We start from the raw sequence: 61,685 nt of genomic DNA on the forward strand, positions 1-61,685 counted from the left end.
GAGTGAAATTTTCCCATTGAAAATTTTATTCCAAAAAAAAATTCATTTAAAAACAAAGAAAATTACATCCAATTCCATGTAATAAAGTTAATTAGTATAAAATTTATTAATAATTGAACTAATGCTATTATAACTAAACTAAGAATACTGACAACAACACATTCAGTTATTAATAGCTTTAATTCAATTGTTAATAAATCTTATAAAAATTATTTTTTATATAAAATTTTAATGTAATTCTCCTTTTATAAAACGTGAGGCATATGGTGTGGTCGTTGTTGATACATGGTGATTTGTATAAGGAGTGCCGACAAAAGTTTCCTGTCAATAATTGTTTTTCTATGTTGTCACAAAAATCTAGCTCCATCACGTGAGCAGCTGGAAAGTGCCAAAATGAGTTTTGTTTTGATTTCTTCATTTTTTTTAATGAAAAGGATAAAATAAGGTTTTTAACCTCAAAATATAACTTAATGATAATTTATCGTATCATTAAAGATAATTAGTGCCCTTTAACCTAGGATATCAACATCATCAATCATCATTGTCATTGCTAAGTTTGTGACCAAGAGTTAGTAACACACCCACACACACACACACACACACACACATTTTGTTGTGGATATGGACAGGGATGGGTGACGACGACATGTAGGAAGATTGCAAATATGAGGATGTAATATACTAAAATTTAACCCAAGATTAATTAAGTTAATCAAGGATAAGTGAGTAATTTTGAAAGAATATTTAGAGATAAATAATTTTAGTTAGGAGATTATTATTGGATTTAATTTAGCATAAATCCAAATTCTAAATTATGATTTTTAAGAAAATAGAAATAGTAATGATAATATTATAAAAAAAACAAGAAGAAGGAAAAGGAACATAGAATAAATTGAAAATTGAAAAGGGGGAAGAGAAGTAATTTTTGCTTTGGGTATTGAGGTGTAAATAATGCAAAAAAAAAAAAAGGAAGGCAGATGAATTACATTCACGAGTGTGCATTGAAGAGAACAAAGGAGAGAAAGTAGGGTGTGAAATTATTACATGGGACCCACATTTTTTTTTTATTCAAAACAACATACTCACCCTTCTGATCTCATTTTCTCTTCCCTTTCCTCATTTCTCTTTGCACACAACAGAGAGAACGGATACAGAGCGAGTGCGCGTCGTTGATGGGAGCTGATTTAGAAGGTGATGCTTCATAATAGGATACTTCATATGAGATTTTAAATATTCTAAGACTATGTAAGTATTCTAAATATTGTCTTAGTCATTTTTCTTCCCTGAGATTGCAGATTTTGAGATTTTGAAAAATCTAGGGTTTGAAAGAGGGATAAATTTTTTGATGAGAAAATTTGGTTGTTGAGGTTGTTAGTAGTATAATAAATATTTTAGAGTATTATTTTGTTGATAGAATTGAAATTTGAGGCATTTGAGTTTATCCCTAGATCCCTATGGGTAGATTTTTGGTTAAATCTGAAAATATAAATTAATTTGTTGATATTTAGATGATTATTTGAGATGAGAAATAAATTATTATGGCTATAGAATAATGATTCTAGGCTTGAAATTAAGTTTGTAATTTCTGGGTATTTTTATGTGCAAATTTTTGGAATAAAAAGAGAAATTTTGATATTAAAAAATTATTTGAATGAAATTATTATGAAGAAGACTATTGAACCAAGTAGATAGGTTCAAATACATAAAATTAAATTTTAGAATTCAAGAGATTAAGACTAAATTCTTAAAAATATATATATATATATATATAAATAAAATAAATATAAAATAAAATAAAATAAATACTTAGGTGTTAGAGTATGAGTGAAAATTATATTAATAATATTATTGACACATTGAGATATGATCAATTGTAGATTAATTTTCTTTTGACACTATTCAAGCTTTGGAAAGCTCTGGAAGTGTTGTAACTTGACGGGTAACTTTTGACCTCTCAAAGGTTGAGGTAACCGGGGGGAAATCTATTTTATACATTTATATGTTAATTAATTAATTATGTTAGTCAAATAAAAGAATATATATATCATTATATATATATATATTTAAATTTGAAATAGTTGTTTGTAATGCATGTGACTTTGTTGAGACTCTATGACTTGTGAGTAATGAGATTGATGGTTGATGATTATGTGTACACTCTTGGTTATAAGTTGTGGATCATGCACAGTGATGAAAGTTGATGAGCATGTGGGATAATTTTTAAAATATATATATATATATATATATGAGTTTTTGAAATGCATTTTCTCATGAGCATGATCATATGGTGGGAGTTCGCCTTAGTGAAGGAGTTAGCGATTACACAAAATCCATATGGTATTTGGCTATTAACCAATAATCCTAAGGGTTATAGCCGTTACTTACCTTGTAAGGTATTGTAGCATTGTTCTTATTAAGAGACTTGACCCTACTGGCCTACCTAGAATTTTAGGTAGAGCTAGTTTTGGGTATAACACCCCATAGTGTGTAATTTGGGGGAAATCATGTTCATAATTGAGTAAGGTAACCCTGGCCAGGTAGCCCCTCATGATATGATTAAGGCTTTGGGTAGTCTCACCACATGGACGATCCCTTCCCGTTGTTGGCCCATGGATTTCATGTCAGAGGAAATAAGGGGGAATATAAGGAAGAAATTGATCATGCATATTATTATTATCATGCCATTTGAGTGATTGATGGCTATGTTGAAAATGTGATTATAATTGTGGAAATGAGAATATGTATTAATTTTGTAAATAATGTATATATAGCCATTTGTGCAAAGTTTATACTTGACTTTATTCTTGAGATTATTCACATGAGTTAGATGTTAATGTGATTAACATGTTATTAATGTGATTGTTTATATAGTCACTTTGATAAACTTATTAGCCACTTGTATTCATGATTAATTACCATACATTTGTACAACTTAGACGTACCTTGATTATTGAGTGGTTGTACTCATCCCTCTCTTTTAACATATTACAGGAGCTAACTCATCTGAGAAGAACAAAGGAAAGGAACATTAGGCCAAGTGATAATAATCACTTCTGTAGGCCTCTCTCCTTTTATGTTGATATGTGTATTTAGTTTATGATATTGCCAATTAGGATAATATATTCTTAATCCACTTGTACTATAGGTTTTGTGTAGGATGAAAATGTATTTTGGGCTCTTGAGAATGTGTTTTGATGCTTGTATTATATTAATGGGCTAAAATATTTGTGTAAGTAAAAATAGTTATTATCATGCTTCCATATAAGTTTAATTGAATGATATGAGTTTTTAAAATATTTTAAAGACTTGAGATCCCTTTATATTAAATAGTTTTAAAAAAATACATATTAAGAATTCATTGAGGTTAATCTCGTATTGGATAATCCATTTGGGTTAGTCCTTGATTAATCATGGTTAGTATGATGATTAAGTCCTAATTTATGACGCCCTTTACAGAGAACATGTCTGGCATTAAAATTCAATCAGGGCTAATATGAGTATCCTAAAGTATGATTAGATTCTCCATCATTTTGATCTATATATAATGGACTACGATGTTTGTTTAAGCTAAATAAGACGAAAACGATACATTGTCTGTGCCAAATTAATTGTAAACTTGTAATATAATGCTTGTCTTATCACACTACTTCTCTAGAGTTTACAAAAGCCTACGAACAAAAAATAAATTTATAATATATATATATATATATATTTAGCATAACAATGTTTTTGAAAAAGATATTTAGCCTAATATTGATCATTTGTTAATATTAAAAAAATGGTAAAAAATTCAACAAATTAATCTTTGAAAATTGCTAATTTTTTTAAAAAATATTAACAAATTATGTTCAAATATTAATATGTGATATTGTTTAGAAATTGGCAATAACTCGTCTAGAATTTAAAATAATTGATGAAAATACTTAAAAATCAAAGTTATAATGTGTGTATATTTTTGTAGTCCTGCTATATATATATATAACTCCGTTGGTTCAATGGTTTAAATCCTCCCTTAATCTCTTGACCATCGTTGCTAACATTGGAGCTCCGACATAGTGACAATTTTTTTTGGGTCAAAAATAAGAATGAGAGAAGGATTTTTTGATCATTGATACGTAAAACACATCAGGCCTGCGTTACATTTTAAAAATGCTTTGGCCCCCAACAGCAAATGTGTTCCTGGGGAGGGCTGTGAGTGAAATTTTCCCTTTGAAAATTTTATTCAAAAAAAAAATTCCATTTGAAAACAAAGAAAATTACATCCAGATTCCATGTAATAAAGTTAATTACTGTAAAGTCTATTAATAATTGAACTAATGCTATTATAACTAAACTAAGGCTATTGGCAACAACACATTCAGTTATTAATAACTTTAGTTTAGTTGTTAATAAATTTTATAAAAATTAATTTTTTAATATAAAATTTTAATGTAATTCTCCTTTTAAAAAACGTGAGGCATATGGTGTGGTCGTTGTTGATACATGGTGATTTGTATAAGGAGTGCTGACCAAAAGTTTCCTGTCAATAATTGTTTTTCTATGTTGTCACAAAAATCTAGCTCCATCACGTGAGCAGCTGGAAAGTGCCAAAATGAGTTTTGTTTTGATTTCTTCATTTTTTTAATGAAAAGGATAAAATAAGGTTTTTAACCTCAAAATATAACTTAATGATAATTTATCGTATCATTAAAGATAATTAGTGCCCTTTAACCTAGGATATCAACATCATCAATCATCATTGTCATTGCTAAGTTTGTGACCAAGAGTTAGTAACACACACACACATTTTGTTTCAAGTTCAAATAAAAATTTCTAACTTGCGGTTTCATTTTTATGCATCACGATTTGAGATAGAGATTGATTCCAATAAACCCATAGGAATCTTAACGCAAATTTGTCTCTATCGGTTTCTTAGACGAATTATATATATATATATATATATCAAACTTATACAATGAAAATTTATATTAGATATTTAAAAGAATATAAATAAAAAGATCTGCTTTTTAGGAAAATGGAACAAGAGCATTAAGGGGCGGGCATCTATCAATGCCAATCAATATGTATAAAAGCTGAAGGAAAGTGTTAGGTACCAAAGCTTTTGTAAAAATGCAAGGACCGACACAAATCAAAATCATAAAACGTGAAAAATATCTTATCCATTTCGTTCCTGCGTGTCTTGGTCAGCAGCCTCCCTATAAATACCCGTGACTTCCCATCCTCTTGTTCATTGCCTCATCAACTCTTATAAATAGCAGATATATTGCCTCCATATAATCATATAAATCCCAAGTTTTGAGTTTGTGCTTTGATACCTGAAAGCATGACCACGTTCACGCCGACGGTAATTAACTACACCATGGTCGTCACCGGTCCTAAGCCTGACTTCCTCGTCATGGCCGGCCAATTTTTTGGTTCTAAAGAAGCTCTTCCTTGGTGGTGGACTACAGGTGCTTCCTTGAATCCTGATAATTTCTTCCTCTTTCGTGTTCTTTTTTGGCCTCATGATTTATTTCACTTACATATACGATTAATTCTGAATCCAGATAATGAAGATACTGCGGCGAAAAGCTCAGATGTAGTTGCAGAAGATCAGAAAAGCATGAAGAGGTATGAATGCCATGCACCGACGAAAGATGGTATGAGCAGATTGTCCAGCACCTTGGCAGATGACCAAGTATCACATGACCTTACTTTTGATTGGGTGGTAGAGAAGGGAATTCCGGAAGTATTTTCGATTTTGCTTCTTGATTTCGAGATATTCCTTGTGAGTCTCACTGTTCATCCCATTCCCAATCTCACTTCTGAGCCTCTTCATTTTATCTGCAACTCCTGGGTTGACACCTTCAACAACACTCAACTCACTCGTACTTTCTTCATCAACAAGGTACGTTCGCTTTTTTTTTTTTCCTTCCATAGGTTCTACAACTTTATATATTAACTAGTCCCTCCTTTAACCTGTCATACATATTGATTGAGCAAATGTAATATATTGCAGTCATATCTGCCGAGTGAAACAACCGGAAAAGTGGGGTTTTACCGAGAAGTAGAGCTGAAACTTTTAAGGGGAGATCTGGATGAAACTGACGGAGTGCGCAAGGAATGGGATAGAATCTATGATTATGCTACCTATAATGATTTGGGTGATGTTGATACAAGTCCAGATCTTGCTCGTCCTACTCTTGGAGGATCCGCTGAATATCCATACCCACGCAGGTTAAGAACTGGAAGGCCCCCATCACAAAATGGTGAGACTTCAATTATATATATACTCCCTCCCTCCATTTTAAAATATGAAACATTTTTAACCAAATCTTATTTCTCAATAAAGTAGTTACTTATCTTTAAATTAACCATCTTCTTTCATATTTATTCTTATTTAATAAGGTATTTCATCCTGAAATAAATATAAAATTATTTATTTAATAGAGACACTTAAAAAAAAAATAATTACATCTTGAAAGAATCTTTTAAAAGATGTATAACATTTTTGAACTGAAGAAGTATAAGTTATTGTTGGGAGATTAATTAGTGTGAGTAGATTTAACTTGAACTGAAAATCAACGACAAAAAAGTCCCACATAGGACATAAACAAATGTTGGAAAAATGGGATTTAGGAAATCTGCTCTCTCTTCTGTTGTCTCTCCTGCTGCCCTAAATCTCAACCCTTCATTTGAGGGAATTAGATGAAATTTCCCTGACCATTAATTGAAAGCAACGGTTGAGATTTGAGACAGCGGGGGAGACAATAGAGAAGACAGCAAACCCGCTAAATCTCGAAAAAGTCGTTGTACCTGTCTAATCTCTGTGCTTGTCCTTTTCCATGGTTATTATATTAACTACATATCTGCGTGTGTGAACATCTAAGCAGATCCGAGCACTGAGAGCAGGCTGCCTGCAGAAGAAGCCTTTAATATCTATGTTCCTAAAGATGATCGATTTGGAACCCAGAAGTTGTATGAGTTTGTGCAGCATTTTCCCAAATCATCAATGAACCTCGTTAAGTCATATGTGTCAGCGGAATTGGAGGCCTCAGGAAAAGAGTTTGAGAGCTTTGAACAAGTGGTTAAAATTCTGTACAAAGATGGTTTCACTTTTAATGTACCTAAAGAGATTCTTGATGCTATTGCCGAGAGGCTACCTATACCAACGCCCCCAGAAAATGGTGATCTGCAATTGTTGTTTCCAATTCCTGGTGTCATTCAAGGTAAGTATATGTAACTATCATATTATAATATGTTATATCCAATTGTATGGGTTTGATTCAAGCTTAAGAAATAATATACTTTATTAACTCTTGGACTAAAGTTTAGCGATAATTTTTCCATAATCAAGTATAAACATGAAGCTTCATTATCAATTAGTCTGTTATTTGGAACAGATAATTTAGATGGATGGATGACGGATGAAGAATTTGCACGAGAGATGCTTGCCGGTGTGAATCCTGTTTTAATCCGCCTACTTCAGGTAAGAACAAGTAATCAAATTTACAAATATATAACTATCATTTGAAAGATATATAATAGAAGCGTGGAGAGATCAGTCAAGAATTAATAGACTTTGAAATTGCATTATAGTTCTTTAATCCTTGACTAATAATAATTTTTTAAGTCAAAAGACCACATTGTTATTGGCGCCAGCTGCCGAAGCCCCTACCGGCTCTGAGATTGCCAAAGCCTTGCCGCTAACAACTGCCGATAACATTTTTATTTAAGAATAATTAGTAAGGGTGGTCAAGGGAGGGTTTGATTTCATGATCCCTTAGCCATCTAAAAGTTTGATTTCATGATCCCTTAGCCATCTAAAAAGTTTGGTGACCTTTTAATTATATATGGTAAAAAAAAAAGTAGTAAATCAAGCCTTTAATCACTTTTATGTTATAACATAATGGTATATTGTTAATTCCTGAATCGCCTTTGTTATTTTATTTGTTAATCTAACATGAAGAAATGAGGGTGCTTTAAAATTTTATACATTTTACTTGTTAAAAGTTCGAATGTGTTGTTATTAATCACGAATAAGTTATTGTCAAAACTCAAAGAATACTTATTGATAAAGAACTAACATGTATAATTAAGTCTATTCTATTAATTTTTCTAACTTGTTAAAACCTGAATAGATTGTTATTAATTTTGAAAGAATTGTTGTGAAAATCTAAATGTATACTTATTGACGAAGGACTACTACTTGTACAATTAAGCTCATCTTATCTATTTTTCTAACTTGTTAAAGCATGAATGGATTATTATTAACTTTAAATGAGTTGTTAAAACCTAAATGGATATTTATTAATGAAGAACTAACACTTGTACAATTATATACCCATCCTATCTATTTTTTTAGCTTATTAAATTCCAAATAGATTATTGTTAACTTCAAATAAGTTATTATTAAAACCTGAGTGGATACTTGTTGATGAATAACTAACACATATAATTATGATTATCTTATTTATTTTTCTAACTTGTTAAATTTTGAATGAATTATTATAAAAACCTGAATAGATACTTGATATTAATAATTAAAATCACAGGTCTAATAAAACAAGTGTATAAAAAATAAACTATTTTAAGTTAACAAAAATTTAATTGAGCTTTAAAAGGTTAGAAAAACGGATAAGATGAGCATAATTATACGTTTTAGTCTTTTATTAGCAAGTGTCCATTTGACTTTTAAAGTCAATTTATTCTAAATTAACAATAATCCATTTGGGTTTTAACAAACTAAAAAATGGTTAAGATGGGTTTAACTATATAATGGTTAAGATGAGTTTAATTATATAAGTGTTAGTCATTCATTAACAAGTATACATTTATATTTTCTCAATAATTTATTCAAAAATAACAATAATGTATTTCGGTTTTAACAAGTTAGAAAAACTAATAGAATGAGCTTAATTATATGTGTTAGTCTATTAACAATTATCTATTCGAGTTTTGACAACAACCCATTCATGATCAACAATAATACATTTGAACTTTCCACAAGTACAATGCATGAAGTTTTAAAGTTTTTAATTTGCAATTGTTCATGTCAAATTAATAAATATCATTTGTAAAATAACAAGTGCCGTTTAAGAATTAAAAACACACCATTATTTATAACATGAAAGGAGTTAGAAACTTTGTTTACTAATAATTTTTTTTTGCCATATATAATTGAAAGGCTTAGTGGTTAGAAGATTATGGGATCAAACCCTCCCTTAACTATCTTTACCAATTATACTAGAATAAGAGTGTCACTAGTGCTGGAGCTCTAGTGACCCTAGCAATGGTAGTGGCTCTCAAGGTGGTTCGACAGCCAGCACCTACAACAGTAGGGATGGCTTTTTTTTTTTTGGTATAACTTTAGGAACAATTTAGTCTTTTGACTTAAAAAATTAATACCAGTCAAGAACCAAGGGACTATAATGCAATTTTAAAATTTATGGATTTTTGACTGATATAAATTTTGTCTGGTAGTCTTTGACTGTTATTTTCCCTAACATAAATTTATTCTTTCGTCTCTTAATTAGCTTTTTATAACTTTCTTAAATTGATTATTGCAGGAGTTCCCCATAAAAAGCGCGCTAGATATTAATCTCTATGGTGACCATACATCTAGCATAAAAAGAGAACACTTGGAGAAGAACATGAATGGGCTCACAGTTTATGAGGTGAACAAATTAAAAATGCAACTTTGTCCTCTACTTTGAAAAAGATTATCATAATACTAACGAAACAATGCCCTTTAAAGTAAACTCTTGTTCGAATCTCATTAGATGTTTCACACAGGCACTTGATGGCAAGAGATTTTTCATACTAGATCATTATGATGCATTCATGCTATATTTGAGGAAAATAAACGAAACTTCAAGAAAGGCATATGCAAGCAGGACAATCCTTTTCCTCCAAAACGATGGCACTTTGAAGCCATTAGCTATTGAGCTGAGTTTACCTCACCCTGATGGAGATCAATTTGGTCCAATCAGTAAAGTTTATGTGCCTGAAACTGAAGGTGTTGAGGGTACCATTTGGCAATTGGCTAAAGCTTATGTTGTTGTAAATGACACAGGCTATCATCAACTTGTCAGTCACTGGTAATCTGCTTTAATTTCTTACGGCGTAGCATTATATATTCAATTCTAGAATATATGATAATGAAACCACATATATATATAAAGCAGTTACTATCTTTATTATTATTTTTTTTGGTTTGATTTCATAGGCTAAACACTCATGCTGTGATGGAGCCATTTGTGATAGCGACACACAGGCAACTCAGTCAACTTCACCCTATGCATAAGCTTCTTCACCCTCATTTTCATGACACCTTGTTTATCAATGCACTCGCTCGCCAAAACTTGATCTCTGCAGATGGAATTATAGAGACCTCATTCTTGCCTGGAAAATATGCCATGGAGATGTCCTCTGTGGTTTACAAGAGTTGGAATTTTCTTGATCAAGCCTTACCTGCTGATCTCCTCAAGAGGTTAATCTTATTATAAAACCCTTGTTTCCGCAATAACATCTTCAAAAGTTGATAACTTACTAACATTTATTTCAAAAAATTTCAGAGGAATGGCAGTAGAGGATCCAACCGCTCCTCATGGGCTTAGCCTTGTGATAAAAGACTACCCTTACGCTGTAGATGGACTGCTCATATGGGATGCTCTTAAGACTTGGGTTCATGACTACGTCTCTTACTACTACGAGAATGATGACATCATTAAGCAGGACCCTGAGCTGCAATCTTGGTGGAAAGAGCTAGTAGAAGTGGGTCATGGTGACCTAAAAGACAAGGACTGGTGGCCTAAGATGCAAACTCGTCAAGAACTGATTCACTCTTGCACTATTATCATATGGATAGCCTCGGCTCTCCATGCAGCTATCAACTTTGGACAGTACCCATATGGGGGTTATATCCTGAACCGTCCTACTCTCAGCAGAAGGTTGATGCCCGAGAAGGGAACTCCAGAATATGAAGAGATGGTGAAGAATCCACAGCTAGCTTTCTTGCAAACAATCACACCAAAATTTGAGACTCTTCTTGATCTTTCAATTATAGAGATACTGTCAGGGCATACCACTGATGAGGTCTATCTTGGGACAAGGACTATTCCTTATTGGACATCTGATGTGAAGGTGTTGGAGGCTTTCAAGAAATTTGGAGATAGATTGGTAGAGATTGAGAAGGTATTGATAAGGAGGAATGAAGATGGGACACTAAAGAATAGGGTTGGGCCAGTGATGATGCCCTACACTCTGCTCTATCCTAGCAGTGAACCAGGACTCACGGGCAGAGGAATTCCAAATAGTATATCTATATGAAGCAGCTGCTTTAACTATGAATGGAACTATTAGTGTTATGTTTTGATATTGTTGTTTGTTTCAAGTGCTCCTGTCTGCCGAAAAATAAAAGGGGTCATCTATGTATTTGGCTCTTGTAACGTTTCATATATAATAAACAAGGCAAACTGTTTACATACATGCTTATCAACTAATTGTACATGTTGAGGGTTGCGTAGTTGTTGGAATTTCGTAATGATGAGCAAGGATGAGAGAAGTGGGTGAAACAACGAAGATATTTAACTTTGCAGGAATCTGAATCTCTCAAAAACATACCACTTATGACCTCAGAGAATGTTCCACCAAGGATCTACAGATGAGGAAAATTGCAAATTATAAACCCAAATCTAATATCTTACAGGCAATAACTGTGAATTTCAAAATTACAAATCCAGAGGTTATAACTGACTGAATCTTAGATCTGACATGGCCTTTTTGTATTAGATGCTTAGAAGGAGCTCAAGAATTTCTTCTAAACCTGTTTAACATTCAAATGTAAACAAGCTCAAGCCACTTTTGATGAAATCTGTAAAGGAAGGGGAAGACCAATTCATCAATAACTAAAGTAAGGACATGGAAGAAGAAGCCCATTCACCAGATAAAACCAGAGAAAAAATGTAGCCGTTAGAAGTGTTTTCCAATTAAAATGGAAGACATACAGATAGCGCCCAGGACACTTTCGTCTACTTTGTCACAACAGCTTAGCAATGAGAGGTAGTAGATGGTGCAGAATAGGTCCCTCACCCTGAGACAATGTAAGTTGACAGAAGACTGATTTTCATACAATTCAATTTTGGCGGAAAAATAGCCAACCTTTTTTATTTTTTTAAAAAGAAAAACTAATTTTTTTCCTCATGTCTTGAGGGTGAGGGTCAAATATGCATCAAAATACTTCTTGTTTTGGCTACATATTCCACTCATGGCCAATTATATGAAATCTCTTCCATTTATGGCCTAAATAATAAGGTTAGTTAATGTCGAGAATAAACAAATATTAACTTTCATTACTTCAGCACTACGACAGAGAATGGTCATGCATACGTCGCTTCCAACAATGTGGTTAATTTGAAGGCGATGGGAATCAGGAAATGTAAGAATTTTCAGTAGCTCAACACTATGGTCAAGCAAGCCAATATATGATTTTTTTTTTTGGTAAGTTACATATAGATCCCATGGAAGGAAAACATTTACAAATAAGTCTCATGAATTAAAAAAAAAAGAAAAAATTACATCTAATTTTCTTCAAAAGAATTAATCACAGATAAGAACTAATACAAAAAGAATTATTGTTAAAATTGAAACATGACTTTTTTTTTTTTTTTAAATGAGACTTAATTGTTGATCTTTATCTGTGATTAATTCCTTTAAGAAAAAAGTGAACGTGATTCTCCCTTCAAAAAAATACAACCAAATCTTTTAAAACCTTGTTGTAAATGAATTGTGAATAAGGATAAATTGAGTTGTATATTGTACGGCTCAATTGTGAATTTCATCATGTGACTCCATTTTTATCTCAAGTTCTTTGGACATTATGTTTCAATTATGAACATTTTATTTAGTTGAATTAAGTGTTTTTACATCATTAACTCCATATCTTTTCAGCGGGGAAAAAAATGAAATTTCAGTTGTAGATTAGGAAATTTCAATTGTAATAAAAATATTAGAGAACCAGTTGTAAATAATGAATTTTCATTTGTAAATTATGAAATTATAGTTGTAAATATGAGATAACCAGTTGTTAGTAATATATTGAATCAAGTAATGAATGAAACAACGCCGAAAACAATAATCCAATACCTAATGTCATCACGTTTACACTATTGAGAGGACAAGTTTTTCAAGAGTATGAAGTATTCTCATACCATTTAAATCCAGAATTTTTAGTTGTTAAAAAGAATGAAATTTCAGGTGTAAATTAGGAAACTTCGTTTGTAAATTAAGAAATTTCACTTATAAATTATGTAATTGCAGTTGTACACGAGAGTTGTGAAAAAACGAAATTACGGTAGTAAATTAGAAAATTTGAATTGTAAATTTGAGATGACAAGTTATAAATACCAATCGTTTTTCAAGATGGTATTTCAGTTGTAAATTACAAAGTTTCACATGTAAATTAAGAAATTAAAGATGTGAAATTGTAATGTCCATATGACTGAAATGACTTGCATAAACATTGAGAAATCATAATGTAAGACCATATCCAGAATAGTCTCGAAAAACAATGATGTGAACTCACAATCTCTAAATTTGTCTCAAAATAGTACAATAAACTAAAGACATCCAAAACACTTAACAGAAGTAGAAAATCATAAATCCAGAACACTAATAACAACATAAGCCAGAAACAAGGTCAATCACCTCCATAAATCATATGTTCAGATCAAACTAAATCACGTTTTGTACAGAAGATAACTTGTAATAACACGTGAATTTACTTGAGCTTGTCCTTAATTTGCAGTCATACTCTTCAATATCGCTCAGAAAAATATTCACCGCCCCTCCAAAGTTCCAAATCTGAACAAGGAAATTAGTGGAAGGATGAAGGAACACTCCTTTATTGGTACTTGGTAGAAAGGCTCAGATCTAACAATTACATAATGAAAGAAGGGATGCACAAGCAAACAAAACAACAATTAACAAACAGGACGAGAAACAAAATAATCTCAATCAAGGCATGCATAAACTCAGAAACAAAGCAAGTCAACTCAGATTCATCATACAAGGAAAGGAAAAAGTATGATCCCGTGTTGTTATAGCAAAAACAAATCAATGTCCTAAAACTCATAGGAGCTACCTAGTTAATAAGAAAATAGTCGTCGGGCTTCCAGGATATGAGAGACATAACGGAAGTTGAGAATATATGATCCTATAATTCTCAAGTAAAGGCAATTACTCATAGCATTGCAGTATTTATGTTTTCCATTAATACTATAACATGAAATTGATGAGTATGATCAAAGCATATGACATGCCATTTCTTATGACTAGTATTACTGCACCGTTGTTACTTGTATAAGATCAAGAGAGGAGGGTGCTGCAAAGAATTATATTCAAAATGAAATTGACTTTACATATAATGACTAAATTGCCTCACTAAGCAATTTACCTTGTCTATATTCACACTCTGCATAGGTGCTTGACACACCAGAGTAATAAGATCCGTCTTAACAAGATTTGACATCCTAGTGTTTGGAAATAAGCGCCATGCTCCGGGTATAAACGTGACAAATCCTAATCAACAATCCTCTCCAGCTCCGCATTTCGAAAACTATGTTCACAGGCTCAAGGTAAATAACCTTTTCCATCTGAAAACGATCAGGCATATACTGCACAAACTAAAACGCCAATTCATATTATTGGGAGAATAATTCTGCAAAATAACATCACAGTAGCGTACCACTTTACCAGGCTGCATCTGGATTTTCATTTTCGTTGCAAAGTTGGGGGATCTTTTCCTCCTCAATTCGTATATGTCATTTGCTTCAGGCTTAACAAAAATACATAAAACTTTTTTTATGGAATAAAGGCAAATATCACTATCAAGCCAGGACTCGAGAAATTTTGAGGAAAAAAACTAAATCTTGTTTAGAATCACAAACGAAAAGAATAAAAACTAAGAGTTAACCCTTACATATAAAACAAAAAAGAAGAAAACTGTTGAAAACATCCCTAAAAAATTTGAACAGCTACATCATCAGAAAGACCAAAAGGGAATACGTTGGAATATAAATGATAGAAAATTTCATCAAAACAGAAACAAAATGGGGAAATAGAAACAGAACAGAGCCTGCCTTGATTGACTGGATCCTCAGAATAGAACAGCACAAACAAGAATAAAGACAGAACTTGAAAGAACAATGCATGCCACCAAGTTTCACGACAGAGGGTTTAAAATAAAAGAAAACCTGAGAGACCAGGAGATGGGAGCGACTTATGAGTGACCAGGAGAGCGACTTACGACTGACCAGGAGATGGGAGCTTCCACGAGTATGGTGCCTGAGCTTCAAAGACACAAGAGGGAGTTTATGGCTTGATAGTTGAATGGGTTCAGGAGAGACGAGCTTCAAATTTTATCGTTAAATTCATTCTTTCATCCAAATTCTAGAGGGCAGTCTTATCTTTTCCCAACCAAAACAAATTACAACTAGGTCCCAAATGACTTGGCTGTTTTTTTTTTTTTTTTTATAATTTGTGGGACATGTAGTAAATAAGTCCCTTCCATGGGTCTTATATGTAATTTTTCCTTCTTTTATGCAAATGAATGAAAGAGCAGACAACAATATTCAGCGGCCAAAACACAAGGAAGCATCAAACTATAACTTATATTCTTCATCTATCTAGAGTCGAAGAATTTTGAGAAACCTGCTAGCTATGAATCCCAAGTTACAGAGAAAAGTAGTTATGCCGAATGATTTAATGTCAAAAGAGCATATTAAATTTAATCCATTAGTGTATAAATATATTTCCTCATACTTAGTTAATAAACAATTAAAACTGTTCAAAGCCAATAGCTGCTGTATTCTGGTATATTATGAAGAAAGAAAGGCTATAAATGCAATCATGGCCAGGAATTCATTTTCCACCACAAAAGCTTCAAAAATAACAGAAAATTGTAGTGAACAACGGTTAATCATCATAATTCCATCTTCTTTACTTTATTCATGATATTTCTTGAAATAAGGCCCCTATCCACCACATAATTCCAGAATGAACATGAAGTTTTGTTTTCACTATCAAGAGGATTACCAAAAGATTTATAGATTTTGCTTGTTATCATCAACCTCCTCCTAGTCATCTCTTCGAATATATTTGCAACCTTTGCATTCCATGTTCCAATACGCATAAGCAAGAATCGCCTGATATACCCCTTCCTTCCATAAGATCAAATAACTTCTGAGCACATTGTATCCTTTCTAACTTACATAACCTTCTTATTAATGCCCTGAATATGAAACATCAATGCAAAGACCTTTTCTAAGAAACTCATCTGGGAGTGTAACAACAGCCTCTTCATTGTCTTTCTTGCAGTAACCATCTACTATCCATGAATAAGTGTAGTGATTGAGGCAAAACCCAGCATTGAGCATGGAAAACATCTCTGATGCAAAACACACACGCACACACTCAAATTAGCTCAGACAGAAAGGACATGAGAGTAGGGACAGAAACAGAGACTTAGATGGGAGAGGGAGACGAGAACAGAGAGGGGGGAAGAGAAAAGGAAGGACAGAACAAAGAGGGAGGAGGAACTAAGAGGAAGAGAACGCACATTGGAGGGAGAGAGCTTTCAAAATTTCTCAAATGAATTCATTCATTGAAAATCTCCTTCTGACTACATGAGTCACCCTAACAAGGAAATCTCTACCCACTTGCTGTCTGGTTTCCTTCACAAGAAGGAAACTTACAAAAGTTAAATGAAAAGCAACAAAACTAATAAACTTATGAAAAGCAATAAAAAACTAATAAACTATTTCCTTCTAAAGTAATGTTTGCCACATTTTCTATCAATTCCCCCTCGCCTTAAAGAACTCTCCTCTAGAGAGGTAGAGAGTTGATAGGCTTCCAACAGGGCGGGATTAAGTTGTTGGAATTCATCTTCTGAAATCCAAATGGCATCTTCATCCGAACGATCTCTCTAACAAACCAAATAATGATGAAGGGGCCCCTTAGAGGTAAAGACCATTTGATCATCCATAATGGTCTCAATTTTGTCAACTGATAGTAAGATAGCTAGCAATGATAGAATTGGCACCAGTAAAGGCCAAGTATTTGCAGATCATCAAAAACCAAAGGGAGAGGCTCAAAAGTTCCCTAGTAAAGCATAAGATCCTCCACATTAAAAACTAAACTTATGGCCATATCATGAGGTAATTCTAAAAGATAAAATTAGGCTCTAATTGCTTTGCAATGCGAAAAGGTCTAGAAACTCGAGCATGCAATTTTTTAAAAGCATGTTGAGGGTAACATTCTAGACGAATTTAAGCCATAACATAGTCACTTGTAGTAAAGCTTTGAAATCGGCAATGACTATTGGTAGATAATTTATATTGATCATTGCTCATTGCTAATTTACGCTTAATGTTAGCATGTAATTCATGAAGGTGATTGGCAAAAGATTCGGCAAATTTAAAGATGCGAAATGTCAATGGGATTGGCATAAGGTCAATAGGCTATTTAGAATTAAAACTTTGAACAATTTGGAAGGAACTCATTCCTGTAGACCTATTCACATAATTATTATATGCAAACTCAACAGTGAGTAAAACCAAATCTCCAATTAAACGCCAAAGCAAATTACCTAGACTTTGACTAGTAACTTCAGTTTGCCCATCAATTTGGGGGTGGAAAGCAGAAGAGAACTTTAACTGGGTACCAAAAAGTTTCCAGAGGATCTTCCAAAAGTAACTAACAAACTTAACATCCCTATCAGATACGATAGTAGCAAGCGACCTATGCAAGTGCACAATCTCCTTAAAGAACAACTTCGCCAAATGTGAAGCATCTGTAGTTTTGCTACAAGAAATAAAGTGAGCTATCTTTGAAAATCTATCCACAACAACCAATATAGAGTCATGACCTTTGGCTGTTCGAGGTAATACCAAGACAAAATCCATACTTAAGTCTTTCCAAGTTGCCTCAAGGATTCGCAAAGGAGTATACCAACCGGTATTCAACTGTCCAGCTTTAGAAGTTTGACAAGTTCAACATTGAGACACTACGTGAGCTACATCACACTTGAGTGAAGGCCAATAGAACCTGTCTTCTCTTCGACTAATTCTATTTTCTTATTAACCCCGAAATGACTGGCTAAACCTCTAGCATATAACTCCTATATAAGAAAATCGTGCATAGATGCACGTGGGATGCACAGTTTGCTTCCATGACAGAGATGAATGTCTTTAAGGATGAAATCAAAATGCTCATAACGGTTACCATTGTTAACTTCTTGATATATTATCCCAAAATTTAGGCATGAAGCATAGTCTTCCTTTAGGTTTTAAAAGCCAACAACACTAACGCTCATAGTGTGCAACAAGTTGATCCATCAGCTCAAAACGTCAGCCACTTTGTTTTTTGTTCCTGAATGATGCTTGACTATGAAAGTGAATCCCTGAATATACTCAACCCATTTAGCATGTTTAGCATTTAAGTGACGTTGAGAGTTGATAAACTTAAGCGCTTGATGATCAAAGTAAAGAACAAATTGTTAAGGAAGGAAGTAGTATTTTGATAGAACCCCTCATTATTTTACTAAGACATATCAAAGGAAGTCAAAGGGAAAGAACGACTCTAGTAGAATAATAACGACTGGTCCAGAGGTTTATCCTTCGGTCTCTAGCTGTAAGGAACAGTAGCATGTGATCTTTTGCCATAATTAAGATCATTTGGGAGGTATGGGCTAAGGGGAAAGCCATGCTGTCCATGCTGTGGTTATATTTTATCTTTTTGCTTGTATTGAGGGGGTATCTTTTGTAAGAGAATGGAGAGGAGAGACTGGCCTCTTGAATGCCCGAAGGAGTGAACCCTCTTGTGAGGTTTGAGCTTGAAATGTTGTTACTTTTGTGATCATTCAAGGGAGATAGGGCTTTGGCTAGAATCAGAGGAAGACTTGTAAATCTGATTCGGTTCTCTCAATTTATTAATATCAAAACCTCAGCATTTTCCCTTCATTTATTGTTATTACTGTCTTTGTTGCTGTTTCTGTGGAAATATTGGTTTGCGTCTTATTAATTGGTATCAGAGCAATACGAATTCTAGGTAGTTAAGAGAAGTTATGGCGGAGGAAGTGCAGTATTCTGAGCGAGAAGTACAAGAGTTGAAGGAGGCAATCGGAGTATTGAATAGGGATGTTAGTGACATCAAGGGAACCTTGAAAACTATTAGTGATACTCTGGCACAACTAGAAAAGAAGGTGGCAAGGCCACATGAGGAAGAACAAGAAGGCACTCATCATGCAGAATCTTCTGAGAATAATACAAGGGGTGGGACAGAAGGAGGTAAGTTTCGGAAATTGGAACTACCTGTATTCTCAGGCGAGGATCCTCTTGGGTGGCTTTTCAGAGTGGAACGGTACTTTCACGTCAACTCCATAGTTGAACATAAGAAGCTCGAAGCAGCATTAGTATGTTTGGAAGGAAAAGGAGTAAACTGGTACCAGTGGCTTGATACGCGAGTACCATTGAGTAACTGGTCAGAATTTAAAAGGGCGTGGCTATGGCGATTCCACTCTTCACAACCCGGTGGTGAGTATGAGCGACTATTTACAGCTAAGCAAGAGAAGTCTGTGCTAGAATTTGTAGAGGAATTTGAACTACTATCGGCGCCATTGAAGGAAGCTTCCGAGGAGTGTTTGATCGGTGCATTCAGGTCTAGACTCAAGACAGAGATTAGGGCTGAGCTGAAGGTGACGAAGGCTATGCTGCGGGAACTGATGGAAATGGCAGTATGTATTGAAGAAAGAAATCGGATGCCGGATGACTGCAGAGACACGAGAGGAACCCGAGTTCAGCGGACCCATTTCGGATCCAAACTTGATTCGACCCAGGTCACTTATTTTCCACGCGTGACTCACGTGACTGAGGGAGGAAGGAACGCCAGTGTGGTTATGTCTTCTCTCGCAGATGGTACGAAGAAAAACAACGCTAGAACAGAGCCTTCAAAGACCAGGAGCAGCACGAATTCTGGAACCACAGCAAGGAGAGGAGGAAATTCTCGCCGACTCCCTAATTCTGAAATTGCAAGACGCAGAGAGTTTGGGCTTTGTTTCAAATGTGGCGACAAATACAGCCCCACTCATCAATGTAAAAATAAGAACCTTCAAGTGTTGATAATGGAGTTAGGAGCCAACACAGAAGGCGAAGAAGATGATACAGCACTCGAAATTGACGGTGGATATCCTGAACCTACTGAGGACGGTATACAGATGGAATTATTTCTTAATTTCTTGGCTGGGTTTGGTGATAACCACACCATGAAAGTCAAGGGGAAGATTGGAGACACACATATAATCATTCTCATTGACAGTGGTGCCACCCATAACTTTATTGCTGAAAATTTGCAGATTAAGTTAAGTCCGCATTGATCAAAAGGCTCTGAAATACCTGCTGGAGCAGAGAGTAGTTGATGAAAACCAGCAAAAATGGGTCTCCAAATTGATGGGATTCAAATTTGAAATTGCGTAGAAGCCCGGGAAGGAGAATAGGGCTGCTTATGCTCTACTAGGCAAGACGAGTCACTTGAACTAATGGGATTTTCATTATGGCAGTATGATGATGTGGAAGAATGGGAAAGAAAGAGAGGTACTAGCTGATCCGAAATTGAGCAAAATTTGCAGCAACTCATTACCGATAAAGAGGGGGTAGAAGGGTATAGCTTGATACATGGCTATCTACACTACAAGGAGAGGTTAGTTCTACCAAAGGAGTCCACCAGAATTCCTTTGCTCCTCAAAGAATATCATTACTCCCCAATGGGGGGCCATTCGAGCTACTTACGCACCTACAAGCGGCTGTCTAATGTTGTGTATCGGGAGGGAATGAAAAGAGATGTCTAGCAATATGTGCCAAGTTGTGAGGTGTGCCAGAAGAATAAATACCAAGCTTTATCCCCGACTAGGTTGCTGCAACCATTGCCTATTCCACAAAATGTGTGGGAGGATATTAACATGGATTTTATTACCAAACTTCCTAAATCCAAGAGGTATGACACAATACTAGTTGTGGTGGACAGACTTACCAAATATGCCCTTTTTTTTTCCATTATCCCACCCTTTTTCTGCCAAAGATGTTGCTGAAAGCTTTATAAGGGAGATTGTCAAGTTGCATGGGTTTCCTAAAACTATTGTTTCAGATCGGGACAAGGTTTTTATAAGCCACTTTTGGCAGGAATTGTTCAAGCAAGCCGGCACGCAACTCTGTCTCAGTTCCTCTTATCATCCAGAATCAGATGGGCAAACTGAGGTGTTAAATAGAAGCTTGGAAACTTACTTGCATTGCTTTGCAAATGAGAAGCCTTCACAATGGGCTAAATGGCTATCTTGGGCTGAGTATTGGTATAACACTTCCTATCATGGGGCGGCCAGTATGACACCCTTTAAAGCGGTGTATGGTCGGGATCTTCCGACATTCTTGAAGTTAAGTGGTGAACCTTCAGCTATAAAGGATGTAAACGAGCAAATTCAGGTTCAGAATCAGATCATCTCCCTCTCACAGGACAATTTAGCTAAGGCTCAAAGCAAAATGAAAGAGCAAGCCAATAAACATGGAAGAGATGTCCAGTTCAATGTTGGAGATTTTGTCTATGTGAAATTGAGACCCTACAAGCTGAAAACGTTGGCTAAGAGAGTCAATGAAAAGTTGAGCCCTCGTTTTTATGGCCCTTTCAAGGTTCTTGCAAAAGTTGGGAATGTAGCCTAAAAACTGGAATTACCACCCACACCTCGCATTCACCTGGTATTTCATGTTTCACAACTAAAACAATCTATGCCGTCGATGGTGGTGAACCCTACCATTCCTGGGAAGTATTGGTTTATTAGAAGTGCAACCCAAAGATATTAGAAGGGTTCGTGGGCTTATGAATGGACAGCAAGAAGTGTTGGTTAAATGGCACGATCTACCTGAATTTGAAAATTCCTGGGAAGGTGCAGACCTGATTCGCAAGCAATTTCCAGCATTTCCCCTTAAGGACAAGGTGAAAATTTTAGGGAAGGGTAATGATAGTGCCCCTCATTATTTTACTAAGACATATCAAAGGAAGTCAAAGGGAAAGAACGACTCTAGTAGAATAATAACGACTGGTCCAGAGGTTTATCCTTCGGTCTCTAGCTGTAAGGAATAGTAGCATGTGATCTTTTGCCATAATTAAGATCTTTTGGGAGGTATGGGCTAAGGGGAAAGCCATGCTGTCCATGCTGTGGTTATATTTTATCTTTTTGCCTGTATTGAGGGGGTATTTTTTGTAAGAGAATGGAGAGGAGAGACTGGCCTCTCGAATGCCAGAAGGAGTGAAATATTGGTATTACTGTCTTTGTTATTAATATCAAAACCTCAGCATTTTCCCTTCATTTATTGTTATTACTGTCTTTGTTGCTGTTTCTGTGGAAATATTGGTTTGCGTCTTTTTATATTTTTAATGCTCAAGAGATCTCACAAACGTATAAAACTCCTCATCATAAGTGGAGTATTTTTGTTTTGCATCATTAAGCTTTTCACTAAAAAAAGCCACAAGGTGACTTTCTTGGCTTAGAACACCTTCGATTCCTAGCCTAGATGCATCACAAGCAACTTCAAAACACTTTGTAAAATATGGTATGGACAAGACTAGAGCTTCAGAAAACTTCTTAATATCCTGGAAGGCTACAGATGCTGTAGAAGTCCACAGGAACTTGTCTTGCTTTAAGCAGTCAGTATTAAGAGCCATAATGCCACTAAAGTTTTTAATGAAGCATATAGAAAGAAGCAAGGCCATGGAAACTTCATACTTCACAGAGAGATTCTGGCCCAAGCCATTCTCGAACGGATCAGACTTTCTCAGGGTCAACTGCTAAACCCTTTTTAAAAACTATAAAACCTAGGAAAATGACTTGATCCTGAAGAAATGAGCACTTGAGCAGGTTAACATGAAGCTGTTCTTGACGCAAGGTGAAGAAAATAAACTCAAGATGTTCCAAGTGTTCCTCTTTAGACCTGCTAAAAACTAGTCTATTATCAAAGTATACCACTAGGAATTTTCCTAAGTGTGAGCGAAGGAGGTGAGTCATTACTCTCATAAATGTACATCTTTGGATTTGATAACCCACGTGACAAGCCATTCAAACAACCTATCTTGTGTTTTAAAGGTAGTCTTCCACTCATCTCCACATCTAATCCTAATCTAATGATAACCAATCCAAAGGTCAATCTTTGAGAACTAACTGAATCTATCCACCTAAAGAAGCATGTCATCAAGTCCAGGAATGAGTAACCTATACTTGGTAGTAATCTTGTTGGTCGCTTTACTGTCTACACACATTCTCCAAGAGCCACCTTTCTTTGAAGTCACAAGAGCAGGTACTGCACAATGACTCATACTGTGCTAGATATAACCCTTTTCCAACCACCCATTAACTTGTCAGTTAAGTTCTTCCCTATCTCTAGAGTTCATCCTATAATGCAGTAGAATGGGGAGTTGTGAGCCCGAAATAAAATCAATTGCATGTTGGATATCTCTCATTGGTGGTAATTCAGATGGAAGCTCATATGAAGTGATATTCTAGAATTGCTTCAAGAGATGCTGCACCTCTCCTGGCATTTCTGAAATAGTGGCAATTCATTGTGAGATTTTGGACGCCAAAATAAGCACAATCATACTTTCTCTACTTTCCTGCATAAATTGTTTTTCTGTCAAAAGATGCAAGTTGTGAGTTTTAGTTTTGTGCCTTTTGATTTACTTGAGCATTTGCCATTGTTGTCAGGCTTAGCTAGATGTAAAAGGATCATCTTGCCTTCATGTTTAAAGGTATAAGTATTCTCACGACCATGATTGGTGACATTGTGGTCATAAAGCCACAGTCGACAAAGTAGAATATGAGCACCATCCATTAAAAGGACATCAGAAAGAATCTCTTCTTTATATTTACCTAATTAAAGAGGAATGTGATACTATTGGGTGACTGGTGAAGAAGTTTTGTCAACCCATACAACACGAAAAGGCTTTAGGTGAGGTTCTAGAACTCCTTCCATCAATCACTAACTACCAAGCTTTGTCTCCACACTTCACAAAAGTATGGAAAATACTTATTCGCTTCCACAAATCACTAGGTAGAGGAACAGATACAATGCATCACACAACTCCAACTCAACATGTCTCACATTCATGTACATAAAATGCGTCAACATGTGCATTGTCCTCCTTATCCTCACAATGTGATTCAATAACTAGAGTATGCTGTGGGCACTTTGACACAATGTGACCCTTTGAGTGACAGCGAAACACTCAACAAGAGAAGTGCTAAGGTGGGAAGCAGGAACTATAGCATCATTAGGCTAAGAGGTATTGCCTTTAAACCTAGTGGCTTGACTAGGTGCAAAAGACAAACTGGAAGTTCATGCCTGTCTAAATTGATTATTCTGCATGTCAGTAAGCTTGACAGAGACTCTACTTCTAAGGTCTTATGATAAGCTTCTTCAAGGGACTCTGAAAAGTTTAACTTAAGCTCCTTTTCTATATATAGCTTGAGTCCATTAACAAATTTAGTAATGGTGCACCATTCTTCTTCATCCAAGTCATACCTAATCATAAGATCATCAAATCAAGATATATACTTAAAAGCTGTGGAGACTTGCCTTAGATTGAGGCATTTGCCATATAGTTGACTCTTATATCGGCACAGTTTTCTTTCAACTTGGCCATCATTTCGTCCCATATCTTAATTGGTTGATAGCCTTATCACTCAATGTTCCTTTGGACATTTTGTCAATACTTTCTAGCAGATCCCATGAGTTTTGGCTTTGTAAACTAAACTCGTTGAGTACCACTCATGTCATACCATTCAAAATAACTTTCCATGCTAGCTAGCCAATCTAAGAACACACTAGGATTCAATCGTCCATCAAATTTAAAGGCCTTAACATTAATTGTATCAGCGTTGTTATCGGTATGTGTTCTTGTAAGGCTTTCTCTATCATTCCTATGGATTGGATGATGTGGTCTATAATGTTGTTCTTTTGGCCCTTATCCATCCCAAATATCGTCTATGTCATCAAATTGATGATTAGTAAACTCATAAGGAGATAGTCTACTATGTCTTTCACCCATAGCTTTAGAGAAATGATCAATTCTAAGGGAACTACCTCTAGGTTGATTATGGACTGGGAATTGCTCATTTCTAAGATTTGACTCTCCTCTAAAGATAGGTCTTTCGAGCATCCCTTCAACCATTTTCCCTACATTTTGTCTGTATGTTAACTCAATTGCACCTATTATCTCTTCAAATCTATTGTTCATGAAACCTTTAATTTCATCAAGTCGCTAGTCTACATATGCCCTTTCAGATTCCGCAAGAGGATTTTGATGATTTGGGAGTTATTGGCAATGGCAGATCTTAGGGAAGTAATTTCTTGGGCTAATAAAGCTTGATTATTGTATAAATCACATATGGTTATACAATGACAAAGGTGATATAGTAAGGTGCAAGTTTGGGGTGGATTTAGTAATCACATATGGTTTCACATTAGGAAGTGAATGATGATTGAGTTTGCTCCCTCTATGTTTGCATTAGGATTATTGTACTGTTCTTTTTCATTGTTTTGAATGAATTCTAGCTTTTGATTCAACCAAAAAAAAAAAGTTGTCCCCTCTTATATATGTGCTGGCCAACTTATCCCTCACACAGCCACGGGGGTTGAATTGTGAAATCCCAGTCCATGGCTAACTCATGTCAATAATTAATCCGAGCATGTCCCCTAACCACAATTATTGTTTAATGAATGACCCAACCATGTTAGTTCGGCTACACTAGTGTACAAGTTGAAGTTAATGTAAAATAATACTCCCTCCATTCTAAACACTTTTAGACGAATTATATTTAATAATTTTATTTTTTCAGAACAATATTATTAAATAAAATTAACAACCTTAAAAAAAACATAAACTTTTAAAAAATAATTTTAATTTAATATATTAAAAAGAGAAAGGGACGAAAATTAAATAGAGAAAAAATAATATTAAAATAAATATAATAAATAAGATTTTAATATTTTCAAAATGTCATTTTTTTTAACATATTAAATCTCTATGAAGAAAAGCCCCTAAGTTGCCCTCACCTAGATAGGTAAAGTCTTTTTTTTAACAATGCTAATCCTCCAAGAATTCAAAGAGATCGTATGCTAAGGAGGTAACAATTTGAGTAAAGTCCTCACAGTACTCTTAGGTTCAAAAACCTCACAGGAAAATTGTTAGAAAGTTTGACTAACCTAAGGTAATTTCTTTAACCCAAGTATAGGGCCGAATTGTGTGTTAGGTTTCATAGGTTATATGAATACTGCTATCAAAAGTCACAAATCAACAACATAATGATCATTGAAATCTTTTTTTTTTTAGTTAGAATGCTAAACTAAACACAATTGAAAACAAAAATTACAGTATTGAAAGAAACCTAAGTACTAAACAATAAAAATTTCAAACCTAGTTATGAATAGAATACCTCCCTTAAATAATCAAATAAGTTAGTTAAATAAGGGGATCGTCAACCATACCAGTGTACCTTTAGGATCCTAAGACATGAAATTTTACCCCTAACAAAGCTTTAGATGACGACATTTAGGGAATTCTTCTTGAATTTGATCAATCAAAGCATCTAAGATGATCCTTAATGCAGTTCAATCTTTATAGGAAAGTCTTTCGTTGTTGTCCCTTCATACATGTCTTAGAGAGCTCGAACATAGGCAACTAGAACACCCTTCTTTTCTAATGCTTTCAAAAGTACTTCCCTTAGTACACGATTATAAGCTTTTTTCAAAATCACTGAAAATCATATGTATATCTTTACCTTTATATCGATACTTTTCCGTTAATCCTATTAGTAGATAAATCACTACTGTAGTAGACCTCCTAGGCATGAAGTCAAACTAATTCTCAGAAATACCAATTTCCAATATTAACCTGCGCTCAATCACTCTTTCCCACGATTTCGTTGTATGACTCACAAGTTTAATCCTTCTGTGGTTAGCAGAATTCTAAATGTCCCCTTTACGTTTGTAAATAGGAACTATGGTGCTTCTCCTCCAACCATCAAATATTTTCTTAGACTGTAAAATTTTATTAAATAATTTAGTCAACCATCACACCCCTTCTTTACCCAAACATTTCCACACTTCAATGGTGATACAATCTGGTCCATTAGCTTTACCACTTTCCATTTTCTTAAGAGCTTTTTTTACTTCCCAATTGCATATCCTTTTATAAAATGACAGATTTTGTTCTCCTTCAGAGGTAACTAACCCCCAATATAAAAAATTAAGAACAATATTGAAAACAAGTCTTATAAAAAAAATTGTTTTAAAAAAACATAGATAAGTAATAGAAAGGACAAACATTAAAAAGATGTCTTGATACTTAAAAATGCTTAAAAATGCAAAAAAAATTAAAAAAAAAAGTAAAACAAGAGAAAGGGTGCAATCAATTATATATGGTGTAGGTGTATGGTAATTTAATCAATATTTCTAAAGAAAATAAAAGTACTAGGAAATATATGTCAACAAAAAAATAGTACTGAGAAATCATTTTTACAATCAAAATATAGATAAGTAATAGGAAGTACAAATATTTAAAGATGTCCCTGTGTCATAAGAAAGTTAAAATATGAAAGGAGAAAAATTAACAAAAGGAAGGGAAAAAAGGAAAAAAAATGTAATGAATTTTGTTAAAGAGAGATATTTAAAACTTGAGAAAATAAGATATGACTTTTATTTAAAGAAAATTGGAGATCACTTCTATTTAAAAATTGAGAAAGAAATTCAAGTATAATTCAAAAAAAATAGAAATAAACAAGAACTGCAAAGATTAAGAAGATGGGCTTACAAATAAAAAGGGCTTATTTTAAAAAAAGGCTTTAAAATGTAAGAAAAAAATCAACAAAAAGAACAAGGTAAAAAAGAGAAAGCATGTAATTAATTTATGTATGATATGTGTGCATGCAAGTTTCCTCAAGTCCCACTTAAAAATATTTAGTTTCAAAGAAAATACTTTAAATGCTGGATACATTTTTTATGAATATATGATTAACATTCATCATAAATAATGAAATTTCTTTAAAAATTAGAAAGATATCAATAAAAATATAAGGCAATAAGCATTTATTGAAGGCATATTTGTGCTAAATAAAAAAAATAAAGTTGAAACAAAATACAAAAAAAGCACTTTTTGAAGACATACTGATACTAGGAACAGCGAACATTAAAAACATGTGCTTTTATTTAAAAAAGCTTTAAAGAGTAAAACAAAATCAACAAAAGGCACCAGAAAAAAAAAAAGAGAGCAAGAATACAACGAGTTATAACTCGTGTGTATGTGTGCACTGGTTTCATCAAGTCTCATATTGAAAATATATTTTTTAAAAGAAAATAAAAGATGGCTTTTATTTAAAAATTGAAAAAGGAATCAAGAAAAATATAAAACATTAGGCACTTTCTTGAAAACATATCTCATTAAAATAAAAAGTGGCCTTGGCATACTGCTATGAGGCAGCGAGCACCCCTACACTCAATTCCTTAATAGGAATTGTTGGGGTGACAACGCAATTTAACTTCCTTTATTTCTCTATAACAAGAGGTAAAGATCAATCAAATTGCATAAGTGATATTCGAGATTACTTATCCTAGGATTAACATTTTGCTAATTGTCCCAGAACCAAGCTCTTGTGGCATGTTCCAGCAGCTAGTCACTATAGTCTTTACCTTTAAGATCCATGAAAGAGGTACAGCCAATTTAACCCAAAACTCAGTGTAAGGGGCAGGCCCTTCCCAAGGAAAACCTACAACCCTAAGAAGCACGCAAGGAATCCCATATCTAAGGGTACTTGTCAATTCAAAATGGGCATGAGACTCTAGCAGAACAATCAAAGGCGGTATACGCTTCCTCTCTCCCCTGGGGTTGTCGAAGCAACAGGAGCTAGCCAGGCAGGTCCAACTTAGGCGAAGGATAAAACTGTTTTACTCTTCTAGTAGAGATCAAAATCCGACCCAAATAAGGCCTTAACATACACTCAACTAGTATATGGCTGGGAAGACATCGAAAAGAGTAGGCAACAAGAAGGCGGACATCTGATTTAGTAAAAGAGGATTGACCTCCTCTCACTACCAGGTCGTCACGAAGGTGCTACCGGTCACCTTCCCTAGTACAAGTACTGAGCCTGTGCTATGTTCGTAGAGAGGTTGAGCCTTTTTAACGATGCAACATGCCATGCAACTATGGTGGCTCCACATGGGAAAACATATAGTTAAAAATCCCCCCAACAACCCCCCCACCACCTCAATGCCCTCACTTCAAAGGGTGCTCACCGCCCTAAGAGGGTGGCTCAAAACTCCATCTTAAGTCTCCTTTAGGAGCATTAAGAACAAGTTGCAAGGGCGCTCTAGAAGCTTAAGGAGAAGAGTTAGGGATATTCCTCTTTTAAAGAAAGATCCTTTTAAAGAGTTTTTTTTTAAGAGTCTTCCTCTTACTGACTCAGTAACTAACTTACAGTTGGTTACTGGTAACTAACTTACAGTCGGTTACTAAAGAACTCTTAAGAAAAAACAAACAAGCTATTGCTTCTTCCCAGTGGTGGACCGAAGCAGAGCTTGGCCCTCAAGAAGGGAGCTAAGTGTGTATAATATAGTAGTATTACCCTCCCTAAAAGGGTGAAATTCACCATCTATCGATGGTGAATCTTGTGCAACCAAGATTTCTCTATCAATATTAAGACCTTAATATTGGAGCTTCATTCGTGCCTTCCCGTGGAAGGTGCTTCATTCAGCTTCTATCGTCTCTTCCTTCTTTTAGGAAGGAGTGAGGCCTTGCTTAGCATCCAATTATGAAGAAGCGGGCAAGGCCGTACTCCATTCCTTCCTAAAGTCAGGAATGCAGCCTTGGCTTACAATTATGAGGAAGTAGGCACCCCTTTACTCAATTCCTTAACAAGAATTTCCGAGGTAACAATGCAATTTAACTTCCTTTACTTCTCTATAATGAGAGGTAAAGATCAATGAAATTGCATAAGTGATACTCAAGATTACCGATCCTACATTTAGTTTGTAAACTGTAGTCCCGGAACCTCATTCAATAAGCTAAACATGTTTCGGCAGCTAGTCACCGCAATCTTGTCCCATCCGGTGCGTGAAAGGGGGGAAGCATGCTACCTTTTCCACTCTTTTAACTAGGAGCTAAATAGAGGGCTTAAAACCAAAAGAAAAAGGACCCGCAAAAAGGGAGCATAGTAGCCTTTTTTTACCTTGTTTGCTCATCGTATGTCGGTGCAGATTACGTCATTTGAACATAAGGTCAGTCATAGAGTTAGAGTGATTGAGCCAAAGGGCTCCGAAAGGCAGGGATTAGCACAAGGAATAAAAAAGGGAAACGCTATGCAAAGAACCATGTACAGCATCCCATTTTTGGGTACTCACTTATTCAGAGTACATGTGCGACTGCAGTTGATTTAGTAACAAGCAGGCAGGCATTTAATTTAGTAAAAGAGGATTGACCTCCTCTCATTGCTAGGTCGCCACAGATATGCCACCAGTCATATCCCTTAGTCCAAGTCAGGAAGGGGCTCGACCCACAGATTAAAAGGAGGGTTGCTCCTCCGATTATGTGTAGCACGCTTTGTGATGATGGTGGCTTTAAATGGGAAGAAAATAAGGAGCAATAAAATGTCTTTTTTCTTAAGAGCAGTAGGAGGAAGAGGGGAGAAAGGAAGGGGCTCTAAAAATTTCCCTTTTTTTTTCAACTTACACTAGAAAAACTATAGTTAAAAATTTTCCCCTTGCGACTCCCCCACTACCTCAACGCCCTCACTTCAATGGGCGGCTATGAACTGCATCTTAAGTCTCCTTTTGGAGCATTAAGAACAGGTTTCAAGGGTGCTCAAGAGTCATTGCCCATGACTCTCTTCGCTTGAGAAGAAGAGTCAGGAATATTCCTCTGTTAAAGAAAGATTCTTTTAAGGAGTTTTCTTTGAAAAATTATTTCTCTTACTGACTGAGTAACTGACTTACAATTAGTTACTGAGGAACTCTTAAAAAAAAAACAAAGCTATTGCTTCTTTTCGGTGGCGAACCAAAGCAAAGCTTGGCCCCGGGGAAGGGAGCTAAGTGTGTATCATATAATAGTATTCCCCTCCCTAAAAGGGTGAAATTCACCATCTATCGATGGTGAATCTCGTGCAACCAAGATTTATCTATCAATATCAAGATCTTGATATTGGAGCTTCACTCGTGCTTGCCCCTAAAAGGCACTTCATTCAGCTTCTACCGTTTCTACCTATTTAGTGGTTAAGGCCTTGCTTAGCATCTAGTTATGAAGAAGCGAACAAGGCCGTACTCCATTCCTTCCTAAAGTCAAGAATGCGACCTTGGCTTGCCGTTATAAGGAAGCAAGCACCCCTCTACTCAATTCCTTAATAGGAATTGCCGAGGTGATAATGTAATTTAACTTCCTTTACTTCTCAGTAACGAGAAGTAAAGATTAATCAAATTGCATAAGTGATGCTCGAGATTACCACTCCTGCATCTAATCTATAAACTGTAGTCCTAGAACCCCATTCAACAAGCTCCGTAGTCTTGTCTCATTCGGTAAGTGAAAGGGGGGAAGCAAGCTACCTATTCCACTCTTTTAGCTAGGAGCTAAATAGAGGGCTTAAATCCAAAGGAAAAAAAAACCCCCAGAGGGAGCATAGTAGCCCCTTTTTACCATGTTCACTAATCTTATGTCAGTGTAGATTACGTCATTCGAACGTAAGGTCAGTCATGGAGTTAGAGTGATTGAGCCAAAAGGCATCAAAAGGCAGGGATTAGCACAAGGAAGAAAAAAGAGAAACGTTATGCAAACGAACCACATACAACATCCCATTTTCAAGTACTCACTTATTCAGAGTGGATGTCTGACTGCAGTTGAACACTAGAAAGTAGCAGTCTGTTGCCTCTCTCCTATGTAAATATTGAACAAAGTCATACCTTGACTTCAAGGGCAATTGCAGCTTAGACGAAAGAGAAACTTTAGGTTTCTTAACGGGTAGCTAGCTAATAAAAATTGGCAACAAGAAGGTGGGCATCTGATTTAGTAAAAGTGGATTGACCTCCTCTCACTACTAAGTCACCATAGATATGCCACCAATCATATCCCTTAGTCCGAGTCAAGAAGGGGCTTGGCCTACGGATTAGAAGGTGGGTTGCTCCTCCGACTATATGTGGCTTGCCTTGCAACAATGGTGGCTCCAAACGGGAAGAAAATAAGGAGCAATAACATGTCTTTTTTCTTAATAGTAGGAGGAAGAGGGGAGAAAGGAAGGGGATCGAAAATGTTTTCTTTCTTTTTGTTTCCAGCTTACAATTTTTAAGAGCCCCTTGAACAAAGTTATGTTTGAACCAAAAATATATATAAATAATAGAAAGTACAAACTTTAAAGAGATGTACTGATATTTAAAAAAGCTTAAAAATGTAAAAAAAAAAAACAGGCAAACAACAAAAAGAATGCAATGAATTCTATATGGTGTGTGTGCACAGTAATTTAGTCAAGTCTCACATCAAAAATATAGTTTTTTAAAGAAAATAAAAATACTGAGAAATATCTCAAGAAAAAAAATAGCACTGAGAAATCATTTTTTATAAACAAAAAATATATATAAATAAGTAATTGGAACAGCAAAGATTAGTGCTTGTGCTTAAAATAAGTTAAAAATGAAAGAGAAAACCCAACAAAAGAAGGAGGGAAAAAAGAGAGAGAATGTAACGAGTTATATTGAAGAAAAATATTTAAAAATTGAGTACTTTTATTTAAAGAAAATAGGAGATGACTTTTATTTAAAAATTGAAAAAGAAATCAAGAAAAAATAAATCATCATGCAATTTTTGAAGACATGTTTATGTTGAATAAGAAATTCAAGTATAGGCAAAAAAAAAATAAACAATAAGAAATGCAAAGTTAGAAAGATGGCCTTCATATTTTAAAAACGCTTTATAATGTAAGAAAAAAAATCAACAAAAAGAACAAGGAAAAAAGGAGAAAGAATGTAATGAATTGCATGTCATGTATGCATGCAAGCTTCCTCAAGTCGCACTTAAAAATATTTATTTTTAAAGAAAATACTTTAAATGCTTGACACATTTTTTATGAATATAAGATTAACATTCTTCATAAATGAAGAATTTTATTTAAAAGTTGGAAAGATATCAATAAAAATAAAAAGCAATACGCATTTCTTGAAGACATATTTGTGCTGAATAAAAAAATCAAGTTTAAACAAAAATATAGATAAAGCACTTTTTGAGGACATATTAAGAAGTGAAAACATTAAAAAGATGTGCTAATATTTGAAAAAGTTTTAAAGAGTAAAAAAAATCAACAAAAGGCACGATGAAAAAGAAAAAAGAAAAAAATACAATGAGTTATGATTGGTGTGTATATGTGTGGTGGTTTTATCAAGTCGCACATTGAAAACATATTTTTTTAAGAGAAAATAAACGATGGCTTTTATTTATAAATTGTGAAAGGAATTAAGAAAAATATAAAACATTAAGCAATTTTTGGAAAACATATCTTATCAAAAATTAAAAAAATCATGTTCAAACAAAAAATATAGAAAAATATTTAAAAAAAATAAACAAGAAAAGAGAAAGAATGCAATGGATTATATATGGTATGGTATATGTGCATGATAGTTTAATAGGAAACGAAGAGATTAAAAAGATGTGGACATAATTTTTTTTTTTAAAAAAAGACCTTTAAAATTGAAGGTGTAAAGAAGGTGCTTAAACAAAAAATGTAGATAAATAATAGAAAGTGTAAAGATTAAAAAATTGAGCTTATATTAAAAAACAAAGGGATTAAAATGTAAGGAAAAAAATCAATAAAAAGCACAAGGAAAAAAGAGAGAGAATGTAACGAGTTATCTATAGTGTGTGAGCATGGTAGTCTCATCAAGTTCCACATTAGAAAGAATTTTTATTTAATGTCAACATAAATATAAAGCATGCAGTTTTTGAAGACATTTGTCAATTTAATAAAAAAATCAAGTATAGTCCAAAACTAGAGAAAAGCAATAGGAAGTGCAAAGAGAGAGAGAGAGAGAATGCAATAAGTTATATATGTTATATATGCATGCTTGTTTCCTCAAGTCCCACATAAGAAATTTTTATTTTTAAAGAAAATACCTTAAATGCCTGATAAAATGATATCTTTTTCACGAATATATAGTTAACATTTTTCATAAACGATGAATTTTATTTAAAAACTGCAGAAGATATCAATAAAAATATAAAGCCATAAGCATTTATTGAAGACGTATTTAAGCTAAATAAAAAATTAAATTTAAGCAAAAAATATAGATAAAGAATGGGAAGTGAAAAGTTTAAAAAGATGTGCTTATATTACCAAAGAAAAGAAAAACTTTAAGATGAACCAAAACATTTAAGAAACAGAATGGGGAAAAAAGAGAAAGAATGCAATGATTTCTATATTGGGTATGTGCATGGTAGTTTCATCATGTCTGGAATAAAAAATCTATTTTTTAAAGAAAATAACAGAAGCCTTTTATTTAAAAATTGAAGAAGGAATCAAGAAAAATATGAAGTATTAAGCACTTTTCAAAGACATACTTAATCTAAATGAAAAAAATCATGTTTAAACAAAAAAAAAGATAAATAATTGGAAGTCCAAACATTAAAAAGATGTGCTTAGATTTTTAAAAAAATTAAAATGTAAAAAAACAAAAAGCAATAGGAAAAATAGAGAAACAACGCAATGAGTTATATATAGTGTGTCCATGTTGGTTTCATAAACTCTCAAAACGAAAATATATTATTTTAAAGAAAATAAAAGATGACTTTCATTTAAAAACTAAGAAAGATGTCAAAATAAATATAAATCATTCAGCATTTCATCAAAACAAATAATAGGAAGATGTGATTATAATTAAAATAAGCTTTAAAACGTAAGAAAAAAATTCAAAAAAAAAAGGGAGGAAAAAAGAAAGAAAGAATGTAATGAGTTAGATATGTATGTGTAAATGGTGGTTTCAAGGAGCCCCAAATAAAATTAAAAATATATTTTTTTAAAGAAAATGAGATGACTTTTATTAAAAAAATGGGAAAGATATAAAGATAAATATAAATCATTAAGCCCTTTTTGAAAACATGTTCTTCCTAAATAAAAAAAATCAAGTATAGACAAAAAAAGAGAGAGAGATAGTAATAAGAAGCACACAGATTAAAAAAATGTGCTTATATTTATAAAAAGCTTTAAAATGTAAACAAAAAAAATTAACTAAAAGAACAAGGAAAAAAGAGAAAAAATAGAGAGATATATGCTGAGTGTGCATGTTTCTTTCCTCAAGCCCAACATCAAAAAATATATATTTTAAGAAAATACCTTAAATGCTTGATAAAAACATATATTATTTTAAGAAGATGTGATTAACATTCTTCATAACTGATGAATTCTATTTAAAAATTGAGAAAGATACAAATAGAAATTTAAAGAAGCATTTTTTTGAAAGCATATTAAGGTAAATAAACAAAAATTATGTTAAAACAATATATACAGATATGTAATAGGAAGTGCAAAAATTAAAAGATGTGCTTATAATTAAAAAATGTTAAAAAGAAAGAAAAAGAACACAGGAGGAAAAACAGAGAAAATGTAATTACATATATAGTGTGTGCGTAAGATAGTTTCATCAAATCCCACATCAAAAATATATTTTTTGAAAAAATAATATATGACTATTATTTAAAATTTAGAAAGCTATCATGAAAAATATAAAGCATTAAGCATTTTTTGAAGAAATACTAAAGCTAAATAAAAAATTCAAGTATAGCCAAAATATAAAGATAAATAATACAAAGTATAAAGATTAAAAGGATGTGACAAAAATAAATAAAAAATACTTATTTTTAAAGAAAATAATACTTTGGATGCTTGATAATGATACATTTTTATGAATATATGATTAACATTGATCACAAATGATGAATTTTATTTGAAAATTGAGAAAAATAATAAAAATAATGATATAAAGCAAAACGCATTTTTTGAAGATATAATTAAGATAAATAAAAAATAAGGTTTAAAAAAAATATAGATAAAGATTAGGAAGTGAAAAGATTACAAAGATTTGCTTATATTATTAAAAAAAACGTTAAAATGAATAAAAACAATCAAGAAATAGAAAGAGAGACAAAAAAAAAAACAGAAAGAAAAGATGCAATGAGTTATAAATGGTATTTGTACATGGAGGTTTCAACAAGTCCCACATCAAAACATTTTTTTCAAAAGAAATTGAGATGACTTTTATTTAAAAATTGAGAAAGATATCAACAAAAATGTAAAGCAGTAAGCTTTTTTCAAAACAAAATGAAGATAAATAAAAAAATAAAAAAATTGAGAAAAAATAGAGAGAAGTAATAGAAAGTACAAAGATTAAATGATGTGCTCATATCTTTAAAATATAAGTAAAAAAAAATCAATAAAAAGTAGGAGGAAAAGAAGAGAAAGAATGAAATGAGTTCTATATGAGGTGCGTGCATCGTGGCTTCATCAAGTTGAACCTCAAAAAATTATTTTTTAAAGAAAATAAAAGATGGTTTTATTTAAAAATTGAAAAAAGGACCAAGAAAAATATAAAGCACTCAGCATTTTTGAAGGCATATTTAATCAAATTTAAAAAATCATGTTCAAATTAAAAATATAGATAAATAATTAAAAGTCCAAACGTTAAAAAGATGGCCTTATATTAAAAAATGGTTAAAAAATGTTAGAAAAAAATCAACAAAAATAAGGGTAAAAAGAAAAGAATGCAATGAGTTTTATATGCTGTGTGCATGCATGTTTCCGAGAGTCCCTCATAATGCATTTATTTTTAAAGAAAATACTTTAAATGCATGATAATATGATAGATTTTTATGAATATAAGATTAACATCAACATTTTTTATAAATGATGAATTTTATTCAAAAATTAATAAAGATAAGAGTAAAATATAAAGCAATAAGCATTTTTTGAAGATATATTAAGCTAAATAAAAAAACCAAGTTTAAAACAAAATTACAGATAAAGAATAGGAAGTGAAAAAAATTAAAAAGATGTTCTTATATTTAAAAAAACTTTAAAATAAATTTAAAAAAGTCAAGAAAAAGAATGATAAAAAAAATAATGCAACGAGTTATAAATGAGGCGTGACATGGACGTTTCAAATAATCCCACATAAAAAAAAAATTAGAACATGAGATGACTTCAATTCAAAATTTGAAAAAGATATCAACATAAATATATTTTGAAGACATCTTTAAGTTAAATAAAAACCAATCAAGTAAAGACAAAAAAATAGAAATAAATAATAGAAAGTACAAAGATTAAAAAGATGTGCTTATGTTAAAATAAATAAAAACTTTCAAATATAAGGTAAAATGAAGAAAAAGAACAAGGGAAAAAGAGAGAGAGAATGCAATGAGTTATAAATGTAATGTGTGCATTCTTGTTTTCTCAAGTACCACATCAAAAATATATATTTTTAAAGAAAATCCTTTAAATGTTTGATAATATGGTACATTTTTATGAATATAAGATTAAAATTAACATTTTTCATAAATGATGAATTTTATTCAAAAATTAATAAAGATAATAGTAAAAATATAAAGCAATAAGCATTTTTTAAAGCCATATTTACACTAAATAAAAAAAACCAAGTTTAAAACAAAAATACAGATAAAGAATAGAAGGTGAAAAATTTAAAAAGATATTCTTATATTAAAAAAACTTTAAAATAAATGAAAACAGTCAACAAAACGAATGAGAAAAAAAATGCAATGAGTTATAAATGAGGTATGAGCATGGACGGTTCAAATAGTCTCACAAAAAAAATATTTTTTTTTAAGAAAAAGAGATGACTTCAATTCAAAAATTGAAAAAATATCAACATAAATATATTGTCAAGACATCTTTAAGTTAAATAAAAACCAATCAAGTATAGACAAAAAAAATAGAAATAAGTAATAGGAAGTGTAAAGATTAAAAAGATGTTCTTATATTAAAATAAAAAAGCTTTCAAATATAAGGAAAAATGAAGAAAAAGAACAAGGGAAAAGAAAACAGAAAGAATGCAATGAGTTATAAATGCAGTGCGTGCATTCCTGTTTCCTCAAGCAACACAACAAAAATATATATTTTTAAAGAAAATCCTTTAAATGCTTGATAATATGATACATTCTTTTTTAAGAAAAAGAATATAAGATTAACATTTTCATAACTGATGAATTTAAAATGTAAAACAATAAGCATTTTTTTTGAAGACATACTGAAGCTAAATAAAGAGTTTAAACAAAATATATATATATCAATAATAGCAAGTATAACAATTAAAAGATGTGATTATATTTAAAAATAACTTTAAAATAAATTAAAAAATAAAACAAAATGCAGGAGGGAAAAAGAGAGAGAATGTAATGAGTATGTATACTCGGTGGTTTCATCAAGTCATACATCAAAAGTTTAATTTAAAAAAATAATAATAAAAGATGACTTTAATTTAAAAATTGAGAAAGATATAAGCACTTTTTGGAAGACATATTTAAGCTAAAAAAAATCAAATTTAAAAAAAATATTAAAAAATAATAGGAAGTTCAAGATTAAAAAGATATGCTTATATTTAAGAAAACTTTAAAATGTAAAAAAAAATCCACAAAAAGCACGAGAATTAAAAAAGAAACAAAGAATGCAATGAATTATATATAGTATGTGTCCATGGTAGTTTCATCAACTCTCACATTGAAAATATATTATTTTAAAGAAAATAAAAGATGACTTTTATTAAAAAAAAACTAAGAAAGATAAATATCGTTAACCACTCTTTGAAGACAAATAACAGGAAAATGTGCTTATAATTTTCCAAAAAAAATTTAAAAAGTAAAAAAAATCAATAAAAAGAGAGAGAAAGAAAGAATGCAATAAGTTATACATGAATAAAACTTTTTTTCAAGAAAATGATAAGACTTTTTTAAAAAAAATTGGGAAAGATATAAGATAAATCATTTAAGCGCTATTTGAAAGCATTTACTAGCTAAATAAAAAATATATATATAGACAAAAAAATAGGGATAAATAACAGGAAGTGCACAGATTAAAAAATGTGATTATATTTGCAAAAATCTTTAAAATGTAAGCAAAAAAATCAGCTAGAAGAAAAGGGTAAAAAAAAAAAATCAGCTTTAAAGGATGCGCTTTTATTTAAAAAAGCTTTAAAATATTAGAAAAAAATCAACGAAAAAAGAGAAAGAATGCACTAAGTTTTATATTCCATGAGTGCATGCATGTTTCCTCAAATCCCTCATAAAACATTTATTTTTAAAGAAAATACTTTATGAATATAAGGTGAACAGTCATATTTTTCATATATGATGAATTTTATTTAAAAATTAATAAAGATATCAGTAAAAATATAAAGCAATAAGCGTTTTTTCGAAGACATATTTAAACTAAATAAATTATCAGGTTTAAAACAAACAATCGATAAAGAATGGGAAGTGAAAAATTAAAAAGATATGCTCATATTTTTAAAAATTCTTAAATGAAAAAAACAACAAAAAGAATGAGGGGAGGTTTCAAATAGTCCCACATCAAAAATATTTCTTTAAGAACATGAAATGACTTTTATTTAAAAAGTAAGAAAGACATCAAGATAAATATAAAGTACTAAGCACTTTTTGAAGGCATGTTTAAGCCTAAAAAAATTCAAGTATGGATAAAAAAATAGAAATAAAATAATAGGAAGTGCAAATATTAAAAAATGTGCTTTTATTTAAAAAAATTTAAAATGTAAGGAACAAATCAAGAAAAAGAACAAGGAAAAAAAAAGAGAAAGAATGTAATAAATTATATATGCAGTGTGTGCAGTTCACTCAAGCCCCACATCAAAAAACAAAAATATATTTTTTTTAAATTACTTTAAATGCTTGATAACATGATACATTTTTTTAAGAATATAAGATTAACATTTTCATAAATGATGAATAATATTTAAAATTTCAGAACAATATCAATAAAAATGTAAAGAAATAAGCATTTTTCAAAAAAAAAACACATTGAAGCTAAATAAAAAATCAAGTTTAAAACAAATATATACATAAATTAGGAAGAGCCAAGATTAAAATATGCCCTTGTATTTAAAAAAAAAACTTTCAAATGAATTTAAAAAATCAACAAAATGTAGGATGAAAAAGGAGAGAATGTAATGAGTTTGTGTGAATGGTAGTTTCATCAAAATTATACATGAAAAAATTATTTTAAAAAATTAAAAGACAACCTTAATTTAAAAATTGAGAACATATTTAAGCTAAATAAAAAAATTAAGTTTAAACAAAAAATATAGATAAATAATAAGAAGTGAAAAGATAAAAAGATGCGCTTATATTTAAAAAAATTTTAAAATGTAAAAAAAGTAAACCAAAAAAAAACGTGTAAAGGAAGAGATAGAATACAATGAGTTAGATATGGTATGCATGCGTGGTGTGCTTACATTCAAAATATTTTTAAAAAAGAAAATAAAAGACGATTTTTATTTAAAGCTTGAGAAAGATCTAGGAAATGCAGCACTTTTCGAAGATATATTTAATACAAATAAAAAAAGTTCAAACATAATATATATATATATACACACACACACATATATATTAGGAGGTGCAAAGATTAATATGATGTGCTTATATTAAAAATGCTTTAAAATGTAAGAAAAAAATTAATAAAAACACAAAAAATGAAAAAGAATGCAATAAGTTACACACACACACTAATTAATGTGTGCATGATTATTTCCTCAAGTCTCACATCAAAATGTATTTTTCAAAAGAAAATATAGTAAATGTTTAGAAATATAATACTTTTTTAATGAATATATTTTTAACATTAACATTATTCATAAAGGATGACTTTGTTTAAAAATTGAGATAGATATGAAGAAAAATATAAAACATAAAAAACTTTTGAAAACATAACAGAATGTTGGATAGAAAATGTATGCGAATGTCAATGGGACAGAATGGAATCCTACAGAGATGGTAAGGGGCTAAGAACTACATTAGTTAAACAGAGGATGCGGTATGAAATCAAAATACAGAGTATTTCAGACATTATTTGCAGAAAAATTAATTTGAAACAAACATGCAATGCCAGTAGCAATTAAAAATGCATAATTTAATCCTATTGGAAAATAAAAGCACCGTTTCCTTGCTAAAAAGAAGAAGAAGAAGAAGAAAATGAAGCAAAGTACCATGGATAGAAGGGAATAAATAAGCCTCTAACCTCGGGGTAGGAGTCTTGACCCACAACAGTCTACGAGACTGGAGAAGCCACGCAATGGTTCGCCTCGATCTGCCTCGCCATCGCCATCTTTTGATGGCGTTTTGTTGATTTCACCAATTCATAACCTGGTTCCGAAATCAAACCAGAAACATAACTAAAATGTCTAGATTCAGAAAAATGGTATGAGAAAAAACTAATAATAATAAGCGTATACCTTCAATCTCCTCTCCAATCTTGATCGATCGTCATCTTTCATCCGTGGGAAGGATAATGGAAGCAAGAAATGATAAGGGATTTTTCTTTCCCAGCCGTTGCCTTTGTCAGAGAGATTCCTTATTTTCTTTTAATAAGAGAATTATGACTTCAACGTCACTCAAGGGATAGAAAGGGGCGATGAGCTCATTGGAGGAGAAGCCGTCCTGATGAAATAGAAAGCCCTATCAGGCGCGAGGGCTATTATTAAAATGAAAGCATGGCGAAGGGATGAATACGAGCTGTCCGAAGAGCTACTGAAGAAAGAAAAACAAGAGGCGAAGGCAACAGATGAACCAGTCGATAGAAGAAAATGAACCCTCGAGTTTGGATCAAGAAAATGGAAACTCGAGAGAAAAAAAAGACTCAGAGTCGGCACTAAAATGGAAGATGGGTATGAGATACGCTTTTAATAAATTTTTAATTAATTCTTTTTTAAAAAATATGGATGCAATTATGAGTTTTGGATTTTCAGTTTTTCTCATCATACCATGGGATTTCGTATTTTAATCACGATGGACGATTGAGTTAATTGTGGGGTTTGAATCCCATAATTATAGCCAAAAAAACATTTATATTATGATTTGATTATTATTTTTAAAGTAAAAATCGTTAAAAGGAATTAAATTAAAATATTGATTATTAAATACTTTTTAATTATGTTTATGCAATATTTGTTAGCATGTTGTGTTTACTTTTTTATAATTTATTTAACACTATTTTTTATACAGGTGTTATAATGTATATACACATGTATAATATTTTTTATTTCACTGTTAAATTAGCAGTTCAACAGAATGGATTATAAAAGGCTTAACTTTAACTAGAGAGAGAGAAAGACAGTTGAAGGTGAGTGACGAACTGACGATTTAATTCAATGAGAAACAAAGTCAATCTTTTTTAACGTTGATCCACTTTCACACTCCCAATATTAATCAAATATAACCGTTGAGGCGATTCTGTCATAATGAATGAAAAGTTTGTTAGGATATGTTTGATGACTGAAAATATTTTGTTGTTCATGAATAATATTTACGCATGATGACACTCAATAAATTTTAAAATGTAAAGTAAGTTCTTTATATCTTTATTTAGTATATTTTTATATAAAACAATTTGTTTTCAATTTTACAATTAAAAAAACAAGTTACAAGTTTAACTATATAATATCACAAATTTAGAAGACAAATTTATAAATTCATGAAAGTATTCAAATAATGATACGTTATTTTTTAAATTTAAGTATTGAGATTTACGTTCCCTTTTAAAATTGGAAAAGTGAGCCAAAAATTCAAGACAATGAAATTACAAATTTATCTCCCAACTTTTGTATTTAATAGTTTGCAAATTCGTCCAGTTGTCTCAAATTTGCAACTGGCTTTATCTATTGTAAAAGGAAACACAAATCTAAATGTGATGCGTATGAGTTTTCTCTAAGCTATGGATTGGATCGGTTACTAGAAAAGGTATACATGGATAGTTGCAGCCGAAAAAACCGAGAATAAAAAAAAATTAATTATATGTAATCTTTATATATATAAAGGGAAAATAATATTACGGAAAAAAAAAAGGAAATCTAGTTTAAAGGATCAAAATAACCTAAGAAATCATTCAATTTATAATTTTCTTTGAACTTTCTCTGGAAGAAAAAATTTCCCTGGTTAAGATGTAAAACTAATATTCATTTTGGGGTAAATATAAGATAGTTTTTTTAAAAGAAAAAAAAAACATATTATCTAGGCCTAGATCAAATGGATCAACCCTACTTAATCCATTCAGCCAAAAAAAAAAAAAAAGCCAAGCAAAAAGATGGAAAAATCTAAACTTTTGAACACTGCTCACCCAAAAATATGGAAACAAAATGAAATTGAAAAGTGAAAAAAGAATCCATCAAGATCTTTAAGTTGCATTCAATATCTACCTCTCTCGCTTGTTTAACTATCTGTTCTCTCTCCATACTGCTAAAGCAGCATGAGCTCATACTCCTAACCTCTTACTTGTAATCTTTGATGGGCATGATATGACTCGTTCAACCTCCATATCCATGTAGCTGTCAATTTTGGACAATATCATTATGGAAGTTATAAGTTAAACCAGCCAACTCTCAGTACATAGAAGTTAATAGTTGAGGACAGAACTCCAGAACATGGAGAGATGGAAAAGAATCCACAACTAGCTTTCTTGAAAACAATCACACCAGAGTTTGAGACTCTGCTTAATCTTTCCATTGTAGAGATGTTGTCGTGGCATACCACTTATGAAATATACCTTGGAAAAAGGACAATCTTGACTGAACTTGTGATGCCAAGCCCTTAGAGGCTTTTGAGAAGTTTCGAAATAGATTGGCAGAGATTGAGGAGACATTGATGAGGAGAAACAACGATGAGACTTTGAAAAATAGGGCTGGGCCGGTGATGATGCCTTACATGCAGTCTGCTCTATCCTAGCAATGACACAGGACTACCAGGCAGAGGAATACCAAACAGTACTCTATATGAAGTTGTTGACTGGGACTCCTTTAACTATGTATGAGACTTGGAATGTCAAGTGTTGAGATTGTTGTTTGTTCGTTTGAATAATGTTCTTGTTTGCCAAAAATAAAAGGGGTCCTCTGTGTATTTGGCCCTTTAGACTTCTAACTTATTTACTTGTTGATCAGAAGAAAGGAAAAATGAGAGTCTAGTGACTTAATTGATGCAGAGAAATTCTCATTAGAGGCTTATATGATCAAAAGTCAATTTTACCTACAATACAATAAAAGTCCTCACTGTAGCACTATCTTCACCATTTTCTTGTATCATCACAGTATATTTTGGTCGTCCTCCTCTTCATAAAATAATGGTGAATAGATAGTGAAAGACAACCGAAGCACCTACTGTATAAAGCTAGATATATTTTCTCATTCACTACAAAATTTAAAAATCAGTTGCATTAATCAGGACATAAATGAAGCTAGCATATAAAAAACCAGAAGCTGAACTAATTGATATTGGAATTGAAATATTTGGTTCACAAGTCCAACGACCTGATTGTCTTATTCATCATGAGAAAAACAATAACTACTGGAGCCTAGCATAAAGGACTCCTCTTATTTTTTTTGCAAACAAGAACGTGATAATAATTTAACAATAGCTCCAACAATTCTCACAGAAATTGAAAATCCCACAAGCAAATTTCTCATATCATATGGAGATACTGTTGGGAATTCCCTTGCCTGTCATCCCCGGTTCACTGGAAGGATAAAGAAGAGTGTATGGCACGTTCACCGGCCCAACCCGGTTCAACAATTCAGGATCTTTGTTTCTCTTTTCAATTGTTTCCTCTATCTCTTTCAGCTTCTTTCCAAATGCATTAAAAGACTCCAAGGCCATTTCGTCAGATGTCCAAGTAGGATTACTCGTCGTTCCCAAATAGACTTCATCACTAGTATGCCCAGACAAAATCTCTATGATTGAGAGATCAAGAAGAGTCTCAAACTTTGGTGTGATTGTTTTCAAGAAACTCTGTTCTGGGTTCTTCTTAAGCTCTTCATATTCTGCAGTTCCCTTTTCAGGTATCAATCTTCTGCTAAGAGTTGGTCGATTTAGGATATAACCTCCATAAGGAAATTGTCCAAAGTTCACAGCTGCATGAAGAGCTGAAGCTATCCATATGATAATGGTGCAAGATTCAATAAGCTCTTCACGTGTCTCCATCTTAGGCCACCATGGCTTATCCTTTAAGTCAGCATGACCCACTTGGACTACCTCTTTCCACCAAGCTTGAAGCTCAGTGTCATGCTTTATAGCATGATCTGTATTATAATATAAGAAGACATAGTCACAAACCCATTTGTTAATAGCATCCCATATGTCTAGTCCATCAGCAGCATAAGGGTAGTCCTTTATCACCAGGCAAAGCCCATGAGGTGAATCTTTATCCTCAGTTGCCATTCCTCTGAATAATATATATATATATAAATGAATGTTAGAACAAGTCATCCATGTCATTATCCTTATTTGTCAATATATTTAAATTTACCTCTTGATGAGATCAGCAGGCAATGCTTGCTCAAGAAAGTTCCAATTCTCGTAGACCACGGAGGACATCTCCATGGAATATTTTGCGGGCAAGAATGCGGTCTCTATGGTTCCATCAGCAGAGATTAAGTTTTGGCGAGCAAGTGCATTGATAAACAAGGTGTCATGGAAATGAGGGTGAACAAGTTTGTGAATTGGGTGAAGTGCACTGAGACATCGATGTGTAGCTATAACAAATGGCTCCATCACAGCATGAGTATTTAGCCTGTGAAACCCAAGGAGCAAAACAAAGCAACAAATAATTAGAGATATTAATCACAATGGATAATGGTTTCAAAATCTGCATACTTAATGCCTAGTGTAAAAGAAAAAATAGTATTTACCAGTGACTAACAAGTTGATGATAGCCTGAGTCATTTACAACAACATAAGCTTTAGCCAATTGCCAAAGGGCGGCCTCAACACCTTCGGATTCAGGCAAGTACACTTTACTCACAGCACCAAATTGATCTCCATCAGGGTGAGGCAAACTCAGCTCAATAGCCAGTGGCTTCAAAGTGCCATCGTTTTGGAGGAAAAGGACTGTCCTGCTTGCATAAGCCTTTCTGGTGGAACTCTCATTTATCTTCCTCAGATATGGCATGAATGCATCATAGTGATCCAATATGAAAAATCTCTTGCAATTAAGTGCCTGCGTGCAACATATACATGTATGGTCTTTGTTTACAAGTGATATTAAACATACAAGTGCTATGCAGTGCGTGCGTGCGAGAATTTTATATAATATTTTGACGTAGAAGACAAAAATTGCTTTCTTCACCTCTTCTATTGTGCATCCTTGCATATTTTTCTCCAGGTGTTCACGTGTTATCATACTGGAATGATCACCATAAATGTTACGATCTAGTGTGCATTCTATGGGGAACACCTGCAATTAATTTAAGAAAATTATGAGGTTAGTAATTAAAATCACACAAATTGATGCTAGCATCTTTCAAATGATCCAGTTATAAATAATCAAAGACAGCAAAAGAAGACTTCAAGATGAAAGGTAAATATATAGGGAGAATGATAGAGAGGTCCAAAAGCACTAGATTAATTCAACATAGGCCTCAAATGCCAAACTCCGAGAATTTACAAGTTCAATTCTTAATTTTACAATTTCATTATGATTAATTTATAATTTTTTTTAAATTTTAACATGATTGAAAAATAAATAAATTTATTTTTCCTATCAAAATTTAGAACATAAGTTACAAATTAATCATAACAAAGTTACAAAATTAAAAATTGAATTTGTAAATTCTTAAAATTTGACACTTAAAACCTAAATTTAGTTAATTAGTGCTTTTGAGACTTTTTTGTCATTCTCTCAAATATATATTTGTTAATTTAACTTTGATCACTTTTCCTTACCTCGAGAAGGCGGATTAAACCTGGATTCACACCCGCAAGCATTTCTCGTGTAAATTCTTCATCAGTCATCCACCCATCTAAATTATCTGCTCCACATAATAGACTTAATAATGGTTAGAAAAATTTAAAAGAAATGTTTTCTCACTAGCTATGTTAAAAAAATTTTAGAGGATATATATGTGGGTATTACGATACACGTGTTTTGTCTTTTTTTTTCTTTGGGTCAACGATTCATATGTTCTTACCAAGCCTCATGTTTATATATATAATTGATAATGGCAAACTCACCGGCATCATTTAATATACCAGTTGTACAGTATAGCAGACACTTGTCTAATTCTATTAAAACTCATTATAAAATAAGTGGGATGTTTCGTATATATTTTTCTTCAAACAACACCGGAATCCGTGACTGGATCTTAAAATTGATGTAAAAAATTATACTGGTAAAACTTGGATTGAAAAAACTGTGTGTGTGTGCCTGTGTGTGTCTCCTAATGAAGAAATCGACAAAAATAATTAATGATAAAATTAATATTCCAATATAATAAGAGGTTGGTTCATATAATTTATTCAATATTAAGGGAAAATATTACTTTTGATCCCTGATGAACTTGTTCTAAATTATACCTTGAATGACAGTAGGAATTGGAAATTTTAATAAGAGGTTGCCATCAGCTGGTGGCTCTGGAATTGGGAGTCTTTGAGCAATAGTGTCAAGCAACAGTTTGGGCACATTAAATGTGAAGCCATTTTCATAGAGCACTTCAAAAACACTCTTAAAGCTCCCAAACTCTTTCTCCTTAGATTCCAATTCCTTTAAGAGATATGACTTCACAAGGTTCATTGAAGATTTGGGAAAATATTGCACAAACTCAAACAGCTTCTGGTTTCCAAATCGATCATCTCTTGGAACATAGATCGTAAATGCTTGATCGTCACCAAGTCTGCTCTCACTGTTAGGATCTGCCCAATAAACATGTTGGTAATTAATTAACACAAGCAAATGATAATTAATGAATCACACATATAACTGAAATTAATATTCAGGTATAAATTCTAATTTCTAAATTTTCTCTCAATTATCCATTTAGTTTTGAACTGAATTTAACTTAAAACAACTTAATTTTTACAGGACTGAGTTGTAATGTGAGTAAAAAAAATGAGTTGTTTTGAATCAAAAAAATTATAAGAATTATATATTGAATTGTTTTGAATCAAAATTCAGGAACTGAATTGATAATTGAAACCAAGTTCAGAGACAAAAGTCATATTTTCCCTTATATTTAATAAATTATATGGATAAAGTCTTCTCAATTACCTTTATTTGATGGGGGCCTTCCAGTTCTAACCCTACGAGGGTAGGGATATTGAGTGGATCCTCCAAGAACTGGACGAGCAAGATCCTCACTTTTATCAATATTACCCAAATCATTGTACGTAGCATAATCATATATTCTATCCCATTCCTTTCTTTCTCCAGTTCCGTCTCCTCTTATTGCTTCCAGCTCCTGTTTTCTATAAGGGAGCAATCCCTCTGGTGTCTCACTTGGCAGAAATGGCTATACAAACATAATATATACAATTCTATGAATTATTTTTTTCCCATCCTTATATGTAGCATGCTATTGCTAACTAATTTATTTGTATAGTCATGTGTGTGTGTGATATTCAGTACCACTACGTCAAATTCAAGTATTGCCGAATCAAATTGGATGTAACTCTTCCAATCCGACGATTTGAACTCTTGTCCTTATTACATATGATAAGCTAATTAAATAAATAAATTATAGTTAATTGTGGAATTAATAGTTGATTACCTTGTTGACGAAGAAAATGCGAGGGCTTTTATATTTGGTATCAGGGTAAACCCAAGATCTGCAAACAAAGTCTATTGGAGCAGAATGATTTGGGATTTCAATGGTGAAACTCACAAGGAAGAACTGATCAGTGGGGTGAAGGTTCCTCATAATAAAGGCTCCTGGAATTCCCATCTCGTGTCTCCAATTGAAATAAACAATATAAGTTGAAGCTCCATCTTCTTGTTTAATACCTTCAGAAGATGCAGAATTTTCTACTTTCAACATTCCACTCTCTGCAACCAAAATAAATAAATGAATGAATATTTGGTGCATCAATATTCTCGTTAATTAGTTAGGGGGTAAATATAAAATATTATTTTTTCCAGAGAAAAATATAAAATATAAAATAGTTTTAAACCTAGATGTTTTAAGGTTTTTTTTTTAATTGGTTCTTAATTTGTCCAGCACATCATTTTTTAAGGGAATGGTTGGGTCATGTGCGCATTTCAATAATTATGAATACCTCATCGCTTACCTCTTTTTTTGAAATAAAATAAAAGTTACTCGTAATAACATATACCCTTCTGAGAGTCATACATATGCAGTTTTTTCTTTCTTTTTATTTCTCGTGACAGAAAAAATTAAGAAAAAGGAATGAGAAAAAAACAAAGGAAAACTACACAGTTGAACATGACTTTATAAGATCTCTATTTTATCGTTAGTGACTTTTGGCTAAAAAAAACACAAGAAAAGAAAAAGGAGGAGATGCACGTAAGCAATTTGAAGATGAGACAAGCCATCTCCCAATTCTAAATTTCGTGTTTGCAAATAAAATATTGTAATTTCACCAGAAAAAAAAAATATCATAGCAGCTCAAAGTTCCAACATTAATCAACCAAGGCTACGTGTATCTATAAAAATTCTAACAATTGCGTTGTTACGATTGCATAAAAAATTAAAAAGACACCAGAAAAATATAAGATGGGTAATACTGCAATTAACGTATTTCACTCTAAGGAGCCGTTTAGTTCTTAGAAATGATGAGAATAAAATACATTAAAGAAATAAGAACGACATGAATTAAAGTATCCTTCTTGTCCTAACAAGCATAATAAAACAGAATATCACATATTTAAATGTGAAAATTACTATACCCTCCACAAACGCCAAACTAATAGATCATAACTCTCAATTTCATGAATTAAAATATCCTTCCTCTCTCATGAACATGCATGTTGGACTTATCTCCCCTCCACATTTTAGTCATTCTATTTTTATCTCTATATTCCATTATTGCAATCAAATTGGCTGTGATTAAAGGGTTTATTTTAGGGAGAATTACACACAAATCTCACTCAAGATAATTAAGTATTCTCAAATCTATTAACAACTGAGCTTAAATAACAACACATCATGGTATCATTCTTGTAAGCTCAGTTGTTAATAAACTAGCGAATAATTAATTGTCTCAACTGGACCTTAAAGTAATTATCCCTTTATTTTATTACTGGTGACTATTCATTTTAAAAAAAAACAAAGAACAAAGACCAGGTGAAGATAGCGCAAATGTGATAGTTCATTTCCCATTTTTATATTTTGTGCTTGCAAATAAAATATTATTACTCCAAAGAATTCCAACAGTAATTACGTAGGTAACACAAACACACACATGTATACAAACAAAAAAGTTGTATTGGTCAGAATCCACGAATAATGTGACTTATATTGCAAATATAAGTCACATCTATAGTTTATAGAGTTTACAAGGGTACATGATGGCAATTTTGCCTTAGATTGTGATCTAAAATGTGTCAATGAAAGAAGTTGCAATTTGCTTTGAGAATGTACACACACACACACTAAATATATATTGCAAATAAAAAAGCTTTGAAAGTTGTCATATATATATATATATATATATAAAAGAAGGAACCCGAACTTTTAGAGGGGGTGTGTGTGTGTGTAGCAAAATGTAATTTATATGAAAAAGGTATATGAGAGAAAGAACGAACCAGAAAGTATTGGGTTGGAACCACTACTGATCAACTCAATAGTGAAGGACTGAGAATCTGCAGTGACGTTAAGGTTGATGATGACCAAGGTCCCTTTGATCGTGAAGTACTTTTCTTCACCCGCCATATATATATATAGAGAGAGAGAGAGAGAGAGAGAGAGAGAGAGTGGAAACTATATATACACTATATATATAGGCCTCACAGAATAAAGCTTTTTTACGGGGAAGAAGAGGAAAGCATGGAGGGTATTTATACAGACGAAGCTCGATATGGATATGGGGTTTTCAATGACTCTCACTTGCCTCACTTGCAAAATGAAAGTTTAATATTTATAATTTTTAAAAAATATAAAGTAAACTTGCCCTTATCTTGAGCATTCTTGTCTGATTTGAAAATAATATAATTAATTATTTTTGTCTTCTTGTGACTTGACATTATCCTCGTCATTCTAATGTAGTATTTAAAAATTAAATTACTTTAAAATCAATATATCAACATTTTGATATGTCAATATCTCATCATTATATATGTTAAAATGTCCCAGAAACGTGAGTGAATTTAAATCGGTATGAAAAATTTCACATCAAATAAAATTATATATACTAGCAATTAATAATAAAGTAAAAAGATTGATAAATTCAATCTTGAAGTTTTGAATAAAAGTATAATAAGCAATTTTAAATCTTCAAAAAGATTGCTCCTTTTGTATTCAAATTAGAGAATTGGGTTTCAATCTTTTCAGTTTTGTTTCTTTTCTTCTTTTCTTTTGTCACTTCATTAGCTTGAAGTTTTGCAACTAATTGATGGGTTATTTTGTTAAAACAAATCATGTCTAGCTGAAATTCATAGGACATTATTATGAGATTAATTAATTGAATTAGATATCTTAGTTGGTGCTAGAGAGAGCTCTTAAACTTATACGTAAAATTGGTCCTAGCCTAGCACAAATTGATTATATATTATTGTGTTTAAGAAATGAAAATGGCCTTCGTTTTGATTTGTTCAAATTAATTAGTCAAATATGAAATGTCCAACGTTTGATTGCTTTTCATACGAATCTTTATTAGACAATTCTTCTCTATCATTTTATTGTTTATCACAACTTGTGCAATTGCGGTGTACATCTGATGGCGAACATTTAATTTATATATATATATATATATATAATAAAAGCTTGCCAATTAAATTGAAGGAGACAAATACAATTTATTTCTCAACCTATGATGCAATTAAATCGTAATACATTAATGTGAAACACAAGAAAATATTTTATATGCCTGTAAAACTATTACTATTGCTTCTCTCGTTGATTAGTAAATATACAATTAAATATCGATAATAGTACAGTAAATGCTTCTTGTTGATGTTAAATTAATAAGGATGATGAACATCTATCGTGTCAAAATAAACTTATGATCAAGAGAATTTTAATTGTGATACATACTATAAACACCTTATTATTATTTTTTTATGGTAATTCAACACATTAATTAAAACTGATAACTATTCAAGCAAATTTAAACAACGTATGAAGCTATGATTGGGCGATAAATTCTGGCTAAGAAAACAATGACTAAGAAATATTCTATCTATCCGAATTTGATATGACATAATATACATACATACATGTGTATATATAGATAATTACACATGTTATGAAATTTATTAATTACACTTTATAATTTTAATAATTTTTTAAATTTTTAAAAATATCCTTTAAGGGAGAGGGAAGGAAAATTATTTAAAAGTTGAAATGATGATGAGTAATATTGGAATAATCATCATTAATAAAACTTTATAAACTGAATTTATTATTATCAAAATGAATTAAATAATAAAATATCAAATTAATTACTTCAAAAATATTTATAAACTGAGATGAGAGGGAAAGAATAGTATGTACCTCTCATTCTTGTGGAGGATATATATGGGCCACGTGGCAAAACGTAATGCTACTTTTTGGTTAAAATCAACGTAATCGTGATAAACTCATACAACACTAATATTAGTCCTCGAGGCTGCTGACACCTGACGTTGACTTGTCAACACAAACGTGCCAGCGGGTCCAAAACAATGAGCTTAAAGTTTGAGCACTGAGTCAAAACCATGACCCCCGAGCGGGTTGGTCAATCGACTCATCCGCATTTAAAAATTACGTAATAATAGTAATAGTAATATTATTATTATTTTTAAGATAGAAAAAGAAAGGGTTTTAGGATAAGAACAACGGAGAATGATAGATAGGTCTTAAAAGAATTAATTAATTTAAGTTAAGTTTTTAAATTTAAATTTTAAAAATTTTGCAACTCAATTTTTTTTTTATAATTTTATTGTGATGAATTTGTAACTTATTTTAAAATTTAAAAAAATAAGTTACAAATTCATTGCAAAGCAATTACAAAATTGAGAAATTAAATTATAAATTTTTAAAATTTGACATTCAGGATCTAATTTGAATTAATTAATCTTTTTGAGATCTCCTTATCATTCTCTCTAAGAACAATAATAGTTAAAATTCTAAAATAAAATTAATTGATGACAACTAATTTACTCTGAATATAAGAAAAAATTACTATGTTTCTCTTTGGTTTTATTTAGGAGGAGGGAAGCCCTCCACTGCAGCTGGAGATAAATTTGGACCATTCGGTTTTGATGGTCCAAATTTAATATTTTTTATTTTATTTTTATAAATAAAAAATTATATAAACTATAAAAAATTTTAATAAATCTCTTCATTAGTTTAGACAATCTAAATTTAATATATATGATCTAGATATAATATTAAAAACAATTTAATATAAAAGCTATATTGTCTAGAATATATTTAGATAGTTAATTTATAAAAATTAAACATTTTTAATATTAAAGTTGCACTATCTAAAATATATTTAAATAATTAATTTATAAAAATTATAAAATTTTAATATTATATCTGGATTATATATATTAAATTTGAATTTTTTAAACTTATAAAAAAATTTATTAAATTTTTTATAGTTTATATAATTTTTTATTTTATTAAAAAAGATTAAATTTGGACCATTAAATAAATCTGGATTGTCTCGATTTACCTCCAGTGTAGTGGAGGGCTTCCCTCCTCTCCTTTTATTTATAAGCAAAAACATAAATTTTAAGAAGCATTTTGTTTCATTGATTGCAGAGATAATTTAATCTAATTTTTTTATTTTAAAATATAATTATTATATTTAATTAAATTTTTAAAATTGTGTAAGTTAATTATTTTCTTTTATATTTAGAAATGAAAGGAGTAATTAGTCTTCAAAAATAATTATCAATTGCCTTGAACTTCCCAACGACATAGTTAAGAGTTTTAACATTTTAAATGCTGTCTTTATAGTAGAGTATAAACATCTCTATTTATTTAAATTTGGGTTCCTACACTTTATTTAAATTTTGTTATAAATTTTTATACATTTTTCAATATCTTAAATATTTTAAGTCCCTATAACACCGTTCATAAAGGAATCTAGAACACTAAAAAATAAAAATATAAAGACCTAAAATATTAAAAAAAAAGTATAGAGACCTATAACAAAACTCAAGCAAAATGCAGAAATTTAAAGTTATATTTTTTCTAATAATAATAATAATAATACAAGCTAAATTGCACCTGGGTTTTAATTTATTTATTTTTTTGTTGGTAGTGCGCTCCGAATTGGTATATATTTTTATTTGTTATTTTCAATTTTATATTAATTACTCTGAAAAGGAGACATTTTTATTTAAAATTTTGAACATTTTCTTTTGTTGAATGCCTCAAAGCATATCATTATTGTTCATAACTTTTCTTGTGAATATATTTTGGGCATATTTGCATTTCTGCCTCAAAGCATATTTGCATATATGTATTTTGTCCAGTAGGTTTTTCAGATTGCTTTGTTATTAAATGATCGCACATCAAGTCCAGGATCGAAACGCTCAACGGTGATATTTATACATTACTTACTTCATCTCTTTCCAAATTAAATTCCAAAGTCAGAACTATGTAATTTAATTCTACTACCACATATTTAGGTTTTAATAAAGAAATAAAGAATTATTTTGCAGTATTATCTCAGTTCAAATATAAAACAAAGCTAAATTCAAAATAATAATAATAATAAACAAAGCTTGTTATTATTAATTCTATTACAGCATTTGGAAATGCACTTGCCGATTACAAACGGCACGGTTTATTGGGAAACAAGTAGAACATTTTGAAACAGAAATAAGTATTACAATCAAACACACAATCATTCTCATATGAAACATCTTCAAATGGAGATACTGTTTGGAATGCCCCTACTTGTTAGCCCTTCCTCACTTGTAGGATAAAGCAAAGTGTAAGGTACATTAACCACACCAACCCTGTTCCTCAGTTTCTCATCTTTGTTCTTCGCAATAAGCTTTTCTTCAATCTCAGAAAGCTTCTTCCCAAACTTCTTAAAAGCTTCCAATGGCTTCACATCAGATGTCCAGTCAGGACTGTCTCTCGTCCCCAGATAAACCTCATCAGAAGTGTGCCTTGACAATATCTCAATCACCGAAAGGTCAATGAGGGTCTGAATCTTTGGTGTTATTGTCTTCAAGAAAGCTTTTTCTGGGTTGTTCTTCAGCTCTTCAAATTCTTCACTTCCTTCTTCAGGAATCAATCTTCTACTCAGTGTTGGACGGTTCAGAATATAACCTCCATAAGGATATTGTCCAAAATTCACAGCTGCATGGAGAGCTGAAGCAGTCCATATGACAATAGTGCAAGATTCAACAAGTTCCTTGCGTGTCTGCATCTTAGGCCACCAGGGCTTGTCTTTCAAATCTCCATGACCCACTTCCACAAGTTCTTTCCACCAAGCTTGTAGTTCGGAGTCTTGTTTAACAGTTTCATCAGTCTCATAGTAGCAAGAAACATAATCTTGGACCCATGTCTTGATAGCATCCCATATCTCTAATCCATCCACAGCAAAAGGGTAGTCCTCCACTGCCAGACGAAGCCCATGAGGGCAACTTGGATCTTCAACTGCCATTCCTCTGAATTCAAGAAAATGAAGTGTCATCAACATGCTAATAATATATTTTATGTTATTAATTAGGAGTCTAAATGTAATGTGGCACATCAGATTAAATTAGGCTTAATAGCTAGTATTAACATGGTAGAAGGACTCATAAATTTGAGCTTCAAGATTTTGAGTTTAAATGTGGTGTCTTTGTATTGTTCTTGCTCATTTGCTTTCTCCCCTTTTCCAAGTGTGTATATATATAGTTTCTTAATGAAATGAAACTTTTTGGATTATATTATACCTTTAATAAGGTTAGCTGGTAGGGCTTGGTCAGGAAAAACCCAGTTCTTGTAGACCTTAGAAGACATCTCCATGGCATATTTTCCAGGCAAGAATGACAACTCTATAATGCCACTTGCATTGATCAAGGCTTGTCGAGCCAGCGCGTTTATGTTCATCGTGTCACGAAAATGTGGATGCAGGAGTTTGTGAATGGGATGAAGCACACTCAATTGCCTGCTCGTTGCTATGATGAATGGCTCAATAACTGCATGAGTATTTAGCCTGCGATGCAAAACACAATCATTAAAGTAAATTATACATGCAAGACTGAGTTCATGTGATTAATTCTCAGAAGTTATATACCAGTGGCTAACAAGTTGATGGAAGCCTGAGTCGTTGACAGTTACATAAGCTTTCGCCAAGAGCCAAATGGTGCCGTCGACACCTTGGTCTGCAGGTAGAATCACCTTACTAACAGCACCATGTTGGTCTCCATCAGGATGAGGTAAACTTAATTCAATGGCCAATGGCTTCAAGGTCCCATCGTCTTTCAAGAAGAAGACTGTTCTTGTGGCATAAGCCTTATTCCCAGTTTCACTGTTTATACGTCTCAGATATAGCATGAATGCGTCATGGTGGTCTAATATGAACAGTCTCCTGGTGGACAGTGCCTGTGAAACATATATATTATATATATAAAGTCATGAGATATATATATATATATATAGAGAGAGAGAGAGAGAGAGTTTATATCATTTTCTAAGATTTATCATCGTTTACCTCATCCACTGTGAATCCGTTCATGCTTTCTCCAATTGTTCCTTGGTAATTTTGCTGGTTTGGTCACCGTAGAGATTAGCATCTAGCTTGCTTTTTGGGGAAACTCCTGCAATTAATTATTTTTCAAGAGAATTATGACAATTATCGCAAACTATATGATTCTCTGTTGGGCGATTAAGGTAATTAAAAGGATTGAGATTGAAATCATTTTTTAAAAATATTCATTATCAATTCTTTATTAAAAACTTGGTATATTAATTCGTGGATGTTTTCATCAGACTTGGTTAATGATATGATGCCGCACTATAAAGAAATAAATTATTGGATATATTTTAATTTGAACAAACATGAAGCACATGTATACATATAATATTTTTTCTTATGTCAATTGAAAATGAAGTTTAATTTTTAAGATTTAAAATTAGATTGTAATCTAACATACCATCGCTGTGCTATTAGAAAAATAAATATAATCATTTGCTATAGTTTTATTTCAAAACATGAATCACACGCATGCATACACAACACATAATATTGTTTTGTCTTATGTCAATTGAAAATGATGACGTTTGACTTTTAAGATTTAAATTCGATACATCTAATCATAACTTACTTAGTGTTGCACTTTAAAAAAATAATCATGAAGCGCGAGCGCACATAACTTTATCATTGCTTATGTCAATTGAAGATGGAATTTAACTTATAGGGTTTTTTATCTTCTAATAAACTTACTTGGAGACATTGGATTAAGCAAGGATTCACACCAGCAAGCGTCTCTCTTGCAAATTCTTCATCAGTCATCCATCCAGAAACATTTTCTGCACCAATTAAGTGACAGAAATTAATTAAGCCTAGATTAATTGTTTCACAATTACAAATGCACAAGATTTCTATCTTACTTGGAGGCTCATTTATCTTATCAAATAATTTATTAGGTAAATTAGGACTGATCTCCACGTACAAGCCTTCATACCCCTCACATCCCTTTATTATTATATTCTTTTTTTTCGAGACTTTTTATATATTATACCTTATTATTCAAAGATACCTTAATATTCTAAGATTCGAGATGGCTTCCAAACAAAACAATTTATTATTATTTTTTTTATTTTTGGCACCAATTCACATCAATCCAGGCCATAGACTTTGAGGTAAACTCTTTAACCTTTCTGATCTACATATACATATACATATATATATATATATATATATATGTCTTTTTAACTTATCTAAACTTAGGAGGCTCAATTACCTTTGATGATTGAGGGAGTTGGAAATCTGAGGAACTGTTCGCCATCAGTTCGGAAGAGAGTTCTGAGAGCAACGGTATGGGCAACTTTTCACTGAAATCCTTGAGCAAGTCGTGTGGCAGCTTCAAGCCACCACTATAGAGATCACGCACGTTATCAAAGTCCTTGAACTCATTTGACAATCTAAATGCCGATTCCAGTAAAGGCCTCAGATCTTGAGCCAAGATTTAGCAAATACGCCAAGAAGTCTGATAACTTAGTGTGCCCAAACCGTTCATCTCGTGGCACATAGATGTCGAAGTTCTCAACAAGAAAAAGAAGCCTGCTCTCGGTGCTCGGATCTGTTCATTCAAGTATATTCAAACGAACAAAAAATTATGAACAAAAACAAACCAATACTAGCTGCTTAGTTATAACTGAGGAGAACATATCCAAAGGACTTTTTTTTTTAATTTGATGCGTGACTTTTTCCTTTTACCAAGTCAACTCAACTCATACTTGACATGCCAACAAAACAACGCCCAGAAAAATGACAAAATTATATAGTTAATCAAGTTACCAGATTTGTTTGGTTGTCTGCTGGTTCTTCCTCTGCGAGGATAAGGATAATCGGCGGAGCCTCCGAGAGTTGGACGAGCTAGCTTTGCGTTGGAATCAGGATCGCCGAGATCGTTATAAGTAGCGTAATCGTAGACTCTGTCCCACTCTTTGCATTCTGAGAATCCATCTCCTCTTAGAGTAATCAGCTCTTGTTCTCTGTATTTCCGCAATGGCGCTGGTGTTTGGCTTGGCAGATACGCCTGCAATAACATTAATTCCTTCATCAACCATATATGTGTTGAAAAAGAAATAAATTCAAGAGAACAAACATTTCACTTGGTGGTTCATTTTACTAATTTTTTTTAATTTTTCACCGAAGGTAGCTTCTGTTTGTTCTTCTCGGAGAGAAAAAGACACAAGCCAAGCCATGCATGCATGTAAGCCCTTATGACATACGAGACCCAACCTGGGCGGCTAGGTGACATGGCTTCACCACGTAGCAATCTGGCAATCCGAATTTAATTTGAACTATCCATATTTGATATAATATTATTTCCATATTTTTAATAAATTAATACTTTAGAAGATACATAATTAAAATAAATATTACTTTGTAACTGTCATTGTGTAAACAAAATTATTTTTATATGTAAAATTCCGGTACTACTTTTCAAATTAAGCAGAGACAATTTGAACGTTCCACTAACTCAAATGAAGTAAATTTTGATACGTTAATATTATTTAGCATTAGTGGGGCCACTTGACATGTCAGGTCTACGTGGAGCCAACAAGGCTTAAGTCTATCTCTTTACGAAAGCACGCATGCTTTTTGAAGAAAGAACAACAGAGAGAAGCCCGAGCCCAGCTTAGTAGTTAATAAATAATGAGGTAAATTTTTTGAAGCGTTGAAAATATTATTTAATGTAAGCTTACGTACGTACCTTGTTGGCGAAGAAGATGCGATCGCTTGGATATTTGCTATCAGGGTAAATCCAAGAGTTGCAAACAATGTGGATGGAACTGTGATTTGGGATGTCATCAAGTGTCAAGCTTACAAGATAGAATTCATTTTGAAGATTGTTCCTAATCACAAAGGCTCCTGGCAGACCAAACTCATCATCGTACTCAAAATGAATCCTGCATGCAGCTTGGCCATTCAACAAAGTTGGCAATGTCCGAATAAAACCTTCCAATGGCGCCGTCTTTCCCAGTTTCCCCAAACCATTCCTGCTCGTCAATTTCAAAACAAAACGACAATGAACAAATTAAAGACATCATATCTTAATACAAAATCTCAAAATTCAAATCTGTGAATTCTTCTTTTTTATATATATTGCTTACTAAGCCCAACTTTATATACTACAAGACTTGTTATGTTACTTCAAGTCCACTTATATTTGGACAAGCTGTAACAGAAAGAAGGAGAGAAAGATATAGGTGAAAGATGAAAGAACGAACCAGGATCGGCCTTGGTGGAACTAATGAGTTGGAGAGAGACAGCTCCACCAATGATCTGATGAAGACCATCGAAGACAGAGGTAGCAACATCAAGACCCAAGTTGATTCCTGCTTTGAGGTCCAAATTATTGACTCCAGAACCTTCTTGCTCATCAAACACCACTGTACCTTTGATCTTTCCCTTGTTGCCACCAAAGATGTCTGACACAAAACTCACTCCTGAACTCAACATCTTTCCTTCTGTTTAATTACAGTAACTCGGAGAAGCTTTTTCTGATCTGTGCGTTGATGAAGCAGAGCTAGACGTTGTGGGTATTTATAGAGTAGAAGGTGATGGGGTTTTAAGTAGTTTCAAAGGTTATCAGATTATTACTCCACGTGCACAACGTGCTTCTGGCCGCTTGCATGAAGTGACGAAGAGATGAAATTGATTTACGAGGGAATTATTTGCATCCAAACAAGACAATCCGTTGTTTGACAAAGAACAAAAGTAGAATTATTACCTTTTCCAGTAACATTCCTTTTTTAAAAAAAATAATCACAACTAAGGCACCAAATTTGACCGTCATGAACTAACAAGTTTGGTGTGATACAGTACTTCGGCGTATAATATTTTAACGCCCACCTGCTTTATCACGACACAGCCCAGAGTGGTACATTAAAAAAAAAAAAATAGCAATCAAGGATATGACAAAAATTATATTAGTCAAAAACTAATTATTTTATTAAAACTTAAATGAATATTTATTAATAAATAGACTCCAATAAATTGTTGCTAATTTAAAATAAATTATTATTAAAATTGATACTATTAATAAAAGATTAACCCATATTAATAAGTATTTATTTAATTTTAATAAAAATTAATTCTTAATTAATATAATTTTTGTCAGTGGTCTATATTTTTCCTTAACAAAATATCTTATTTTTGTGGCAAAAGTGGTTTTAAAAAGTTGAAAAAATTGGCCATAAGGATTAAAGGCTCAAATATTTGGGCATAAGTCCAAATATAGAAATAAAGCTTGCAGGGGATCATGGTCCTATATATTTAAAAAAAAAAATATCTTTCTTTCTTCTACACTGATTGGTTGAAGTCATCATGAATCTTCAATAACCTGCACTCTAGAGATAAGTGCGGGATAAAAAAAAAGAGTATTTTAATATTTTCACTTAAAAATATATTATTCTTCAAGGACCATTATCCCTTGTAATTAAGCTTTATTCTGCATTTGAGACTTATGCCCTAATATTTAAGCCTTTTGTCTTTATGGCCAATTTCCCCTGAAAAGTTAGATAATATTTAGTTGTAACCTAAAGGAATATAGCGTCACGTTCCTTTAAAAATACTTAAAATGAATATGAATGTTAAAAATTAATATATATATATATATATATATAAATAATATTTTTGGATGAGGATGAACATAAACATTGGGTTTTGAAGTATTATATTGTAAGATATTTATGATTGCAAAATATTAATATTTAAATTCAAATAAAACAAAACTTGACTTTTAATTATTC

The 61,685-nt window shown here is 32.2% G+C and overlaps 2 protein-coding genes, 1 long non-coding RNA gene and 1 pseudogene across 6 annotated transcripts; 1 reads left to right on the forward strand and 3 right to left on the reverse strand.

The window, feature by feature from the left end:
• The first annotated feature begins 5,248 nt into the window (after nt 1-5,248).
• On the forward strand, nt 5,249-11,483 carry LOC129287589 (linoleate 9S-lipoxygenase-like). Its single transcript, XM_054923794.1, has 9 exons — nt 5,249-5,450; nt 5,547-5,887; nt 5,999-6,248; nt 6,873-7,208; nt 7,383-7,468; nt 9,549-9,656; nt 9,775-10,079; nt 10,208-10,471; nt 10,557-11,483. Exons 1-9 carry the CDS (start codon nt 5,324-5,326, stop codon nt 11,308-11,310), a joined length of 2,571 nt encoding a protein of 856 aa, XP_054779769.1. The 5' UTR covers nt 5,249-5,323; the 3' UTR covers nt 11,311-11,483.
• A 2,018-nt stretch (nt 11,484-13,501) lies between these two features.
• Nucleotides 13,502-41,958, reverse strand: LOC129287592 (uncharacterized). Of its 4 annotated transcripts, none has more exons than XR_008587742.1 (4): nt 41,565-41,958; nt 41,351-41,475; nt 14,435-15,324; nt 13,502-13,842 (listed from the first exon to the last, which is right to left on the reverse strand). It is a non-coding gene; the product is annotated as an uncharacterized LOC129287592 (long non-coding RNA). The 4 variants fall into 4 exon arrangements; XR_008587741.1 differs by having other exon boundaries at nt 14,435-15,329; XR_008587743.1 differs by lacking the exons at nt 41,351-41,475; nt 41,565-41,958 and adding an exon at nt 16,075-20,835 and having other exon boundaries at nt 14,435-15,329.
• Nucleotides 41,959-44,577: 2,619 nt separating this feature from the next.
• On the reverse strand, nt 44,578-51,084 carry LOC129287590 (linoleate 9S-lipoxygenase-like). Its single transcript, XM_054923795.1, has 9 exons — nt 50,852-51,084; nt 48,858-49,132; nt 48,359-48,599; nt 47,668-48,003; nt 47,038-47,123; nt 46,442-46,549; nt 46,005-46,312; nt 45,623-45,886; nt 44,578-45,538 (listed from the first exon to the last, which is right to left on the reverse strand). Exons 1-9 carry the CDS (start codon nt 50,976-50,978, stop codon nt 44,785-44,787), a joined length of 2,499 nt encoding a protein of 832 aa, XP_054779770.1. The 5' UTR covers nt 50,979-51,084; the 3' UTR covers nt 44,578-44,784.
• A 3,879-nt stretch (nt 51,085-54,963) lies between these two features.
• On the reverse strand, nt 54,964-60,408 carry LOC129287591 (seed linoleate 9S-lipoxygenase-3-like; annotated as a pseudogene).
• Between the last annotated feature and the right edge of the window lie 1,277 nt (nt 60,409-61,685).

This window comes from Prosopis cineraria, unplaced genomic scaffold (assembly GCF_029017545.1).
Source record: "Prosopis cineraria cultivar Desert tree isolate PC_DT_omini unplaced genomic scaffold, ASM2901754v1 PC12, whole genome shotgun sequence".
In the NCBI taxonomy this organism is placed as follows: Eukaryota; Viridiplantae; Streptophyta; class Magnoliopsida; order Fabales; family Fabaceae; genus Prosopis; species Prosopis cineraria.

What these genes read in the sequence shown, in the direction of transcription:
- LOC129287590 (XM_054923795.1), bottom strand. Translation starts at nt 50,978, where the DNA reads ATGGCGGGTGAAGAAAAGTACTTCACGATCAAAGGGACCTTGGTCATC. An exon ending in GCATTTTCTTCGTCAACAAG is followed by an intron (nt 48,600 to 48,857) that starts GTAATCAACTAT and finishes ATGTTTGTATAG; the next exon opens with CCATTTCTGCCAAGTGAGAC. An exon ending in AAGGATGCACAATAGAAGAG is followed by an intron (nt 46,313 to 46,441) that starts GTGAAGAAAGCA and finishes TGTTGCACGCAG; the next exon opens with GCACTTAATTGCAAGAGATT.
- LOC129287589 (XM_054923794.1), top strand. Translation starts at nt 5,324, where the DNA reads ATGACCACGTTCACGCCGACGGTAATTAACTACACCATGGTCGTCACC. An exon ending in GTACTTTCTTCATCAACAAG is followed by an intron (nt 5,888 to 5,998) that starts GTACGTTCGCTT and finishes AATATATTGCAG; the next exon opens with TCATATCTGCCGAGTGAAAC. An exon ending in ATGGGCTCACAGTTTATGAG is followed by an intron (nt 9,657 to 9,774) that starts GTGAACAAATTA and finishes TGTTTCACACAG; the next exon opens with GCACTTGATGGCAAGAGATT.